This window comes from Macrotis lagotis, chromosome 6 (assembly GCF_037893015.1).
Source record: "Macrotis lagotis isolate mMagLag1 chromosome 6, bilby.v1.9.chrom.fasta, whole genome shotgun sequence".
Lineage (NCBI taxonomy): Eukaryota > Metazoa > Chordata > Mammalia > Peramelemorphia > Peramelidae > Macrotis > Macrotis lagotis.
The window spans coordinates 12,993,956-13,066,044 of NC_133663.1; the positions used below are offsets into that span (position 1 = coordinate 12,993,956).

Consider the following 72,089-nt stretch of genomic DNA (forward strand, 5'->3'; position numbering starts at 1 on the left):
TCTATGGTCATATAACCTAGAGGCAAATAGCTCTATAATGGCCCCAGGGATATCATAACACAGTTTAAAAATTGATGTAATTAATGATGATGCTGTACCATCAAGACAAATTTTAAATGTTTATGAAATATGGATTTATAAATTTGTTAATGGAACAATACATTTTATTTGTAAAATCTATGAGAAATAAGCTAAAATCATTGCTTTTATATAGTTTTTATTGTTTTTAATTTTTTCCAATTATATGTAAAGATAGTTTTCAGCATTCATTTTCTGTAAGATTTTGAATTCCACATTTTCTACTTCCTTCCCTCCCTCCTCTTCCTAGGACAGCAAGTAATCTGATGGGAATTATACATGTATAATCATGTTGAACATATTCATCTAACATTTCTTAAGTTGGATGGATGCCTCTATAATTAATGATAAAGGATAAAGACTGAAGTGGGGGCAGCTAGATGGGGTGCAGTGGATAGGATCTTTGGACTGAAGTCAGGAAGACTCATCTTCCTGGGTTCCATTCTGACCTCAGACACTTCCTTGTTGTTGGGCAAGTCACTTAATTCTGTTTTCCTCAATTTTCTCATTTATCAAATGAGCTAGAAAAGGAAATGGCAAACTACTCCATTATCTTATCAAGAAAATGCCAACTGGGGGCAGCTAGGTGGTACAGTGGATAGAGCACTGGTCCTGGAGTCAGCAGGACCTGAGTTCGAATCTGACCTCAGACACTTAATAATTGCCTGTGTGACCTTCAGCAAGTCACTTAACCCCATTGCCTTAAATTTTAAAAAAAGAAGAAGAAAATGCCCATTGGAATCACAAAAATTCGGGGGGAAATGACTGAAAAACAACTGAAAAGATTACAAACTGAAAAAAGACTGTATTCTATTTCCAATAGCGATCTACCATAAAGTATTTATTGAGCATTTCTATGCCATCAATAGAGGAGGCAGCATCATAGAGGAGGGGAGCCATGGCACTGACTTCAAGAACCCCAAAAGAGGCAACACACCCAGTAAGCAATGAGTGAATCAGTCATAGATTCTATCTAGGGCTTAAGACCTGTATTTCATTGTCTCAGTGAACTTCCTGATGAGGAAATAATTTCAACGAATGCAAATTTGTACCTTCTCTGCAAATTATATTCTATATGAATTACCCAGAGTACTAAGAGTACTAAGATACTTTCCCACAGTCACATAGCTACCGTGTGTCAGTTTGGGGATATAGAACAGATTTGTGGCCATACTGATATATCCATATATACATATCCATATCCCTTATATATGTTTATATATACAGATATGTGGGCACATTCATAGATAGGTATGTATAAAAGGTGTCTCAAAAGTCTTAGTGTAACTTTAAACTTTGATATAGATTAGGAAACAACATGATAAAAGTCTAGGTAACATTAGAGCTTTTAAAACTATTGGGTACCAATAAGAACAGTCTGACCAGGATAGAGAGATGTGCTGGGAAGCAATGGGAAAAAAATTCTGGACTGATATGATATGACTAGACCAAGAAAGGTGTTGAAAGCCAACCTTATGGGTTCAAGAAAGAATAAATGCAATTTTCTATGGTCATATAACCTAGAGGCAAATATCTCTATAATGGCCCCAGGGGTATCATAACACAGTTTAAGAATTGATGTAATTAATGATGATGCTGTACCATCAAGACAAATTTTAAATGACCAAATGGAGGTTGTGAGTAGAGAAAGAAGAGAAATATGAATTGTTTAAAGTGTATAAACCATAAGGTTTGACAATAGAATGTCTGTGAGGGTGAGTGAGTGAGACTATAAGGGAGGCTGGCAAAAAGGACTGGGTAACTGTTAGCTACAGTAAGAGGACAGTACTAAAGAGGGAATGATATGTAGAAAATGATATGTAGAAAAAATGTCAGGATAAATGCACTTTTCTAGCAAGGTTCAAGCTCTTGTCTTGACAATAGGGAGATATGGTACGTTGTAGAGTTAGGGAGTTACGTGATAAAAATGGGTTGTAGAATTATTAACTTGCTAATAGGATGTAGAATGGAAGGAGGAGAAATTGAAAGCCAGGAGACCAGTTTGAGGGCAATTCAGGCAAAATAAGGACTAGATGAAGTGGTTTCAGTGGGAATGGTGAGAAAGTGATGAATTTTTGAAACATTATAAAATAAAACACTGACTAAATCAAGTGGTTGGCTGGTTTTGAAGGTCTAATGAAGAATTATCCAAAGAAAGGTCAACTGTCAGGGAGGTTAGGTGGCGCAGTGGATAGAGCACCGGCCCTGGAGTCAGAAGTACCTGAGTTCAAATCCAGCCTCAGACACTTAATAATGACCTAGCTGTGTGGCCTTAGGCAAGCCACTTAACCCCATTTGCCTTGCAAAATCCTAAAAAAAAGTCAACTGTCTAGGCTTGGGGCACTGGACAAGAGCCCCACTGAAATAAATGAGGAAACTGGACAGCAAAACCCTTTGGGAAGGAAAATAGTGACTTCTTCCTTAGACTTGTTGATTTTCATGTCAAAACAAGCTTGAGATAGATTGAATATAATGATCTGTGTCAGAGTATAAATTGGCTTACTCTGTTAATAACTTAGAAATAACTTGTGGGACAACAGATGTGCAATCTGAAGATGGGAAATTCTAATCCTGTTTTTTTCTTCATGTGAGTCTGAGAAAGTAATGTTTCCCTAAGCCTCAGTTTCCTTATTGTAAAATGATGTGGTTGAACTAGAGCTAGCTTCCAATTCTAATACTCCGTGATTTAAAGTTTAAGAGGATGCCCATAATTTAGTTAGTGATTGGAGGTAGCTGGTCTGACATTTACTTGTTTAAAGAATATTACAAAGTGACCGAGGCAAAATTCATGAAATCCATAGTAACCGTGATAACTCTTTTCCCCTCATTTCTCTCTTTAAATGGTCCTGAACTAATTATCTTTCTTTTAATGGCCCTGAACTAATTTGATGACTGGCTAGATCACTGACCAATGTCTGGGTCTTTTGCCCTCGAATGAATGTTTTTTTTTTTTTTATTTTCTATACTTTGGTTATTTCTGCTCTAATTCCTATTCTCACAGTTTGCTCCTTCTCAGTTTCCCTGTTGATCTGCTCTGGAAGTATGCTTGGCCAGAAAATCTTGTCTGACCCTGTCACAACAGGGGTGTCTGCTTCCAGAAAGCTGTCCATGAGTTTTCTTGAAATATTCTTACAATTCACAGTGTCCTATAGTCTCCCTGAACCCATTTTCTGAAAGATAAAAAATAAAGGTCATCTTAACAAATATACCAAAGGGGTGCCAAAGATGCTTATGATTTCAAGGAAGACAAACAAAGCCTCTTATGACCATTTCATCTAACAATGTACTTTTTAAATATGCAAAAGTGATATGGGCATATTCATGTATGAAAGGTACAAGTAGAAATGTGTATTCTGCATCACTGCTACTCTTTGGGTCTTGTCTTTGTCAGGCTAAAGGAAATGAAACTTTACACACAATTGTTGCCAGGAAGTCTGTTCTACCCAGACATGGCCCAACCTCCAGATGGCCCGCAGATATTAGGGTCTATGTGATTTTACACTGAGGCAGCCAAAGGGAACTGGAGCCTCTTAAGAGAAACAATGGCCTTCACTAGGTAAGGCTAAATAGGCCCAAGAGGTTAGGAAATTTCCTTTAAAGTGAAGGGCTATACTCCTACAAATTTATTGTTACTTTTTTGGTCTCTATCTCCATATCCCCCATCTTTCTCCCAACCAAGGCAGACACTGGATCTAAACAGCTAGCATCAACTGAACACAAGCCTCTTTTATTCAAATATAATAAAGAACTACCTGGCAAATATAAATACACACATGCATAGAGATGCTTACGCATACATATGCATATACTCAAAAAAATCTGATTGGAGAGAATTTTACTGAGTCTCATTTATAATCACATCTGTATGTTTAGATTTTGGGCATATATCATTCAAATTGAATTTAAAAAATTATAATGACATAAAGCTATTTTCATTTGAGAACCCATCATTGGCTGTCTTTTTTCCTCTTAAAATAATATTTTGGGGGGTGGCTAGGTGGCACAATGGTCAGGAGGACCTGAGTTCAAATCCAACCTCAGACACTTAATAATTACCTAGCTGTGTCGACTTGGGCAAGCCACTTAACCCCATTTGCCTTGCAAAAAAAAAAATATTTTTGGTTCTCTTTAATAATAAAAATGAATAGTGAGTTGTCTGTTTGAATTAGTCCTAATGGTCCAAAGTGGTTATTTTTGTGCCTAGACACTTGACTATTTGCTGCCACCTAATTTAATGATTCCAAGGTCAAGAGTTGAGGTTGTGAAATACGGAGTATCTGGTTTCCTTTTTACAAACTTAATAATTTACCTTTTTTTCTGCTATCACCAATCTATGGTCACAAAGCCACCAGAAATAAAGAAATTGGTGGCTAATGACATGGAGTAGAGGAAGCCCTGGATATCACAAGTTTTTTTTTCCCATTCTTCCAATTCCTGAATGCTCATGGCGGGGGGGGGGGGGGGGGGGGGGGAAGGTTTCCCCAACTCTTCTTCTCCAATTCAGGTTATTTGACCCCTAGTTTTATTCCACAGGAGACTAAAACAACAGGTGGACCTCACCTGAACTTTCCACCATTCTCCAAAGCTTGTCAGAATGCTGTGAGAGCCTGGAGAAATGTAGTTTCTCAAAGAAAACTAGCCACTACATCTCATCTTTACTAGTTGTGGCTGCTTGAGTGATGACCATCCTCTTTCTCCAGTGGTAGAGGATTCATTTTGGGAGTGGACTGCTCTATAGGAAATATGCCTAAAAATAGTAAAATTCTTGGACTTTTGTCATCCTTTCCTACTGCCTACTCAAAGAGAGGCAGCATGGACAGTAGAATAATACATTAGAAAACCAACCCCATTGTCTTGGGATGAGGAGATCTATTCAAATCCTTGTTCAGACACTGACTGTGTAACCTTGAATAAGTCATTGAAACTCTGAATTTTCGTTTCCTCCTCTGTAAAGCAAAGATAATTATATTAGCTCTATCTATCTATCCCAACAGGGTGTGGGTCAATCAACTATTGGCCTACTAAAATAATTAATAATAATAATAATAATAATAATAATAATAAGGGCTGATACTGTGTGATCCCCATTAATTCACCAGTACGTCAGTCACCCTGCTATGCTGCAAGCAACATCACCCCTATTTTACAGATAAAAAACATGATGCATTAGGGACACCATCCTATATTTCAAAATATGCTTGAAATGTTTGGTAGAACTGAACCCTTTAAGATGAATGAGTGATGGAGACGTGATGGATTAATGATACAGAATGTGATATATTTTTGAAGTGGCCAATGGGGGAATTTGTTTTGCTTAACTCTGTATTTGTTACCAGGAATTTGGATTTTGTTTTGCTTTTTTGCTTTTACTTTTTTCAGGTGGAGAGAGAGAAATTTTTTTTTTGTAAATTGAAAAGGGATAATAATTTTTTAAAAATTTCTAATACTCTGCCAAATGGTGCTTCTCCCAGATGAAAGCTGACTGAGAATTGCAAAAAGGGCTTTAATTAATCATTAACACACAATGCACAAGAGTTCATCCTCCATTTAGGCATTTCAAAGTGGGTCAGTAGACCATCAACCCTAATTAAAACAAACTGGGCTGTGGCATTAGACTAGCAAATATTTCTAAGTTGTGGTTTCGAACCTCAGAGGAATAGGGAAAGAGAGTCAGACCTGAGCTGCAGGAAATTTCTGTTTGAATGAGATAAGAATAGTCTACTTCTAAAAAAAAGTTTCTCTTGGGGTCATCGGGCAAGAAAAGAGTCAAGAATGAACTTTTCTTCCTCCATTTGGAGCTAATGGAGAAAAACCTCAGAATTTTAACAATAAGTCAAATTAAAGGGAGAGGTAGTTGGAGCAGGAAAATTGAGGAAGGCAAGTGGAAAGCAAAGTTGTGACTTTTGAATGTAATTATACTATGGACTGGCAAGCCAAATGAGGAAGGTCCAAGATGCTTTTGGTCCTAGAAAGGATTCTTAGAAATTTTTTGGCCCAGTATTTAGTCAAATAGCAAACAATAACAAATGAAGACTCATGAGAAGTAAGAAATCTGGAAAGTGGCCTTATATTAGTTAAAACTTGCTTCACACCCTATTTCTCTTGGTGCTAATATGCATATAAAAGTAATTAGTTTCTATTCTATTCATATTCAAAGTTTCATATAAATTTCTAGTTCGCTTTGCACTTTTTAGATATAGATTTGAGTTTGAATATCTTTACATATGATATCTTAATTTGATTCACATATTGTTATCTTCATTTTTCAAATGAGGAAACTGAGGCTAGAAGAAATGCAGTGATTTGCTTGGGAGAGCTGCACAGCCGGTATGTGTAGGAGGCAGAATTTTAATTCAGATCTTCTTAGCTCTCAGTTCAAGAACAGAAGTTTTCTAATTCAATTCCCCCATTTTACAGAGACGCAGTAAGACTAGAGAGCCAGAACCTAGGTCTACTGACTCCAAAGTCAATGTTCTTTCTGTTGGACCTTACGCAGAATCTTATCCATGAATTTCTAGGACTTATGGAACAAACATGAATTATTATGCAAATTATAGCATATGGCCAAGAAAAAATAGAGAACCACTATGGGACATGCCTTTACCATCCAAGGCAAATTGAAACCTCAAAATTACCCTTTCGGTCTGCCATCTGCCCCCAAAGACCCACAAATACATCTTCATAAAACGGTCAAATTATCTCATTATTTATTGAATCCAAACTATATTCATTTTTTAGTTTAAAGGATAGATGGATGGTCTTAATAGTCAGGAAGACATGGCTACAAATGATGCTTTTGACACATATTATGTGCCAATGAACAAGGGACTTAATCCCCCCCCCAAACGATACCAACAAAAGCTTCTTTCCTCAGATTCCAAATTCCATCCTTTGCTTTCAACAGATGAAATCACTTCCTTCAAATAATGATATAATAATAGCCAACATTTATAGAGCAATTTGACATTAGCAAAGCACTGTATATATAGACATATATCTATCTATCTATCTATCTATCTATATATATATATATATATATATATATATACAAATTTCATTTGATCTTCACAACAATCCTGTAAGGTAGATGTTGCTATAACACTATTTATTCCCATTTTACAGATGAGAAACTGAAATTCAGAAAGATTAAGTGACTCATCCATGGTCACAAAGGGAATAAGTCTTTATATCAGGATTAGAACTAATTTCTTTTTAAAAAATCTCATTTCTTAATAGAAAGCAAGTCAACCAGTATTAGCATCTGTCCCCTTTTTGCTTCCTGATGGATATGTTCATATAGGTGTTTCACCACCGATTTCTCCCTAAGCCTCACACATACTTAAGTGGAAACTGATAAGAATTAGAATTCTCAGTTCCTAGGCACCTCATTGATTGTTGCATTGATATTATTCTAAATTATTTTAAGCAAAATGATCACTAGAAAGTAGGGTGCTATGTTTAGAGATGGAAGGCAGCTGAGAAGTCATCTAGTCCAACACACTTACTTTACAAATGAAGAAGTAACCCAGAGCCAATAAGTGGCATTTCTCAAGATATATAAAGATGGGTTTTATATTTAAACTTGGGTCCTCTGACCCCAAACACATCTCCAAACACAAACAATTAAATAAATATCAGTTCATGATCTGCTTACTACTTACTGTGAGTTATCTGGCCAAGCCACTGTTGTGTCCATTTTCTTATCTGAAAAATAACCGGGTTCGACATGATTACCTCTAAGGTTCCTTCTAGCTCTGATGTCTGACACTGATTTTTCAGGACAAGAGTGGAGAAAAGGGATGAGACATCAAGGTCAGGACCTCACTCACTGTAGGAGTACTGCTCTAGGAAGAAAAAGTCCACCACTCCAAGATCTTAATGTAAGAGCATGTCTTCTACCCTCACTCAGATGCTTCCAGTGACTTAAGAAGCCCCCACTGGTAGTGATTTTCTCCTCAGATTTACTTTCCAAGTTCATAGTATGTGGCTTCTATGTACAATTTCTTGCATGTCATTTCCCCAGTTAGAATGTGAGCTCCTAAAGGTGAAGGACACGTTTCTGCCTTTCTTTGGATCCTCACTACATTAGTGATGTCAAGCACTGAGTAAACAAATCAAATATGCTAAATCACTGACTCCATTTCTCTTCTGCCATATTACTAAAGATGAGTCTAGAGTTACCAGTCTGTGGTAACCAGATCTATAAGAGTACAATTCTTTCCTTTTTTAATTTACTATGAAAAGCAATTCTAATTATTTAAAAAAATTTAAATACAAAATGACAAAAGAAAAAGAAAAATATTGCCATGTACACAACAGTCCACAAATGATCTTACTTTCCTCTGGAAAACCTAGACCCTGCTCTCCTGCAAGTGCCCAGAGTTAGTGGGGCTCCCTGCCCCTTGCTTCTGGCCAGCACAGTTGAGCTTGACCTTGGCATCCCTTGGCAATGGAAGGTCCTTCAATCTCCTACTCAGCCCTCAACCCTCCCCTCCCCCTTCTCACACTGTCTGCAAAGTGAAGGTTTCTAAGGCTGCGGCTGCCTTTCAACTCAGCTACCCCCAGGGTTTGTTGTTTGTTGATTCTAAAAAGTAGGCTTGAGAGTGTTTGCACTTCGCTCAAGCTGAATCCATCCCTGGAGGTTGGATCCTTCCTGGGGTTTTCTCAAGATGTCTTAAGAGGATAACCATTCTACCCCTTGTTTATTTCTGCTTCTCAGATGTTCTGTCTTTTTTTTTGTGAAGGACATTTGGAGAACCACAAGTTTTTTGACCTATTCCTCCGTCTTCCCAGAATCCTCTCCAGGATACAGTTCTTTAAAAACGTGTTATATTTTTACAATAGTTTACTTCTCTCTTTTTAAAGTAAACCAACTCTTCTGATGCCTAAGACAAGGGAGAATACAATGAACATTAAGATATGCCAGTCAAATCAACAGTATTTATTAAACTCTTTATATGAACCAGACATTATGTTAAATTTTGGAAAAAAAACAAGAAAAAGCCAAAAAAACCTCTTTGCTCTTTTGTAAAAGGAATTTATTTTATCTTATTTTATTTGGTTTTTGCAAGGCAATGGGGTTAGGTGGCTTGCCCAAGGTCACCCAGCTAGGTAATTATTATTAAGTAGACACTTATTAAGTGTTAATTATTATTAAGTAGGCCACATTTGAACTTAGGTCCTCCTGAATCCAGGACTGCACCACCTAGCCACCCCAGCTTTGCTCTTAAGAAGCTTGGGGTCCCTTGTTTTGTTGATTTCTTCTGACTGATCAATCAACCAAATAAAAAGGATTTAATAAGTGCCTACTAGGTGTGTAAATCCTTGGATCAGAAAGACCATAAATTAAACAAAGGCTTGCTTGCAAGACGCTTACATTCTAATGAGAGAGTCCACAAGTAAAATAGTGAGAGAACATAGATATAGATATTGATATAGATATAGATGATACAGCTATAGAGATAGAGATAAATAGAGATAGATAGATCAGTTAAATACAAGGTCATTGGGCGGCTAGGTGGCGCAGTGGCTAAAGCACCGGCCCTGGAGTCAGGAGTACCTGGGTTCAAATCCAGCCTCAGACACTTAATAATGACCTAGCTGTGTGGCCTTGGGCAAGCCACTTAGCCCCATTGCCTTGCAAAAACTTTAAAAAAAAAAAAGAAACACAATGGACTTTTAGGGGTAGCTAGGTGGTGCAGCGGATAGAGCCCTGGCCCTGGAGCTAGGAGGACCTGAGTTCAAATCCAGTATCAGACACTTAATAATTACCAGCTGTGTGGCCTTGGGAAAGCCACTTAACCCCATTTGCCTTGCAAAAACCTAAAATAAAAATAAAATAAATACAAGGTCATTTGGAAATGGGTAACTAATAGTTCAGAGGATAAAAATATGATGGCCTTACAAATGCATATTGGCTGTCCAATAAAGAGCTCCCCTATGTTTTCTATCTCTAGTAACCTACCTTGAATACATTAAGAAAGCAACCTGGGGTGCAGCTAGGTGGCGCAGTGGATATAGCACCGGCCATGGAGTCAGGGGCACTTTCACCTGGGTTCAAATGTGACTCAGACACTTAATAATGACCTAGCTGTGTGGCCTTGGGCAAGCCACTTAACCCCAATGCCTTGCAAAAAAAACCCTAAAAAAATAAAAATATAATAAAATAATAAAATAAAAAGCAACCTGGAATAAAAGAAAGAACACATCATGAAGTCCCAGAAATCTCAGAGTAGAAGATTCTACTCTGCTCCTTAGCCTAATTATGTAACCCTAGACACCTAGTGAACCTCTGCTTTGACTTCATTTTTCTCCTATGTGAAATTAGGTAATTAGATCAGGGCATCTCTAAAGTCCCTTCAGCTTCAAATCAACTGAAGCTATTTTAAAAGCTTATTTTGTCTCTTTTCTCTGATTTCCCTCAATGTAATCATAGCTCCACCGCTGGATTACTTACACTTTGTATGGAGCAAAAGTAGAGATTGAACCTTGTCAATCATTAAGCAAGTCTTCATTTCTTCTTATATGCTGAGTTCTTTCCTGGAACCTGGAAAGTTACCATATGGCAATGAGCTAACAACATACAAGAGTCATTCAGGATGATCTAAATGGAAGGAGGCTAGGGTGGAGGTGGGAGGAGAGGCATGTTAATGCAGACGATCGACTCCATGCTCCATTCAGAGAAGCTAATTACCAGAGAGGTATGAATTTTTCCAGACTCAGCTACTTTGAAAGATAGTCTATTATAGTCACAGAAGGGAATACAATTTTGTAACTATGAGAATTCTTCAATGACTAAAACAAAAACTGACACCCCATTCCATCAATACTAATCTAATAAAACTTCCCATTAATTTGAATTTCAAGTTATTCAAACTTTCTAAACAAAATTATGTAGCTTTTATCAAATTACTTTAAACCATAAAATAAGATTGGCATTCCATTTATCCATAAATCCATGATAATAGAGGTCTTTTTTTCAAATACTCATGCCCCCCCCATACACCCCTCAAGCATTTCCTATAAGAGCCATTATATAATATTTTATTGTTGCAAAGTGCATTATGGGCATTATCTCATCTGCTTCTTAACAAAAATCTCCATGATGGTATGAGAACAAGTGTAATCCTGCTTTACCAATAATGTGCCTAAGGCTCTAAAAATTATATGATTTGCCTAAGATTCCTCAGGTAACTAGCAGATCCTGGGCTTGGGTCTTTTTGTTTGTTCTTTTAAGACAATGGGGTTAAGTGACTTGCCCAGGATCACACAACTGGGTAATTTGCAGGTGTCTGAGGCTGGATTTGAACTCAGGTCCTCCTGACTCCAAGGCTGGTGCTCTATCCATTATGCCACCTAGCTGCCCCTGGCCTGGGTCTTCTAATTCCAAGCTAACTTTCCTCTCTACCATGTGGCTTCTCATTGCAATAGAAATATTATCGGGGCGGCTAGGTGGCACAGTGGATAAAGCACCGACCCTGGACTCAGGAGTACCCGGGTTCAAATCCGGTCTCAGACACTTAATAATGACCTAGCTGTGTGGCCTTGGGCAAGCCACTTAACCCCATTTGCCTAGCAAAAACCTAAAAAAATAGAAATATTATCTTAGACCAACTACAGTAGTTCTTTTTTTTAAAGGAAAGATAAACTGGAATAGATAAAAAGATAAACTCCATTGACTAAAAAAAAATAATTTCAATTCATATCTTTCAAGAAAGACACAAAGCTCAATCTCACCACTTTTACGAACTTGGACATGCCTCTGCTGTTTGTTTTGTCATCTCTTAAAAAAATCCAAGATATTATCAGGGCTAGTGGAAAGCACTTTTGTATCTTCTGATGAGCATAGTACATTATCATACATTAAAACCCCTACAAAGTCTATTAAAATTTCAGTTAGCAAGCTGAATTCAATTCTTTCCTCCGAGTTGATTCTGCACCCATTTGGTGCTCGTAGGAATGAATTACAAGACGTTGCCTTCCTCTATAGCCTCCATTCAACATCTGCATTCTCTTCCTTACTCCTCTCTTTCTACTTAATGAATCCATTATGAAGCCTTTTGCAAAGATGATCAAAATTCTCATCTGTTTGCTCACTGTAAATCACAAAATTTGAGAATTGGGAGGGACCTCAGGAACCAACTAATCTAACCCGTCCCCCAAAGAGAGCAATCCCCACTTCATCATTCATACCAAACAAGTGGCCATGAGTCTCTGCTTGAAGACCTTCAAAGATCACTTATCTCCTAAGGCATCCCTTTCTTCTCTCGGAGAGTTCCAAGGATTCCTTAAATTAAGTCAAATTGGCCTCTTTGAAATTTTGCCTATTTTCCTGGTTTTCACCCCTGGAGACAAACAGAAAAAAGTCAAATTTATCCCTCTATGCATCCAGTCTGTCCAAAGCCTGAAGTGGGTCATCACATTATTCCCAACTCTTCTTTTTCTCTCTTCTTAAACATTCTCGGTTTCTTCAGCTGTTCCCTTTTGGTTACAGAATAGAAGCTGTTCACTTGCATGGTGGCTATTAGAGACGATCCCATATTTTTTTCCTGGCAATTTGAAAAGAAGCAATGTGGAATCACAGTGGATAGAAAGCCAGATTTGGGATCAAGTAGACATATTTTAAGACATTTCTTCCACATGAGCTGGAGGACCCTAAAGTAAGCATTTAATCGCCCTGAGTCTTTTGTTCCTTCTCCTCTAGAAGCTGGAATCGTTTTATTTTTTCTTTAACTGCTTACTAAATGAACATTTTAAATAGGTTTATACATTGGGAATGGGAATGAATGACAGACTATCTAACTTCTAATTTCTTCTCTTTTCAGATAAAGGAAATGGTAATGAGACCTGAAGAGAGGAGTGACCTATAATATAGAGAAGATGGTGTCTGAACAGCTTCCCAGGCCAGAAAACCTTGAAGGTATTTACAGTAAGTAAAATGTAGATAATTAGGTGTTAAGTGTAAAGATGTTTGCATACCCAATTCTCCATTTCTAAAGGGTTAATGAGTTACTTAACCGGTATCTCCCCTGTAGCTATGCATCCCCTTCTCTTTGCTCACCTAATTATCATCACAGGATAGATCCTCATGGACTCATCTGGATTATTGTAAAACACCCCTCTCATTAGTCTTCCTGCATCACCTTTTTCCCCCTCCAATCCAATCTCCATTTAAGTGTCCAAGTCATTTTCCTAAAATGCAATTCTGACCATTTGCCTCCCCTCCCATTTAAAAAAAACTCCTTTGGCTCTCTATTGCCTCTAGGATGAAATACAAAATTCTCTGTTTACCCATTGAATCCCTCCTAGACTAGTTCCTTCCTTTATTTTCCAGTTTTATATATTGCTCTCCTCACAATACAATCCAGGGACATTGATTCATTCACTGTTCCCCAGAGATTAGAAATTTCTCCCTCTTCATCTCTAATTTCTGGCTTCATTCAATTCTCAGCTTCCCTCTGAGATTACTGTCTAGACCTCCAATGAATATAGTCATTTGTATGTTGAATTCCCCATTAGCATGGGAGCTCCCTGACAGCAATGATAGATCTTCACCTTTCTTTGTATCTTCAGTCTTTCGCACAGTGCCTGTCCCATAATCAACATTTAATAAATGCTTGTCAGTTAGTTTCATGACGGATTGAATATAATAATGTTTGTCCTTCATTTTGAAGAAGACCACAACAAGCTCATAAATTAGATGTTTTGGGGGGAGGGGCCTGTGCCAAGCCACCAGTCTCACTTTCTCCTTTGGAATCATCTGGGTCCAGGGGCCAGATATGAATGAAGATAACTGGAGGTGGCCCTGGATGTGGGGTAACCAGGGTTGCGTTACTTGCCCAAAGTCGCCCAGCTAGTAAGTGTCAGACTCCGGATTCGAACAGAGCCAGAGCCAGAGCCAGAGAGAGAAAGGGACAGAGAGAGTCGCCCACAGAGAGAGCAAGTGCCCCAGTTGATTATTGAAGTAGAAGGGGAACTTGGCTGTTTTCTACTTGATAAAAGTTGACCATACTCTTTTTTTAGGTTTGTTTGGTTTTTTGCAAGGCAACGGGGTTCAGGGGCTCGCCCAAGGCCACGCAGCTAGGTCATTAGTAAGTGTCTGAGACCGGACTTGAACCCAGGTCCTCCTGACTCCAGGGCCGGTGCTTTATCCACTGCACCACCTAGCTGCCCGACCATACTCTTTAAATAGGGTTGGACAATTAGATGGTCAATCATTTCTAAGCAGTCCAGACCGGTTCGGAGGAGCTCCTTGCTTCTCTACCGTGGGGTCGCAGGGGAGAAGGGATCTTCACTGATCTTCCCTCGGCCACCATGGGCCGAGGCATCTAACTGTGGAGTTCCCAGCTCAGTGGAGAAATCCAATCCAACAGTTCAAGAAAGATGGAGGCAAAGCTTGGAAAGTTGAGACATACACTCTCTAGACAGACATAGAGAAAGAGAAGTAAGCTGCTTTTCTATCTTGAGGAATTGGTTGCCAATTACATTTCCAATTTCACGTCCTTAGGTCATCCATGTTCTTCCCCATTGGTACTTCTAGCTATAGGACAATAATCAAATCAACATTACCATCTGGAAAAATCTGCCACTTAATTGCTCCGGTTCCATTCATTATCTCTGTGACTTCCATGACCAAAATGTCTTTTGTCTTTCCATTCATGCATACATTGAACTTAAGTGAGTCAGAGCTGGGTGGAGTGATCCACCTCGCCAGTCCAGTGGTAAGACAGAGTCATGTCGACTAGTGATGGCTGGGGGTGTGGAGGATGACCCTGGTGTCTTTAGTATCTAACTAAGCTAAAGGCAGCCACAGCACCAGCTTCACCTCCCTTCATGACTGTTGGAACACATTGCCTTCATTCACCCTTTCCACCATCATTTCTCCATCCTGGCAATCACTACATAATATATGCTGCCTTCTTCAATAGAATGCAAGTTCCCTGAGGCAGGAGACTGTTTTGCTATTTCTATTTCTATCCTCAATATGGTACTTGACCCAAAGTATTTAATAACTACTTTGGGGGGGGGGGGGTAGCAAAGTAATGAGGTTAAGTGACTTTCCCAAGATCAGATAGCTAAGGATTGAGTCTGACACAGATCCGAATCCAGGTCCTTCTGACTCCAGAGCCAGTGCTCTAGCCACAAGCAGCACCTAACTGCCCTTAATAGATATATTTTTAATTCATTGATTCAATCATCCAAAACTAGTTAATTGTACCAGACTACTAGATACCTCAATCCCCAAACAGTCACAAGATTCACTATTACAATGCTCCGGGATGAGAAGGCGCAGAGTAAGAAATGAGATCTAGTTTCCAAGAAGATGAGCATTTTTACATGCCAACTGCTTAGTGAGCAAATGGGAACCATGTCCTAGCTCAGCCTTAGGTGCTGCAAAAAGAAAATAAGAAAAAAGATCCAACTACAGGTTTTCCTTCCACAAAAGTGTTGCTCCCAAACCAAAGAATGATGCGTGTATCATTTCAGTGAGAACCACACAAGATTAGGAGAAAGTTCCATGATATATTGATCTCCATATCATACAATTTCCTGTTTGGGGGTTTAGAAATCCTTTTGTATATGTTGGTGTCTGGATGATTCTCTGCACCTGTGATTTCTATAGTTCTGGAGTGGGAGTCATTTTAAACATTGAATGATCTTACCTGAATTAGTGAAGGAGTCCTGAGTCACAATCTCTGGTTCAACAAGCCAATAGGAAAGGAGGTGGGGGTGGGGGTGGGGGCTGGGGGAGTGATTCTCCCATGTTGCTGCTTTAGGGCATTATTAAGAGAATGAAGTTATTCTGTTGACATGTCACTTTTTCTCTTTTGGAAAGAACAAATTGCCCTGAGCCCTACTGATTTTCAAATTAATCTTGTCTAGATGCTAGAAGGTTCCAGTACAAGAGGCCCACTGACAGAAAATTGCCCAAATAACTACAGATCTTAGGAGTGCTAGAAAATGAAATTATTAAGAGAAAAATTGTACTTCCAAAGTAGTTGCAATGTGCAGAGGTTTCATTGAACTCTCACTAGGAACTATTCACCAACTTCATTTGGCCTCATGGTTCTTTCCATGATTTTGAACCATGCTTTCCTGAAGTAGGGAAAATCCTCCCATTAGCTGTCTGCAGGTGATTTTTCAATTATACATCCTATTTATTTAGCATTTCTTTAAAAATCACCTGCACCGTTATTAGTGGCTTAGACTGAAAAATCAAAACAGCATCCTCCTGGGGCGCAAGAAGCCGAGCGTGTTGCCACTTCTGTCCGCTGGGCTCCTTTGTCGGAAGGACGAGGTTATTAAATTCAAGCAACGCTTGTCTTTAGGTTTTCTTCCTAAAATAAGCTTCGCCTGGTTTTCAAGAACTTGATAGAGTTCTCCTGGTTTGGCCTGTCCCTTCTCATCTACCAGGTCCCACCCCTCCAGGCTTAGCTACCATTGGGTTTTTATATGTCTTCTAGACTACATTATCACTTTAGCTTCTATCTATCTGACAAGTGGGAGAATAAAAAAGGGGGAGAGAGAGAGAGACAGAGAGAGACAGAGAGAGAGAGAGACAGAGAAACAGAGAGACAGAGAGAAACAGAGACAGAGAAAAAGAGAGACAGAGAGACAGAGACAGAGACAGAGAAACAGAGAGAGATAGAGACAGAGAGAAAGAAACAGAGAAAGAGAGAGACAGAGAGACACAGAGAGAGACAGAGACAGAGAGACAGAGAAAGACTAAGATAGAGTAGGAGGGAGGATGGGGAGAGAGACAGAGAGAAAGAGAAAGAGATAGAGAGAGTCAGAGATACAGTAGGGGAGAGAGAGAGACAGAGAGAGAGAAAGACAGAGAGACAGAGAAAGACTAAGATAGAGTAGGAGGGAGGATGGGGAGAGAGACAGAGAAAGAGGAAGAGACAGAGAGAGTCAGAGATACAGTAGGGGGAGAGAGAGAGGCAGAGAGAGAGACAGAGACAAAGACAGAGACAGAGAGACAGAGAGGGACAGAGAGACAGAGAGAGACAGAGAGACAGAGAGACAGATGACAGAGAGAGACATTATGTCTCCTCCATTAAAAAGCAAACTGAGGAAGTCTGGTTTGTGCCTGGTGAAGAGAACTCAGTAAGTCCTAAGAAATGTTTATTGGCTTGTCAAGAATATATCCTCATATTTTCAATACTGTAATTAGATGTTGCTCTCATACATAACCTATTGGGGACGGGAAATAGAATATTGACCCTCCACATAATTTTATTTGGCTAAACAAACTAACAAACCAAAATACTGTGTTTCTGAAATTGTGTTTTGCTTAGTTCCCTAATGAGAACAGTCATTGGTCAGCCCCTGAATAGATTTTGCATGCCCTTTACCAAGAAAGTCATTCTTTGTAGCACAACTCATTTTCTTTCTGTGCATAATTCTTGTCTATATTTTGGTTATCTTTCAGATTTTTCTCCCAGTCTGTTCATGCACCCATGTCTTCTTGGAAATTTGACTTTTAAATCTAAATTGGAGATAAATGCCAAACAGGATTTCTGCCTGAGAAATATGGACTCAGCAGGCAGCATCTTAGCTCACCAGTTTTAGGCCTTTTCTCCAGGAGCAAAGGCCATTTAATTTTTCTCCAGTATTTGTATGACTGGGAACATGTGAACTGTACTATGTAAACAGCAGCAGAGGCCATACTAAGGGCCGCACCTGTGTGTTTAAAGGATAAGATAAAAAGATGTAGAAACCGCCCAAGCAATTCTGAAGAATCACACAGGAAGTCAGAACTCGAGGGAGTGGACAGAATCCCAGAGGTGAGATATCAGCATTCTTTAGCAAAAGTCTCTCTGCATCTCCCCCTGGCCTAGGGATCCCTACACTCCACCAGAGGCAGGAAGCAAAGTCCAAAGCCTTTCCCGGGTCGCTGGAACCATAAGTAGACACAGGTCAGAAGTCAAGTCAACTATCAAAGGCTCCTTGGGCTTTTTTCCCTTGTGCTGTTCTTTGTTTTCCAGACTTCATCCCCATCTTTCAATCTTGGGAGAAAACAGAAAAAGCCACAAAAGAAATAATAAATTCTAAATCAGTGTTGTGCTTTCCAGTTGAACTTGGGACTTCTTTTTTGGAAATGGGTTAGATATGATTTCATTTTTTTCTTTTAAAATTCTGTTCAAGAGAGACAGAGAGTCAGAGATAGAGAGGAGTTATGTCTCCTCCCTTAAAACGTAAGCTCCTTGAGGGTTCAATATAGACACTAATGAATAGCTTTCTATAAAACTTTCATGTTGGCAAAGTCTTTCACATGTATAATCTTATTTAAGTTTCATCACAATCCTGTGAAATTGTTTCTATTATTATCCCCACTTTATAAGTGAAGAAACTGAGGTGTAGGAAATATGTAAATTCCTACCTTCCTGATTCTAAGTCCAGGGCACTATCCATTAGGCTACCCGAAAGTCCTTCATATTTCAGTGTCCATGGCTTTGTGGTTTGAGTATGCCAGTGCCTATATAACTAGGCTGCATCTGGGTCTTATTTCCATAGTTCTTGAGTGGGCCCTTTTTCCTCAAGGTCATAAGTTTAAGGTAGAGGTAGGTAGTGGCTCGGTGTGTAGAGCCTTGGGGCTGGAGACAAGAAGACCTGAGTTCACTCACTAGCTGCAGAGCCCTGAATGCTTCAGTTTTCTCCTCTGGAGAATGAAATGGCAGACCATTTCATTATGTTTGCCAAGAAAACCCCAAATGGGATCACAAAGGGGGGGGGGGGGGTCAGAACTGAAACAACTGAATGAGAAGTTCATAGGGTCAGAACTTTACAGGTAGAAAGCATCTAAGCAGCATTATTTTTAAATTTTAGTTTACTTTAGCATTTTACTAAGGAAACTGAGGCCTATGTAGGTTAAGTGATTTATGGAAGTCCTACAATAAAGTGTGGATTATCAATCCACAAAGATTTATTAAGCAACAACTGTGTGCTAACTCTGGACTAAGCACTGGGATACCAAAAAGAAGCAAAAGCTGCCCTCCAGGAGCTTACAGTGTAATGGGGAAAACAGCATAAAAAAATAAATGTATTCAAAGCTCTCTCTAGGCAGGATAAATAGGAAATCATTAGCAGAGGGAAGGAACTGGAATTAAGAAAGACTGGGGAAATAAAAGATGGAATTTTAGATGAGACTTAAGGGAAGCCATCCTTCCGTCAATCAGAACAAATCCCTTCCCAACATTTGTGGACCCTTCTTTGAGTTAGAGAGAATCACCTCTTAATTGACAGCTAGTGATTAACCTTCTCTTGATGAGCCTCTTAGAACCTGGCTGAGCTGCTCATTTGGTCTATAGTCCTTATGATGATGAATAGAACAATAACTCATCGTGTAAATGTGCATATGCATATTTCTAGAGGACATTACCATAAATAGGCAGGTAGAGTTATGTCTCTTTCTGTGCATGTATGGATAAATGAATATTTATTTTTCTCTCTATCTGCTTCTATCTATCCATTGCTTTAAAGTTTGCAAAATGCTTTACATGCACTCATCTAGACTTGTTGGGACCTGCCAGAGTTTATTATACTCAGCTGGCAACGTTTTCAAGAATTCCAGGTTGCCTCCACGCTATAATAAGACAGTAAGGTAGGCCTTAGTCCATCCATCGATAAACATTTATTAATCATTGTGCTATGTGGCAGACACTTTGCTAGGGACAAAAGTACAAAGGATGAGAGAATCCCTGCTCCCCAGTATCTTACATGCTAATGGGTAAATCAGGAAGCCAAGAATGGCCTGGGTATAGTGATAGTCAAGCAGAGAATCAGCCTCATACAAAATAGGAACTTAATAAGTGTTTGTGGACTGATAGAACGATCAGCTAATGCAAGTGTTGGACCAGTTCTCCCTAAATCTGCCAGACATAGAACAAGATTGAAATTCTTGTTTTATTTGGATACAATTTCCCAAATGATGCCTGCAAAACCATTTCGCTTTGGAGCACCTTTCTGGGCTTCTGACATTTTGACTGGTGAGAACCCATTAGATTTAGCCAGCCCAGGGCCCCAGACCATGCTTCATCTGTCTATCTGCCTGCCACGAAGCCCTGAAATATGTTGTCTCTTAAGAACAGTGATTAACTCGATACCACCGTTGCTTTTGGAAAGAGCACACTGATGCACTCTCCTGGGGCTCCATCCACAAAATCTCCCAGATCAAAGCATTCATTCTTTCTTGGCAACTACTGCCCTGTAGATGGTCTTCACTTCTTTTAGAGTGGAGGCTTCTTTTTAAAAATATTTTATTTATTTATTTTTCCAACTACTGCAAGAGTAGTTTTCAATAATCATTTTTATAAGGTTTTAAGTTTTTACATCTTTCTCCCTCTCCCCTCCCCCTGACAGAAAGGGGGACTCTAATATAGACTCTACACAGATATTCTTGCTAAATATAGATCCTTATTAATCATGTTGTAAAAGAAAAATCAAATCCAAGTCAGAGAAAAAATGTTAGAAAAAATGACATAATACTTATGACAACCTATTAAAAATTGAAGCTAGTAAGCTTAGGTCTGCATTCAGACACCACAGTTCCTTGACTGGATATGGATGGTGTTTTCCATCACAAGTCTTTTAAAATTGTCTTTGATTATTGTATTGCTGAAATGACCAGGCCCATTATGGTTGATCATCTCTCAGTGCTGCTGTTGGTGTGTTCAATGTTGTCAAGATCTGCTCATTTCAGAGTGGAAGTTTCTTGAGGGAAAGGCTTGGTCTCTTTTGTATTTGCATCTCTAAGGCTTCACCTAGTTCCTGTAGCATGATGCATTTATTCATTCATTCCTTCAGTTGGGAATACCTAATTGAATTCTGCATCTAGAAGACAAGAGTTTAAATGGTAAATATGTGAATAAGAACTTTAAAAATGTGTTTGGAAAGGCAAACTTTGTAAAAGTACGACACTCATAGGATATTGTTTTTCTCTAGGTCATTTTATTTTATGATGTAGACCATACCTGTGCCAACAATGTTTATCTGGATCAGAAGTTGACCCTCTTAAAAATGTTGTGTAAAGCATAGAAAGACAAGAAACAAAAATCTCTTCTATAGAATGAGGTTATTCTTCTTTGAGAAGACTTGGTAACTATAGTAATCTAGTGTTTGATAAACTTAAAGACTCCAGCTTCTGGGATAAGAATTCACTATTTGACAAACACTGCTGAGAAAATTAGAAAATAATTTGGCAGAAACTAAGCCTAGACCAACGCCTCACACCCTATAGCAATAGAAGGTTAAAATGGGTGCAATATTTAGACATAAAGGGTGAGACCATAAGTCAATTTGGAGAAAAAGGAATAGTTTATCTGTCAGTTATATGGAAAGAAAAATTTCTATGATGAAACAGGAGATAAAAAACATTATGAAATACAGAATGGGTAATTCTGATTACATTAAAAAGGGTTTGCATAAATAAAATCAATGCAACCAAGATTAGCAGGAAAGGAGAGAGTTAGGAAACAATTATTATAGCTAGTTTCTCTTATAAAAATTTAATTTCCAAAAATCTAAAAAATGAAAAAATATTCAAATTTATAATAATACTCCCCAATTGATAAATTGTCAAAGCATATGAACAGGAAGTTTTCAGTTGAAGAAATTAAAGCTCTCTACAGTCAAATAAAAGAATACTCTAAATTACTATTGGTAAGAAAAATTAAAATGAAAACACTCTGAAGTATCACCTCACATCTATCAGATTGACTAATATGACAGAAAAGGGAAACGATAAATGTGAGAAGGAATGTGGGAAAAGTGGGATACTCACATACTGTTGCTGGAGTTGTGAACTGATCCAATCATTCTGGAGAGTAGTTTGAAATTATGTCCAAAGGGCTATGAAACTGCATATCCTTTGATCCAGGAATACCACCATCGGGTCTGTATCCAGAAGACATCATAAAAAATAGAAATGAACTTACAGGTACAAAAATATTTATGTCAACTTTTTGTGGTGGCAAAGAATTGTAATTTGGGAGGTGCCCATCAATTTGGGAATAGCTGAACAAGTTGTGGTATGATAAATATAATGGAATTCTCTTGCTCCTTAAGAAAAGATGGGCAGGCAGGCAGCTTTCCAAAACAAATCTAGGAAAATTTGCATGAACTGATGCTGAGTGAAGTGTGAAAATTGTACACAGTAATGCAACACTGTGTGATGATGAGCAATACAGTGATCAAAGACAACTCTAAAGACTTGTGTTAGAACATACTGTCCACATCCAGAGAAAGAACTATGATGTCTGAATGAAGACCAAAGCCTGCTATTTTCACTTTTTTGTTTGTTTTTTCCCTTTCTCATGGGTTTTCCCCTTTTGTTCTCATTCTCTTTTTTACAATATGACAAATAGGAAGACATGCTTAACATGATTGTAATGCATAAGTTAAAAAATAGAGAGAGAATTTAAGGTGTTTTTTTCTTTTAACAATTTAATTGCATAGAATCTTGTAGAATAACTCAACAATTCATGACCCTTTTGCTTCCTTGCAGTATCCAACAGAGGAACAGTAAAAACAACAGAGGAACAGTAAAAAGCTAAAAGTCATAGAACTAGAGCTAATCATTCATTTGATGTCTGGTGTGGCTAAGATAATATCATTGGTTATTCCTTCCCATTAGAGTAGATAATATTTATTTCTATTTAAGTTTGGTCTTTTTTGAAGGAAATAAAAATATGTGTTCTAAAATAGCTGGGATGTGCCTCTTTTGTCTTCTTAGAATCACTTAAAACATCTCAGTAAGATTATTTTTTTTAAAAACTTCCATTATTCAAAGAAAAAATTTACAATTGAACTTTAGAGTTTTCCTTTTAGCAAAGGATGGTTACCAGATCATCAAAAACTACAAACACATGATTTTAGCCACAGTGCTATTTATTTACTCTAACAAAATAAAGTTTCCGTTCCTCATGACATCTTCCAAGGTAAGCAATTATGAATTCTTTCATTTGGGATTTATGTGTGTTGTTCTCCCATCTGTTATTTCTCAGATGAAAGCTTGTGTTATAAATGGGCCTTTCAGATGATTATAAATGGAGGGTCTCTAAATTCCTGAGGAAACATCATTCACAGGAGCACAACAAATTCACCAACTTGCAAAAATCTTTGGGATTAATCAAAAGCAAACAAACAAAAAACCGAGACACAATGACACAACATATAAAGGTGCAGTTTTCAAAGACCTCTTCCTTATGCCATTGACAATGAATTCCATAGCCTTGCAAGGTGTCACTACAGGAAAAAGTAGCTTTAGCTGTAATTCTTCAAGTGACTAGTGTAGCCTCAATTCATGGCTGCCTGACAAGAGTGACAATGATCTCTTCTGAACGTGGCAAAAAAATGCTCTATCAACAGATCTTCTCTTTCCAACCTTTCAAGCAAGACAGGTAAAGAACTGGAAAACAAGGAGGGTTTGCACAGTCCATAGTTGTTCATCACTTTTGGGGTTAGACTGGATCTGCTCCAGATGTTTTGCTGAAATATTTGATTGATGGAGAAGAAAAACTAACTTCTGGGTGATGGCAACAAAACTCTTAAGGGTGCTGAGATAGCAGCTTGGTTTATGAAAGGGAAGGTGAATTGTAGCTAGAGTCTATGATGAGAGAGATTCGAGGGTGATATGATTGTCTGGCAGCTGTGAGTCAATCTGAGTGGCTTGTAGGTGTGTCAGAGTGGTTCCCTGCCAGTTTGGAGATGAGCATTGGAATGGATCCCTGCAGGGCTCTATTTAAGGAGACCCTGGATTTCAGACTGTGGGAAGAGTGGGGATTAGGGCACATTCTCAGAGTCTGGAGCTGACTGCTAAGATTCAGCACTGTCTGCCCCAGTGCTCTTCCTAAGAAGTGATACCACTACTCTCCTATGATAGAGCTAATCTTTGGAATGGCCCTGAACTCAGACACTCACTAGCTGTGTGACCTTGGGCAAGTCACTTAACCCATGCATCCAAGGCTATCTCTAGCCACCTTAATTCATAACTTGCCACTGGACCCAAATGTTTCTGGAGGAGAAAGTTTGGCTGGTGACTTTGCACAGAATCCAATTCAAATCCATTTCAAGACTGATGTCATGAGTCTTCAAAAAATGAAGAATAAACATTATCAGAACAATCATTTCACTTTTCTGTGACTCAGTTTCCTTATCGCATAAAAAAGAATTTGAGCATTAGTGGATGATCTCTCTCTCTCTCTCTCTCTCTCTCTCTCTCTCTCTCTCTCTCTCTCCCCCTCCCTCCCTCCCTCCTTCCTTCTTTATGCATATATGTATGTATGTATGTGTCTCTGTCTCTTTGACTCTTTCTGTGTGTCTTTCTATCTGTGTCTGTGTCTGTCTTTGTCTCTCTCTCCCTTCCTCTTTATGTATGTATGTATATATGTATCTCTCTGACTCTTTCTGTGTGTCTCTCTATCTGTGTCTGTGTCTGTGTTTGTCTCTCTGTGTCTGTCTGTCTTCCCCCCCCCCACCTTCCTCTAACATTCTAGACATTTATGGTATTTAATACCTATAAGACTATTTAATCAAAGTTAAGCTTTGGAACGACCTGAATTTCTACAAGATCTTGAAGTATCAAAGAGAGAACAAAATTGCTGCATTACATCATCCTCTCTAAGGGAAGAGAGTTTACTAATAGCTTTTAGGGGGGAGAATCAGCAAAGGTTCAAATGAAAAGATCTTGAGACTTAATCCTCAATCATTAGACAGCTTGACTAGCACAGTTCCTTCCTTGTACATTGCAAGAAACAGAGATTTTGTCGTATTCTCTTCCCTATTATCCTCTCTTTTAGAAAATGAACTTCTTCCAGCAAAGTTTATTCTAAGACAATTACTGTTTACCTAGTGATGCCATTCTAAAATCTAAGCTACATTTTTATGCTTTAACATCTGTGATGAGTCAGATTCGACTTTGCAAAAGCTTTCGAAGTTCTCCAAATATTCCAATAGACCAAGGTGAAAATTCTTTATGGGAAGGTTGAGTTAATGATCAATGTCTTAACCAAGGCTGCAGAATTATGAAAGTCAAATGTCATTAAAGTCCTTTGAAAGTCATTGAGGGCATTGCAGAATTGTGTAGTATTCCAACAATTTTCCAATTCTATGATTTCTTCTTGACTCTTTTCTTTTTTTCCCCCTTTTTAAAAAAGGTTTTGCAAGGCAATGGGGTTAAGTGGCTTGCCCAAGGCCACACAGCCAGGTAAATATTAAGTGTCTGAGGCCGGATCTGAACTCACGTACTCCTGACTCCAGGGCCGGTGCTCTATCCACTGTGCCACCTAGCCTCCCCTTGACTCTTTTCTTGTACCAGATCATAGAAATGTCTCCTAATTGTTGGTCTCCCTTGACTACATGCAGTCATATGACTGCATACAATAAGCTTTAATAACTTTGGTCTTCCTTTCCTGCTTTGATCCAGGTATTTACAAAGAACAACGGGTTCCAATATTATAATCACCCATAGAGGGTGGTCTGCCTACCATCAAAATTCCTTAAGCTTGGGGCAGCTAGGTGGCGCAGTGGATAGAGCACCGGCCCTGGAGTCAGGAGTACGTGAGTTCAGATCCGGCCTCAGACACTTAATAATGACCTAGCTGTGTGGCCTTGGGCAAGCCACTTAACCCTGTTTGCCTTGCAAAAACCTAAAAATAAAATTCCTTAAGCTTAAGGCTTCAAATTCTTTAAGATAAGTCAGTTTAAGATAAAGTTTACATAGCAAGAGGAATATCTGGGTCATTGCATTGATTATTGCCAACCTAATTAGATGATGGGCAATCCTGAGGAGACAAACAAGATTCTAACTAGATAATGAAAATTAGAAAAAGGAGAGGCCAGTTTTGAAAGTTATTCCATTATAAAACTTTCTCATAAAAGCACACTATAGGTGAAAGTATGAAAAGGTGTGTTGAGGTATATTCCTATGTGATGAAAGTTTTTTTAATTAAAGAAATTGAGATTTTTATTTATTCTAAATTTTATTACACACCAATATGAAAAGTAAAATTGAGAGTAAAATAAGCAGAAATGAGAAGATCTTACATTTTGCCCACATATAAAGAAATCCAATTATCAAGGATCTCAGAACTCTGATCAGTTCAGTGACTTTCTGTGACTTCAGATGACTAATGATGAGGCATATCCCACACCTCTAAGCAAAAATGTGTTGGCCCACGGGTGCTAAATGAAGAATACATTTTCAAGTATGTGATCAGTTTATTATTAATTTTTGTTTTGGCTGATAGGGTCTTAGTATTTTTTATGAAATTCCTATTTGGGTTGAGGGGAATGATCATTAATGGAAATTGATAAAAAAAAAAGAAAAGAATATATAAATTTAAAAAACTTTTCTCAAGACTTGATATAAGAACTCTAGGTTTTCTAAAGACTTGAGTGATGAAATTGCACTCAGGGAGAGTTTCCTCACCTGTAAAATGGAAATAATAATGGCAGCTCCCTCACAGAGTTGTTGATTGTATCAAATATAATATTATATGCAAAGCCCTTGGCAAGCTACATAACATTAAATTCTAGGCTTAAAAATAGCTTTATTTCTTGAACTAATAATATTGCATACAATACAGTTTCACAGTAATGACCCTAAGGAATGTATAAGTAAAGAGGATTAAATTCTAGCCTTCCCACTCATCCTCACATTTAATTTTGAACTAAAATGCTACTCAATTGCATCTTTGCTATGAAAACATGAAGCTTTAGTCAGGGCTTATCTATCCAGGCAATACAGATATGTATCTGTCACTGATATACTGCCCAACTGGTAGATTTTCCCTCTTCATTTTCTATTCTTTCCCTCCTCTCTTCCCATAATGATTTAAAGAATTGTTTACAATCACACACCAGAGAAAGAGGTGAAGGAAGCTTGGAAGTGAAAGTCATTTCCATAGCTCTGGAACTCAGGAAAAAGTTTCCTGAGGGGGCATCACCATTCATTGATGGAGATGGAAGGATAAGAAAACAAAGTAAACTTTATGGCTAAAGCAAGAAACCATTCATTGATTCATTTTAAACTTTCACTGGGGACACTTTGAGGCCTAAGAAGTCAATGACTGGGAATAACAGGAGAAAAGTACAAGAAAAGAAAAAAAAAAAGAAATAAATGGTTTGACTCCAGTAATAATGGGCACTTGAAAGGAATGGTCCTTAGACCCCTGGAAGAGGAAGCAGTTCAATAGTAGTCCAGAGGCAATTCCCCCGCCCTTGAGAGCCATCAGTAATCAAACAACAAACGTTTATGAAGAACCACCCATTGTGCTAGGTGTTAGGTAAACAAACACAAAAGATACAACAATCTCTACTCTTAAAGGAACTTACTTTCTTAGAAGGAAACTGCAAGTACACATCTAAATGCAGAGAGATAATTGAAAAGAAATGGGAAGGTCATTCAGTTTTGTGGATTTTAACCTGGAAGGGTCATGAGAAGCTACTGCCTCTAACCCTCTCTCATTCTACAGTTAGTAAATCAAGGTCCAGAGAGATTTGAAATGATTTGGATAATGAAGTGGGATTGGAATCCAGATCTTCCTGAGCCCAGGTTAAGCAATCGATGGCACTTAGCAAGACCGGAATAAACTTCATGTAGCTGATTGTGATCGATTGGTATCTTAAAAGAAGAAATGAATTGAAGGAGACAGTGGTAAATTCCTGAGCTATGGTGCTTGATTATTCAATAAAATCAGAAAACTTTCTCTTTTTTTTTTTACTCCTCCTTAAAACCTTAGATAATGCAATGCTTAGAAAAATCGAAATAACAACCCAAAAAGCATAAATACATCATGTCCTTAGTGTCTATCAATATTACCAATATAGAAATTCTAAAGGAAGAAGGACATCACTAAAATGAAACAGATCTTAACTCTTATCTCAGGACCTCTAATGGACTCTTGGGTCTTCCCTTCCAACGTCTTTCTTTTTGTAAAAGTGTTTTCAAAGTCTTATGTCAGGACCATCATGCAAATTTTTACTTTTTCTCACCCAAATGATTCCATTTCCTCCCTCTAATATATTTCTTTGTTTGGTTTGAGAAAAGAAAAGGAAAATAACTGGAGACAAGTAGCTTAGGAAATTAAATCTCTCATATAAGAGTTATTGTTGAGATTCTATCTCTATTTTCTTTATTGTATAGGATGATATTAGTCATTTGCCTTATGGGAGATTTGCATGAATTCTTGAAAATTATTTCATTTTTGAGGACCTCAAAGACCACAGAATAACATCATTTTATCATAAATTACTTTTATTAGAATGCTTTTAAAATTGCCTAAAGGGGGCAGCTAGGTGGTGTAGTGGATAAAGCACCAGCCTTGGAGTCAGGAGGACCTGGGTTCATATCTGGTCTCAGACACTTAATAATGACCTAGCTGTGTGGCCTTGGGCAAGCCACTTAACCCCATTTGCCTTGCAAAAAAGCCACTCAGGATTTTGTTTGTAGAGGCAGCATTTCCTCCGGGAATGGAGGTGTTGGGTTAAATGACCTTTAATGTCACCTTCAATTCTAAATCTACAAGTCCATGCTTTTGCTGAATTACCCATTCTTGTTTTGGTTTTGGTTTTTCCACCATAATGGAAGACCATTAATGAAAGACCAAGTTTAGGGGCAGCTAGGTGGTGCAGTAGATCACCAGCCCTGGAGTCAAGAGTACCCTGAGTTCAAATTCGGTCTCAGACACTTAACAAGTGCCTATCTGTGTAACCTTGGACAAGTCACTTAACCCTATTGCCTTAAATTTAAATAAATAAATGAATGGATGGATGGCTAGATAGATAGATAGATAGATAGATCAAGTTTACACAATAAATGCCAAGGGTGGTGAACCTTTGTACACATGAGCAAATGTATGGAAATAACCTTCATCTACAAAGGGTCATATATGAAAACCTGAAAGACATTAGAGAGGCCACTGGTTCTCCTATTTCTCTCATCTTTTACAGTTAGGAAACTGGGGCCCAAGATGACCCAGGGATAATATTAGCACCAGGTACCTGACTCCAGACTCTATTTTCTTTCTATTGTACCAAGATGAGAAAGCCAGTTTTAGGAAAGAGATGGCACTCTAATCAAAGAAAAAATGGGGCTTCAATGTGAGTGTGTAACTCCTATTTCATCCACTGGTCCACAGAAGAGACTTTGACCTTGCATTATATAAATATATATATACACATACATACATACATATCTGTGGATACAGATATGTATGTATTATATAGGTATGTATGTATAAATTGTTTAGAGAACTGATCTGGTCTTTTTACATTCATGTTCACTTTGGAATCCAGAAGACTTAAGATTCCAAACCTATTTCAGATACTCAGTTGCTATGCCATCTTGAGTCACTCATCTAACCTCTCAAAGTCTGTTTTCTCATCTATGAGATGAATAAAATCCAATACACATCCTGCTTTGAGGATAAGGATGACCCCCAGTAAATAAACAATTTTATTTTCTGTTTCTAGTTCTAATTGTTTTCTGTTAGCCTTTTACCCAATGGATCTACCCACTTCCATTTCAAGGAAATTGTGTTGGTAGATTTTGTAGGACCTCAAAAATGTATAGGATTGGGCCAGCTAGGTGGATAGAGCACCGGCCCTAGAGTCAGTTCCTAACAAATTCTCATAAAATGGAATTGAATTCTCTTTTAAAATCACATCTGAGAGGCGGCTAGGTGGCGCAGTGGATAAAGCACCGGCCCTGGAGTCAGGAGCACCTGGGTTCAAATCCGTTCTCAGACACTTAATAATTACCCAGCTGTGTGGCCTTGGGCAAGCCACTTAACCCTACTTGCCTTGCAAAAAAAAAAAACCTAAAAAAAAATCACATCTGAGCCTCAGACACTTAATAATTCCCTAGCTTTGTGACCTTGGACAAATCATTTAACCCAATTGCCTTGAAGAAAATAAAAGCAAAAATGTATAGGACTGGTGAACTAGGGAGCCCTAATTCTAGAGGTTATTAAGTAGAATTACAGAGGAAAAAAATTGGAAAAAAGAGAGCAAACTATTTTTGATTGAATAGATTTGTATTTATCATCATCTCATACTTCAAATTCCCATCTCCTTTCTCCACATCTTTGCATTGACAATTCACTATGCATAGAATTTGGAATTCTTCTCTCCCTTCTCAACCGCCCCCTTCCCCCTTTTTGGATTCCAGTCTCTTTCTGGATTTATCCTTAAGCAAAAGGCCAAACCTTCCACAACTCTATTAAAGACTTTTCCAGTTTCTAGTGCTTTTCCCTCTAATGTACCCATGCATCTATCAGATATCTCCATATATCTGCAATTTCCCCTCTCCTCAATTAGGAAGCACTTTCCTTGAAAACTTTTTTTGGTTTTTTTCTTTGTTTAAACAGTCCTTAGCAAACTGCTGGTCACATGATAAGCTCTTAATAAATGCTCATTGATTGACTAATGGATTGAATCTTTTAATGTAATATTCAATGTTAGTAAGATTTACTTCACTCTTTTGCTATTCTTTGGATATGGCATCAATGCAGAGACTGTTTGCCAGTGTGGATTCATATTGTTCCATAAATCATCTGTAGAGAATTGAACCGATGCATTATAAATTGTCTTCTGGGAGAATTTCTAAAGATGACCATTTTTATCGTAAACATCAGCTTGTTAGATGCTATATAATATAAATAAATTAATGTATGCCTATTGAAGTTATCCTATGGCCTAAGACACCAAAATGTTTTAAAACGTTGTGTTCAGCAACAGAACCAGCAAAACAAATTTTGCATAGCTTGGTTTTTCCCAACATCAAGAGTGCTTATTCATCATCTCCTCTTGCATTATAGCTTCCTCAGAAGTAGGCAAAGACAGGAAAACATTTTATAGACAAAGTAAGGGTTAAGGCACTTGTATGTTTTTAGTCAACAGAAATCCTTCTCAAGGATTTCTTTTCAAGACTTACATTGTGTTTGGGATCTAAAATGGAATTCCAAAGCATATTAATTTTAAATTCATGTGATGGAATATAATTTCTATGGAAAATAGCACTCCTTGGTTTCAGATTGTAAAATTATTACACTGAAGTACATTAACAAGATAATGGAAAGCATTAAGGATTTGGGATGACTAAAGAAGGGAGAAAGGGTGAAATCTTAGGATCATGATTATTATCCTTTAGATGGAGAAAGGATGGATGTTGAGCTAGTCTTTCCTCGAAGGACAGAACAATGGTCAATGGACTGAAACCGTGACAAGTAATTTCAATTCAAGATAAGGACCTAAGAAATATCATTGAAATATCAATAAGTTAGTATAGAATCACAGGAATTTTTTTTGATAAAGTAGAATTGGTCCTATGGGAACCACAATGAATGTTATCATTGGATGGCATCTTGGTGTTAGATGAGAGCAAATGTCATTAGAATATGTAATATACTAAGAGAATACGTTAAATAGAAAGAGACATTAGCTCACTGACTGATCTAGAGGTCTCATCTACTAGTCTAAGGAAAATAATGATTTTTTGGTAGAGTTCTTTTTCTCTTACCTTTATTTTTCCTATTTATTACCTTGAACCAGCTGAGGAAAAACAAGTTCTGCGCCCAAATTTAGGAGGCCCTTTTTGAGATGGATACAGCCCTTATTTCGTAACTCTTGTATTTTGTGCCTCTCCTGAGGTGTTGGTTGGTTATTTAGCTCCATTGACCTCTATCATAATGCAGATCAAAGGGTGTTAGATGATAGCTTGCAGCTGTTGATTTATTTATTTATTGTGTGTGTTTGTGTGTGTTCACATGGATGTGAAAGACTGATTGGTTAGAAATTAAAAAAAAAAGCCAAAGCAAATGCTTCTGGCAACATGGCTGGCTTTCCTAACTCATTCCTCCCCCTCTAGGCAGAGGAAGAATTGATTTGGGGCACAATGGTCCTGTTTAAAGCATAATGTCCTGGACAACCCTGAGGCAAAGTGCAATTTAACCAATCATTTCCCAGTCTGCTTTCAACTCTCAACTTAACAAGAGACTTGGAGACACTCCTAAAACCTCCACTGGTCTCTGACATTATAGAATCAATGTTATTCGAGATGTTTCATAATGAATTACCAGAAGCAGATGGTTAGAAGCCCTAACCCTGGAATTAGGAGGATCTGAGTTCAAATTTGACCTCAGACCCTTGGCACTTGGGCAAATCACTTAACCCCAACTGCCTTGCCAAAAAAAAAAAACAAAAACGTATTTGCAGAAGTATCTCTATGGTGACTTCAACCTAAATTATCCTTATATATACTCTGCATTTGATGATCTATGTGCAAATTATTTTTATGCCCAACAGTGGAATGTAAGCTTCCTGACAGAGTCTAGTTCCTGTTTTGTCTTTATGTCCACATTGCTTTAACACCATATAATAGGTTCAAACAAGTACTCATAAAATGGAATTGAATTCTCTGGTCCTGGAGTCAGGAGGACCTGATCAAATCCAGTCGCATACATTTAATAATTGCCTAGCTGTGTGACCTTGGGCAAGTCACTTAACCCAATTTCCTTGCCAAAAAAAAAAGACATAAAATCACATCTCAGGGGATGGCTAGGTAGTGCAGTGGATAGAACAACGATCCTGGAGTCAGGAGTACCTGAGTCCAAATCCAGCCTCAGACACTTAATAATTGCCTAACTCTGTGACCTTGGCAAGCCACTTAACCCCATTGCTCTGCGAAGCCAAACCCCCCCCCCCCAATCACATTTCAGTTTTTAAACATTTTATTAATCACACTGATGGAAATCCAAAAGGGATAAAGAACATGGAAATACAAGAAATGGTGGATCCTTCAAGTCAGGGAGGCAAAGCCTTGGTTCAGATTCCATGAAGACTATGGAATGTGAGGAAGACAGGTGTTTGTCACTATCCCTATGAATCATGTGCAACGTCTGAGGCCAATTATTCTCAATCTAATTAAGGGTTAGCTGGACTATCAGTTGTCTGGAACTGAGATGAGAGTTTAAGAAAATCAAAGCTAATTCAGGGCTCCATGAGTGCTGAACTCTGTAATTGGAAGCATAAGCTCATATGAAGCAATTTCCCATCCCCTAGACTGCAGCCTTACATGTATAATAATATTTTTGACTTTTTTTTGAGACTCTCCTCAGTACCCATAGCGATTGCATATTTGAATTTTTACCTTCTCCTCTCTTCCTGGACAAGGGATGGATGGAATTATTCAGACTTGTAGCTGAGTTGGCTCATTGGGCATTCTTTTTGGCTTGCTTAGGATTTTTTTCTGAAAGGGCTGTCTGTGGTTTGGCATTGGGTAAGAAGAATGTTTGGGATAACAGAAAGTCACTCTCCATTTTCTATAGTGGATAAAAGGAACATTAGGTGTATTTAGAATAGCTTCCACAAAGCTTTCCTCTTAAGAGCAATCTTCTGATTCACAGTCTGGAAACTATGGGGGTGGGGCTGGGGGGATAGCTATGAACTCTTTCAAATTCCTGGCTTCCTATACTGAAGATATTAGTGATACCATTAGCTATTTCCTCTAATTAATAAGAAAAAAATAGGACACCAAAACCTTAAGGAAGTTCAGTTTTCCTGTGAACCATTATCTTTAGGAACAATTTTACAATAGTGACCTAGATAAAGATGAATTTAGTGTTGTGGCTTGGGAAAGAGGGCCCCTCCATATTGAAGACTTTGGATCTCTCTCCTTGCCAACTTCGAATTTCAGCAGCCTATTTAAAAGTAACTGACTTTAGCTGTGCTCCACAGCACTAACTCATGGTTGACAGTTTTGCACAACGGTAGCCAGTTGTTTAGAAGTGACAATATATTTTCAGCCTTTGCAATGCTGCAGAAATATCTCTGCCAGGATACAGAGAGCAGCTTTGATTTGAGTCACTGACCTTAAAGGAATTTCCCTGTGAGTTCCCATGCTTTTGTGAGAGTTTTTATTTAACAAACAGATTGGAGAGCCATTTAAGCAAAACATAAACATTCCATGTTGCTATCTCCAAATTTCCTGACATAAGTTTGTATAGCATATGACTTGGGACCTGAGGTCATGGATGAAAGGAGCAAGGGACTCTTCACCAGACTAGAAAGATCAGAGTAAGGCCAAAAGTTCAATACCAAGACTGAGTATCTTTAAAATTTGTGCAAAAATCTGGAAAAAGACACATTTATTATTGGGGAACTGAACAAACTGTTCTACATGGATGTCATGAAATATTATTGTGCTTTTAAAATGATGACTGTTAGGAATTCAGAGAAACATAGAAAGACTTGTATGAACTGATACAGAATAAAGTAAGCAGACACAACATATACAGTGAAAACAATAATGAAAACCAAAAGATACTAACAATTAACTTCTTTTTGAATAACCCTGATAGCCAATCTTGACCCCAGAGAATAGATCACAAAATACATTTCCTTTCTTCCCATGAAGTTATGAAATTTGAGGGCAAATGATCTTGAAGAAACATCTCTCTCCAGTGAAATGTGAGCTATTAAAGAGCAGAGATGGGTCTTTTTTTGTCTTTTTATCTCATGTGCCTAAGATATAACAAGCAACGAATAAATACCTGTTAATTGATTTTTTGATATATTTACAATACCTTGAATGTATCTTTGGTACTTCATGATTTTCAAGCTACTTCCATTTCCATTGTTTCATTTGAAAGTAGAAAAGAATGACAACAGTAAGATGACATAACAAAATTTGTGGGATGCAGCCAAAGTAGTATTTAAGGGGAAAATTTATATTTCTAAATGCAAGCATCAGTAAAAAGGAAAACAAGGTACAGATCACTGAAGTGGAGATGTGACCATAAAAACTAGAAAAAGAACACATCAAAAATCCCCAAGTAAACATAAAAATGGAAATTTGAAAAATCAATGGTGAGATCAATAAAAAAATTATGAAAAGAAAAAGCAAATTAATAAATAAAACTAGAGGCTGGTTTTATTTAAGAAACACAAAAGATAAACAATTGGTTGATTTGACTTTAAAAAAGAGAATCAGGACTCAGAATTTAAATCTGCCTCATAAAGTGGTTATATATCACACTGGATCAGTCCTTCAACTCTGTCTACCTTAGTTTCCTCAATTATAAAATGGAGATAATAACCAATATGGATTGTTGTAAGGGTAAAATGAGATAATATTGTGGTTGTATTTTGTAAACTGAATATGCTCTATAATTACTATTATTATTAAATATTAACTTGAGACTCTCGTATTAAGTCTATCCAATACTTAGATGATGCTCAGTAGACAATGAATGAATTACTGAAGGAGCACACTGATTTTTATTGGACACAGTTCTTGGATTTCCAAATGAAGTGTTCATTTAGAGTAAATACAATTCCAGTTTATTAAAACTCTGAATTCATGGGTAAATTTGGGCCATTTGGGGCCTCTAGCTGTCTTTGTAACATCAAGGTGTTTGTTACACTGCTGCACAGTTTCCAATTCAAACGACCAGAAGAGTGTCCTGAGTGTTCTTGACCTAACTTTAAAACAGTTTAAAAACTGGCAGAATGTGAGCAAGGATAAAGGTTCTAGAAAATGGCACTTCTGAGGGACGTGCCTCGCTTCCCATAACTGCCCCTAGTCCTGATGATCTGATGTGCTCATTTTCATCCAAGTGGGAAGCTCCAAGCTTGAAAATTTCATTCAACAATGCAGAGCAGAGACTCATTTATAAGTTTTTTTCAAGGTTTTGGGGGGCTTTTTTGCAAGGCAATGGGGTTAAGTGACTTGCTCAAGGCCACACAGCTAGGTCATTATTAAGTGTCTGAGGGCAGATTTGAACTCAGGTCCTCATGACTCCAGGGCCAATGCTCTATCCACTGCGCCACCTAGCCTCCCCGTCTATTATTTATTATATGTTTTAAAGAACTCATTAGATTTTCTGTCATTGATTGGAGTTTCGGAATCCTGAGGAGGAGCTTTTAGAATCAATCTCTATCCACTGCACCACCTAGCCACCCCACTCATTTATAACTTAATAGACTTCGAGAGTTGAGCAAACTCTCAGGGATTTCAATTCTTGCTGAACCTTCCAGCCTCGAGTCACAATAGGGCAAAATGGAAGCTACTAAGGTTTAGGAGATTCGCAGTAGAAGAGAGCTTAGAGATCATCTAGTCCAATGTCTTCCTTTTACAGAAGACACTGAGGACAATAGTTCTGGAATGTAGGTTCATGGCTCAAGAATTTCATCAAGAAGTGACTTGTTTCCTAACTCATTTTCTCCAGCTTCAGCTGAGTGCATATACGACCATATGCTTCTATCTTCCTTCCTATATGTGTCTCTCTAATATCATACTCTGTCCTGTGGGTTTTTCCCCTTCCTGTGTGGTTGCAGAGCTATGAGTCCCTTGTAGTACTTTTAAAAAGACTGGGTATCATTGAACATTTTATAACCACAAATAAACATTGATGACATGCATCTTACAAATGATTCTTTGGCTCTTTAAAATGAAAACATTCCTTATGTTCTGTAACTTTAAAAATGTTTCTTTAAGTATTTTAGATATTTCTAGAAAAATTTCCCAAGTCCTTGAGCTGTGTGTCCATTCTTAAACGGAAGGGGGGGGGGGACGGTGGACCTTGGAGTCAGGAAGACGAGTTCTCCCACAGAGACTCACCAAGATCAGGGAGATCCTCAATTTCCTCGGTGCCTTCAAACAATTCTGGAGGACCATTATTTATTATAAACCCATTTACATCTGGGGGAAATGAGACATTTCTGGGATAAAAGCATAGATCTGGCCCCAAAAGAGAATTGTGATCACTCCTACACTTCAGCATTGGATCAAGTCCTTCATTGAAACTTCCTCCACTAAATCAGGAGCTGTGAAATTGGGGAGGGAGGGGAGAGCTTGAAAACGATGGCAATAGCTCACTTTGATATGGGATTTCAAGGTCTAGGTCATATATCTCATCTGCTTTCATCCTCACAACAGCCCTGGGGAATCGGTGGTATTCTTAGGGTCATTTTACAGATAAGTAAACTGAGATCAAGAGGAACGGATCTGCCAGCATCACAGAGCTAGAAGTGTCTGATACAAGATTCGGTTTCAGGTTTCCTCTGGTTTCAGTTCCATTTCTAACCCGGATTCAGTCAAGGGCATCAAAGAGTTCTTAAAGTGATTCAGAAGGTATCAGATTGTTTCCATGAAATAATTATGGAATGCTTCCAATGTCAAGGCACATGGTGGGACCTGGAGCAAGATGGGTTTGGTTTTGCTTTTGTAAATCCCCTTTTTTGTTAAGATAACAATAAATGACATGCTCTGGAGCAAACATCTCTTCGTCACTCCATTCGCCTGGATTTTCTGGACACCAGGATTTCATCTAAGGCTGCTTGCACGCCAGCGGTTCCTTCGGGAGCTTTCACCTACGTTTTCTTGTCTTTGTGGGCACCTTGCGGCTCTGAAAGGCCTCCAGTTACTTAAACGGGGACTTCAACAGCAGGGCCATTAGCCTTCTTTCATAGAACACAGGGAGATTAAGGGGTTAACTCAGTCAAAGGGGCCATTTGTCTCCTGGCTAGTTAAGATCCGAATTGGGTCCTGGAAAAGGCCAGGACGCAGAGGGGTCCCAGGAGTCGCCTGAAGTCCCGTGGGCACCCCCGACTTGACGGAGAGCCTGGGGTGGGGGGAGCTCCGGGTGGGCAGGCTCCCGCACTTCTCGGGGCCAGGGCACTGGGCTGGGGGCGGTGCCCAGGGAGGTTGAGCCTCTCTAAGCCCCCAAGCCCTCTTGGCCGGGGCTGCCGGCAGGAGCATCACGGGCTGGGGATCGCGTGTCCCTCCCAGGGCTGAGCCGGGGGGGGGGGGGGCTGGGCTCGTGTCACAAAGGTTTTTCGGGTGTCAGCAGATTTCACTTTGCCCGGGGCTGCTCCCTCAGCCTTGTGCAATCAGGAGCCAGGATCTGCAAGAAGGCGCCGGAGCCTCCTCCTCCGCGCCCCCAGGCCCCCACCGCCTCTCCTGGAAGCGTCCTGTGAGGGCGCGGAGGCCCCCCCAATCTCTGTGGCCCTCCTCCTCCCGGCTCCCTTGCTGCTTGGGCGGCGGAAGGGAGGGAGGGAGAGCAGGGGGAGGGAAGGAGGCAGGGCCGGAGGCCGGGAGGCAGGGAGGCAGGGAGGCCCGCCCCCAGCCCCCCGAGGAGCGCCAGCCCGGGCTCGGGGGCGAACTCTGGCCCCGGGGCTCCTCCAGGCTCCGCCCCCAGCTCGGGCTCGCCTTCCCGGGCTGCGCGCCGGGCGCTCGGCAGCTGGCTGTCCGGCCCGGCCCCGCGAGGAGCCGCCCGCCGCCGCCGCGGGAAGGAGGACAGCCGGGGATGCGCGCAGGGGCCCCCGGGCCCCCCGCCGCCGCCCGCCGGGGGCCCAGCTAGGCGGCAGGGGCTCGCCCAGAGAGAGCGGAGGAGCGGAGCGGGGCGCCGGGCGGGGCGCAGCCGGGGACCCCGAGGAGGGCAGAGAGCCGGAGCGACCCCGGGGAGCCGGAGCCGGAGCGGACCCCGGGGAGCCGGAGCCGGAGCGGACCCCGGGGAGCCGGAGCCGGGGCCGGAGCGGGGCACGTCCAGCCGTGCGCAGCCGGGGACTCAGAGAGGGACTGAGAGCCGGGGGAGCCGGGGGGCCCCGAGGAGCCGGGGGCACCCCGAGGAGCCGGGGGGACCCCGAGGAGCCGGGACCGTGCGCAGCCGGGGACTCAGAGAGGGACTGAGAGCCGGGGGAGTCGGAGGGGACCCCGAGGAGCCGGGGCCGTGCGCAGCCGGGGACTCAGAGAGGGACTGAGAGCCGGGGGAGTCGGAGGGGACCCCGAGGAGCCGGGGCCGTGCGCAGCCGGGGACTCAGAGAGGGACTGAGAGCCGGGGGAGCCGGGGGCACCCCGAGGAGCCGGGGCCGTGCGCAGCCGGGGACTCAGAGAGGGACTGAGAGCCGGGGGAGTCGGAGGGGACCCCGAGGAGCCGGGGGCACCCCGAGGAGCCGGGGCCGTGCGCAGCCGGGGACTCAGAGAGGGACTGAGAGCCGGGGGAGCCGGAGGGGACCCCGAGGAGCGGGGCCGGCAGGGCACGTCCGGCCGTGCGCAGCCGGGGACCCCGAGAGGCACTGAGAGCCGGGGGAGCGGGGCCGCAGCGGGCCGGCGGGGCGCGCCCCCCGAGGCCCCGGGGAGCCCCCTCGGCGGGGCCCTGGGGGCGGCGGCGGGCGGCTGAGCCGGATGGGCAGGCGCGGCCGTGCGCCCGGAGAGCCCCGCGCGGCCCGGCGGCGCCGGCCGGCCCCCTGAGCCCCGCTGCGCGCCCCCCGCCCCGGCGGGGGCCCCGATGCGCCGGGCCGGCCATGAGCGAGGCGCTGTGGGCGCTGCTGCCCAACGGCACTGAGGCGCCCCCGGGCAACGGCACGGCGGGCGCCAGGTGCTCGCTGACCAAGACCGGCTTCCAGTTCGTCTACCTGCCGGCCGTGTACCTGGTGGTGTTCGTGGCGGGGCTGCTGGGCAACAGCGTGGCCATGTGGATGTTCGTGTTCCACATGAAGCCGTGGAGCGGCATCTCCGTGTACATGTTCAACCTGGCGCTGGCCGACTTCCTCTACGTGCTCACCCTGCCCGCGCTCATCTTCTACTACTTCAACAAGACGGACTGGGTGCTGGGCGACGGCATGTGCCGCCTGCAGCGCTTCATCTTCCACGTCAACCTCTACGGCAGCATCCTCTTCCTCACCTGCATCAGCGTGCACCGCTACAGCGGCGTGGTGCACCCGCTGCGCTCCCTGGGCAGGCTGAAGAAGAAGACGGCCGTGCAGGTCAGCGCGCTGGTCTGGGCCCTGGTGGTGGCCGCCATCGCCCCCATCCTCTTCTACTCGGGCACCGAGCTGCGCCGCAACGGCACCCTCACCTGCTACGACACCACGTCGGACGCCTACCTGCGCAGCTACTTCCTCTACAGCATGGGCACCACCGTGCTGATGTTCTGCGTGCCCTTCCTCGTCATCCTGGGCTGCTACGGCCTCATCGTGCGGGCGCTCATCTCCAACGACCTGGACGACTCGCCGCTGCGCAGGAAGTCCATCTCCCTGGTCATCATCGTGCTCGCCGTCTTCGCCGTGTCCTACCTCCCCTTCCACGTCATGAAGACCCTGAACCTCAGGGCGCGCCTGGACTTCCAGAGCCCCGGCATGTGCGCCTTCAACGACCGGGTCTATGCCACCTACCAGGTCACCCGGGGCCTGGCCAGCCTCAACAGCTGCGTCGACCCCATCCTCTACTTCCTGGCCGGGGACACGTTCCGGAGGAGACTCTCGAGGGCCACCCGCAAAGCTTCGAGGCGAAGCGAGGCCAACTTGCAGTCAAAGAGCGAAGACATGACCCTCAATATTTTATCAGAGTATAAGCAGAACGGAGATACAAGCCTATGAAGTGGAAAGCTTCCCCAACACCCCTTGCAAAAAAAAAAAAAAATCACAATTAAAAAAAAACTAATGATAAGTAGAGTCAGAAGAACCGGGAGGGAGGATCTGGCCTGGGGAAACTTGTCCCACTTAGCAGTCGGGGACTTTACAAAATTCCTTTGATGGGCACAAGCTGATGAATTGTACATCCTGGAAAGGTTCCCCAACACCCCCTTTAAAAAAACCCAATAACTATAAAAAAAAAAACCCTAATGATAAGTAGAGTCAGAAGCATTGGGAGGGAGGGAGTCTTGGCCGGGGGAAACTTGTCCCACTTAGCAGTCAAGGACTTAAACAAATCCCTTTGATGGGTCTGGAGAGAATAGAAGATACAAGCTTAGGAAATGTCTAACCTGAAAAGGTTCCCCAACACCTCTTTTAAAAAACCACTGATAAGTAGAGTCAGAAGGCCTGGGAGGGAGGGTCTGGCACCGGGAAACCTGTCCCACTTAGCAGTCAGGGAACTTTACAAAATTCCTTTGATGGGTCTGGAGAGAATAGAAGACACAAGCTTAGGAACTGCATAACCTGAAAAGTCTCCCCCAACACCCCCTTTAAAAAACCAGTAACTGTTTAAAAAAAACCCTAATGATAAGTAGAGTCAGAAGCATTGGGAGGGAGGGTCTGGCACGGGGAAACTCGTACCACTTAACAGTCAGGGACTTGACAAAATTCCTTTGGTGGGTTTGGGGAGAATAGAAGATACAAGCTCAGGAATTGTATAACCTGAAAAGGCTCCCCAGCACCTGGTTTAAAGAACCACTGATAAGTAGGACCAGAAGTATTGGAAGGGAAGGTCTGGCCTGGGGAAACTTGTACCACTTAGCTGTCAGACACTTTAAAAACAATCCTTTCATGGACTTAGAAAAAATATTAAAAAAAAATAGGGATCAGAGTATTCTGAAGCAAAAAAAAAAAGATTCTCTTCAAGCCTTATAAAATGTTTTGAATTGGATCACAGTCACTTTCTTTCAGGTTAAATATATATAAGCAGCATTGTCCATTACACACATTCAATTTATGCCATTTCAAAATTGCCCACTCTCAAAGCCACATATATACATACTCACTTTTATATTTGGGAAGTTTTGGCATTTATATGATTTTCTTTTAGGTTGCGCACCTGCAGTCATGATGATGATGATTATGTTATTTTGCAATCCACATCAGCATGCTAATGATTCTCTTCATCCCCCAAATATTTAGGATCAGATCAAATCAGAAAACAATTCTCCCAATTCTGGGGATCATAAACAAGCTCCTGGGCTATGAAAGAGTTCGACGTTTTTTGTGAGTTTCTCAGTACATGTTCCAGACTGTCTTCACTTGAACCATGATTGGTCGGGTGTCGTTGAGTTGAAAATCTTGAGAGGTGATGATTTTCAAATGCTAATTTGCAGAAAATGCTCTTTACATTTTGGGTGCTAAATGTTGTGGATGGCAATCTCTATTGATTGTTATGGATAGAGAACGAAATTTAAATAATGATGGCACAAAAGTTGTGTTTCCTAGGAAAGCTCAATTTCTGGGGATGTTTTAAATCTCCTTAAGCAAACATGCTATTTATTGGCAAGGTTACTGGTTAATGCTGCAGGGGGTTGTTTGCTTTCCTGGATGAATACTTATTCACATCTGCAAAAACATCAAAAAAAAAAGCAACTCTGAACCAGTGATTTTGTAGGGCAAACTGACTAAAGTTGAATGCACAAGTCAAGGCAAAGGACACCTGGGCATGGTTAGTGTTAGGGAGTGATTGGCAGCCTTCCCAAATCTGCAGGCTCCAGATCTTTAAAAAAAAAAAAGAAAAAGAAAAGAAAAGAAAAGAAATGAAGCTATTAAACTAAAACTGAATTAGTGTCATAAAGGGACTGTACAAAAGTGCTGGGGAAAGGAACCTTTTATATTCTCCTGAAGCAGGTCTGAAAGTATCAGAACAGTAGGTAAAGATGCAGAATCAAATAAGAGAATATCTTAAATGTCATAAATTGTCTCTAGAATGACAGGGCATGATCTGGACTCACTAGTCTTCATTTTTAAAAAGGGAGAAAATATAAGTATTGAACTACCTGAGGATATCCTTTGACAACATGGTAAAGCATGTTGTCTTTTTCACTTTTAAAAGATGGCTAATGGGAGGGTGCATTCAGATTATAGGTTTGCTCCTCTGGGCATTCCCCTGCCAAATGTTTCAGAATTCTCTAATAATGCTCATTCTGTGTTTCAGCCCATTTTTAATGATCACTCAGCCTCAGCCTTTTAATGTTGTTTTTTTTTAGTATAATCAAACCATAGCATAAAAACTTATTGAGGTGAAAATACTCTCTCTCCCCCAAGCAATCACAAACTCCCACTGTACTTAAAAGATCGGCATTAAAGATAGTTTAATAAATTTGATTTGCAAAATTAAAATAAACTGTTTTCTCTGATGCATAGGCTCTAAGTAGAGGGCTGACATGATCATCAATCATCACACTCTTTGAGGATAGTGTGGAATATGGGACTTGAACCTGTGGGACACAAAGCCATAAGTGAATCAATACTGTATTTGAACCTTTGAATAACTTTTCAGAATTCAGAGGAACCTTGTAAGTCAGCTAGTCCAAAGTCCTCACCTCACAACTGGGGAAAAATGGATATTCTTTTGGTTTGAAAATATATGAAACCCTTCCATGTGTCATGCCATCATCCATTTGGAGTTTTACAAAGGGGAAAACCAGGCACCAAAATACACATAGCAAATAGGAAGCTAGTGAAATGGTAATCAGTATAGTGATGTTTTCAAACCTTGCTAAACTATCTTACAGCAGCAAATTGAAGAATTATTCCTGAAATTCCTGGCAGGATAATAGAACATAAAATAAAGCTTTATTTATGTGAGTGATCAGGGAAGCATTGTATTATTTGTAGCAATATTAAATACCCCAGTGATCAAAAAATTAAAAAAAAAGGAAAGCCCTTGCCTAGCCCAATAAATGATGATTACCTAGCATCCCAATAATTCCATTTATCTTAGTGTCCTTCTTTTTTAGATCACAGGATCACCTGGCCTGTGCAGTGGGTTGCTTTTCATGCTAGCCTATTGAACATGTAAATTCTGCAGCATTTCAAGTCTTAGAGAACTTTTTTTTTTAGGAATCTATATGGAACCAGCAAAGGGAGTTGGAGAGTGAATAGAAGGGCCCTTTTACTATTTGAAATGTTTCTTTCAGTTTCCTCCTTTTTGCCTTTCAGAGAAGACCATAATGACATACAAAGAATCATGAACCATACCATATAGTCAGATGGCTACCTCCAAGTAGCCCCCATGGTCCAGTAAGAATCTCTGGCAGTTTTTTTCACTTAATCTGAACTAAATTGGGGATCAGGTTGAAGTGGTATCCTCCTTTGGCAGCAGCAAGACCAACCTCACAAAAATGGTAAAGACAATTCCTGGGATCTAATAAGGTAAATTCTTAAATCTTGAGCTTGGCAACAATTTTAAGCATGAGGACAAGTGAAATTGCTAATGTGCTATCATTTATCAGTTCACTGGAGTACTCAGAAGTGATGCAAAGTTCAGGACCCAGATGTCTCTTAGCACCTGAGTAGTCATTGTTGAAAGCCTGCCAAGTGTATTTGCTTTCTGACCTGAATGGGTAAGACATGGAGAAGACATTGGAGTGTGGGTGAGGATTTCTAAAGTCTAATCTTGCTTTATCAGTCAAGTAACCCCCTGGTGAGTTCCAATTCTGCAATCATCTTTCCCCCGTTGTTAAAAGGGGAATGGAATAATTCTTCTGTCACAAGGATATTTAAGAGTCTGAAAAATGCTAGAGACATAAAATGTTGTTTTTCAGAACTATTCAGTTCCAGACTTTGGCTTAGTATTCCTATGGGGATATCAACTGTGATATGGAACTCTACCCAGGAAATCTGTCGAAACTACTAACTTTTCTCCTGTAGGAAACTAAACCATTTCTGGACAGAAAGGATATCCGAATAATAGGCACTGGAACTGCACCAGCACCAAAAGCTGACAGTTTGGATACTAGTTGTCAAATCTGGCTCATCCATTATGTCATAAAGCTTGGGCTCTTTCTGGTCATCTTAAAGACAATTGCCGGATTATTTATTGATGAAGCAACTGAAATCCATTAATTGTACAGATGGGATCAAAAACTCCCTGGAAGAGCACTTTTTTTGATCCAGAACGCTATTGTAAATTCTATTTATTAAAATGTATATCCTCAGCATAACGGATCGCTGTATTTGGGATCCATAAAGTATGTGGCATGGTGAAACTTGCAATAGAGATTTCCTATATCTCTTTGCTTTTCAAATAGCAGTATCCTGAAATATTGGGTTCTCTTTCAATCATTCTTTTCGTGAAATTATAATTATCTCTCAAAGTCCACTTTGTGAAGCTCTGTGATAAAATTCCCCTGATGATGTATTTGCATGCTCACTCTTAAAAACTGGCTTTCTGATTTTATATATAAAGAGTCAACTTTAGGTCATATGAACTAGGATCAAAGAGGAAATAGAAAATATTTGAGTCTAACTGGGCCTGTGGGGTGTCTACGTTGTGAAGCTTTACAGTAAAATTGATACAGCCATTGTAAAAAAATGCATGAAATCCATTGGTGACCACTATGTTAAAAGTGCAGGGCTGACCTATATTCATAGCTCCATCAAACCACTGGGTTTTACAGAATTGGTGGACGGGCATAATGCCTTAGAGTTTAAAGAGAGATTTGGGGGAAAAAATGGCAAAGGGTGGGGGGAGAGAATGGAGCTGCTTCAGTCCCCTGCTACTCCAATTAACTCTATTTACATTTTCCCTTAAATGGCTTCTACCCTGGATTTCTTTGTGGAGACAAATAGCATGCATTTGCTACTCATCTTGGACAAAGCGTTTCTCACAGCTTAAGTCTCATCACAGCAGATGCAATTGTGCTCTTCGTTTTACGTATCTCTATTCAATTGCTCTGCTTGAGCCTTCATTTTAGTTCCAGCACTTTCTAGATTGAAAATTGTATGACTCGGCTGCTGAGATCTGTTATGATTTTAAATGTTCGGTTATATACTTCGTATACATAGCATTGCCAGTGAACATGAAGGGAAAGTGTATGACTTACATGCTCAATGTTATATGCATTTAGGTCGGTGTATCGCAGTGCTCCTGTGAAAATGTTTATTTTTATATTATATGTGATGTAATGTTGTTGATTAAACTAGGTTTATTTGTGATGAAATGAGCCACTTGATTTTCCATTGGAACCAGTATGACTTGATATTTGAGGATGTTCTTAGGTTCATCTAAAAACCATTCAAGCTTCAAGAAAAAAAGACTCGTGATCATGCATGATTGTTATGAATTAAATGCTCTCTATTTCCTATGGAGTATCACATCATTCGAATGTCAGATATCTTGTGGCGGTTTTTTAAAATAATGTTCTATGGTCATTGTTTTTTTTTTTGGGGGGGTGATAGGTCTTTAATGATATTCCAGTGCAATCAGTGTAGTCATGAGTCATTAGGATCATGCCTACCATAAGCCTGAAAATAGCCCAATAAAATGATGAAACGTCATTTTGTGGCTCTTAAGAATTTTTTGGCTCTTAAAACTTTTGACACTCAGAGCTGGCCTAGGTGCTGATGAGCGCTGTTCGAAAGGCTAGCAGAGAAAGTGCAATTAATCAGTGGTAGACTTTGAGGTTGGAGGTTTTAGAGCCTTGAAGAGCCTGGAAGGAGATCTGATCCTCTTTGGAAAGGCAGAGAAATGAAGCATTTTCTACAGAAGTGTCAGTCTTTTGGAATCCAGAGCCTCAGATTCCAAAACTGAGCATTCAGTGTTTCCTGAAGCTTACCTCTTTAGCAGAGGAATTCTTTGTCTGTTTGTGTGTGTGTGTGTGTGTGTGTGTGTGTGTGTGTGTGTGTGTGTGTGGATAGAGAGAGAGAGAGAGAGAGAGAGAGAGAGAGAGAGAGAGAGAGAGAGACCCTTTGGTAGTAAGATGAAGCCAATGATCCCTTCTCAGAATCAGATGATTTAAAAAAAATCTATTTGAAGAAACTGCTCAATTTCATTTAGAGACTGGTTAAATAAGCATGTCTCCCCCTCCCCACCCTCAGACATTCAGGAATCTATACATAGGGACTATGTGCCCCACATTAAAAATCCTTACCTTAGAGAAGAGATTTTCCACACTGATAAAGCCTTAGGCATTGTCTAGTCCAATTCTTTTATTTTACGTATGAAGAAACTAAAACTAAGGGGTGGGGGGAGGAAGTGATCTGCTAAGGTCATACCAAGAGTATGTAACGCCGGCAGTATTTGAACACAGTTCCTTGACCTCTCATTTTATATCAAGTACAACACTGAAAGCTAGAAAAGCTAAGCTAGAGTAAAGAGGATGATTAAGACACATTCTAATCCATCAAAAGCGTCATTTCATTAAGAATCATTTCATTTTGCTAGGCATATCAGCATCCCTCTCTGTTTATGTTGCCAGGTTCATGAATAGCTCTGCCCCCAAAATAACACCAGCTGGTGACTAACCTGCTGATGAGCTCATTTGTGTCCAGGGCCTGGGCCTCCACAGACACCTGGCTCTTCCCTGAGACAATTAGACTTTCTTTTCCCCAATACAGAACAGTCAACAGAGGTCTGATTTAAGAGCTAAATACTGAATGCTGCCTTAATAGATACTTCTGTTCCTATACACCAATTTGAATGCAAAACTCTAGACTTTTCCTAACTACTTTTCTTTCACTAAAATTACTATGATGTTAATTCTTTGTTTCTTTGTTGCTTGACAATTAGACTAAAACTCCATCTTGTCCTAGGACTAGGGAAAAAAATCAGTCCTTCTAAGGTAATGAAAATGTGTTCTCCTTTACATATTTTAGGCATGTCTAAACATTTTCTTCATGGCAATCATAGCGAATTATTATTATTATTATTATTATTATTATTAATGGTGGTGATAGTAGTAGCAACAGCAACAGCAGCAGTACTAGTAGTAGTAGTAGCAGCAGTAGTAGTAGAAGTGGTAGTAGTGGTGGTAGTGGTAGCAGCTGTGGTGGCAGTGGTAGTAGCAGTGGTGGTGGTGGTAGTAACACTATCATTTATGGATATTAGATGGCACAGTGGATAGAGAGTAGGGTAGAAAATCAAGGAGACCCACCTTACTGAGAACAAATCTAGCCTCAGACACTACTATTTGCAAGATCCTGAACAAGTCACTTAATCCTTATTTGCCTCAGTTTTCTCCTAAAATGATCTGGAGAAGGAAATGGCAGACTATTCCAGTCTGCCCATGAGGTCATGAAGAGTCAGATACAACCCAAACATTGAACAACAAAAAAAATTCCAGGAACTACTCTAAGTGCTTTCCAAACACAGTTCAGTTTGGTGACAATTCTGCAACTTCAAATCTTGGAGTATTGACAATTTAATACCCCTGCTTGGGGTACTGACAATTTAAGGAACTTTCCCAGGGTTACTCAACTGTATAATTCAGAAGCAGGATTTGAACTTCCTGACTCTCAGTCTGACTTTCTCTTCAAGCTGCCTCTCGTCTCATTGTTACTTGAGAATCTTTTGATGAGGAATAAGTGGAGGGAACATTCGTGAGGACAACCATACACATCAGGGCTTTTAAAAACACAAATGAGTCAGTATAACATTTTCTTGTTGCCACCTTATCTACCAATTTAAAATCCTTTATTCAACTCTCTGCTGCTTCTGGAATTATTTGTGCAGAGGAAATTAGACACGGAGATAGTTAATGCCTTATTTTTCTTGTTGTTTATTCATTCCAAGAAAGAGATGTCTACATGGATCTCTGGTACATCTCATTGCTCACCCCTATAAACAGGATACTTTATTTTTTAAGATCCATAATGTATTACCAATAAAGTGCAGGATGGCTTCAGTATATAAAAAAACCAGTTTGGATTCAGAGAAGTGGCTTCAAATTCTGCTTCTAAAATACACTGGGGGGCGGCTAGGTGGTGCAGTGGATAGAGCACTGGCCTTGGAGTCAGGAGTACCTGGGTTCAAATCTAACCTCAGACACTTAGTAATTACCTAGCTGTGTGGCCTTGGGCAAGCCACTTAACCCTATTGCCTTGAAAAATCTAAATAAATAAATAAATAAAATAAAATAAAATACACTGGAAGCATAATCATGGGTAAGTCACTTAATCTCTAATGACAACAATAGCACTCTAAGATCATGAATTACAGGTAAGTGGAAGAACTTTCCATACCAAAGAGTTATCTATCCAGATGGAATCATGGTTCTGGATCACCCTCCTTCATGCAAAAGAAAAATGATAAAGGACTAGTGGAATAGACAAGGTGCAAAAGCAGGAAATGCTTATAATAATCCGCTGTTTGATAAACCCAAAGAGCCCAGCTATTGGGATAAAACCTCTCTCTTCAGTAAAACTGCTGGGAAAATTGGAAGTTAGTATGGAAGAAACTTGGATTAGACCCACACCTCACACCCTTTACCAAGATAAGATCCAAATGGATATAGGATTTAGACATAAAAAAATAATATTATAAGCAAACTAGAAGATCAAGGACTAGTTTACCTGTCAGATCTATGGAAAGGTGGTGGCAGAGAATTGGAAATAAAGCAAATTTCCATCAATTGGGGAATGGCTGAATAAACTATGGTATCTGTATGTCATGGAACACTATTCTATTAGAAACCAGGAGGGATGGGAATTCAGGGAGGCCTGAAAGGATTTGCATGAACTGATGCTGAGTGAGATGAGCAGAACCAGAAGAACATTGTACACCCTAACAGCAACATGGGGATGGTGATCAACCTTAATGAACTTGTTCATTCCATCAGGGCAACAATCAGGGACAATTTTGGGCTGTCTGCAATGGAGAATCCCATCTGTATCCAGAGAAAGAACCGTGGAGTTTGAACAACGACCAAGGACTATTACCTCTAATTTAGGAAAAAAACCTGATATGTTATTGGCTGATCTTGCTATCTCTTATACTTTATGTTTCTTCCTTAAGGATATGATTTCTCTCTCATCACATTCAATGTATAGCATGGAAACAATGTCAAGACTGGCAAATCGCCTGTTGTGGTGGGTGGGGGTGGGGGAGGGAAGTAAGATTAGGGGAAAAATTGTAAAACTCAAAATATATAAAATCTTTAAAAGAAAAATGATATAGTTTTTATTTTCAGCCTAGTTACCCTTAAACTAAACATCTCATTTGGAATATTGTTTTAGAACTGAAATGATACCATAGAGATTGAGTCAATTGTTGATTTTGCAGATAAGGAAATTAAGGCACAGGGGGATAAAGAGACTTGATGATTGTCACATAATGAATAAGTGTCTGAGATGGGTTTGAGTCCAGATGTCCTTGGCACCAAGTTCCATAACCTCTACTATACCCTATTTCCTAGTGTGATTAAAGGCAGAATTATTCAGGCATCTGGTCTTGGCTGCCAAGACTACCTAGCAAATTCCTGAGGGCTTCGACAGTCTGGTCACTCCCTGGCTTTTGAGGTAACTGGTGCCAAATAGCACCCTGCAGCTTCTGGCGAAAACGAGTTTGCAACCCAGGAAGCTTTGGTGCTACTGGTAGCAGGACAGCGAGCCCAGGGAGGGTGCAGCAAAAGGAGGCATAAGGCAGGACTGGCAGGATGGGCAGAAGAAAATGCATTTATTTCCTCCAAATGGCAGGATGTGCAGATATTAATTATCTTAATAGTAATATCATATATATATAAATAAATACTATATTATATATGACTATAATATATACTTAATATAATTAAATCTCACTAATGCTCAAATAAGGTGCTAATAGAGAATTTAACTGAAAAACATAAAGTGTCCAAACCCTGTTAAAATATATTTTTATAGATCATCCCTACTACAGAACACTTACCCCACAAATGCACCCCTCCAAAGCAGAATCTCAATGAAAATCCCAGACTAAAGTAGGAGAAAATGAGAACGTCAAATCAAAATGAAGCCTTTCAGAGTCATGCTCATTTTTGGAAACAGTAAAAATATCAAAAGAACCAGGACTCAAAGACATTTTGTTTTCAAACCATTCAAAATACAACCAAAAAGACAAAGAATGCATAATTCGGGTGTTTGTCCAAATCTTTGTTTTTATCAGAAGATGCAATTCAGATATCCACAGGGAAATAAGAAAGGAATATTTTGAGAAGTGAGGACCCTAGAGCCAAGATCAAGCTTCCATATTCTTCCCATATCTTCATAAGTCACTAAGCATTTATTTTGGCGAATATTTATGCTCCAGAGTGGACAATGTGGTAGAATGTAGGAATTCTTGAATTTTTTCATGTCACCGTGCTTAGTAAGTTGGCGAAGCCTATGCACCCCTTCCCTGTATACAGAGGATTGCAAAGGCAAATGATCATATTGAAAAAAGTCAGCAAAATAGTTATAAAAAAAATCAAATCCATTAATCCCAGTTAAGAACCTTTCTTGAAAAGGATGGAAGCTTTCCTTGAAACGAAGAAGCTTGAGGTCTACCCTTGTTAATACAATAGCTGTGTGACCCCAGGCAAGACACTCCAGGTAACTTGTTAGCACTATAAGGTATAGAGAATGAACCAAGCTACAGAATTTCCTCACTTGGGACTTACCTAGATCAATGGAATCACATATGCAATCCCTCTCTGATCTAAGAATAAGGCACTTTCCTAGGTGCTAGGGATAAAAAAGATCAAAAAAAGAAAAATAGTCCTTGTCCTTAGGAAGCTGTTTTTAGGCTGGGAGATACAAAATATAAATTTCATGAGGAATAGAGAATTAACACAGTGAAATCAGGACAGACTTTCTGTAGATGTTACAAGAACTCAGGATTGGAAGAGGCACAGGGGAGGATGGAATGCCTACCAACCTGGGTGTATGTTGAGGGGATGTGAAGCAGGGCAGCTTCTTTCCAAACCAAAGGAAAAAAGAAATGGAATGTCAAATTTAGGAACTGGCTTATAGGTTAATTTATAGAGTGTTTGAAGAAGACTAAAATTAAGCTGGAAAGATAGCTTGTGTGGAGATTTAATAGGGAGCCACTGAAGATGCTTGAGCAGGAAAGTAAATTGGTAAAATAATTGTTTTAGTGAGATCATTTTAGCAGCTGTGAATTAGACGAGCTGAGGAAAGAAGAGAGTGGAAATTGGGAGACCAATGAAGAGACTATTTCAATAATCAGGTCAAGGGATGATGTGAGCCTCAATTAAGGTGGTGGCCATGTAAATGGAGAGATGAAGTTGGGTAGAGAGGGTAAAGAGATGTCAGAAGATAATGTTGGGCATTAGAAGGGGTGAGTAGTAAAGAATTATTGAGGTTAGGAGTCTGAGGGATGACGGTGCCAACAACAGAAACAGGGAATGCTCTTCTCAATGTAATTTAATATTGATTTTCATTTTAGCAGCTCATTTCTCTTAAGCTCACTTGATGTACTAGCAAGTCTCAGCATCCATTTTCTTCTATCGGTGATGATCCTTTCTCTACATTTACAGCATGCACTTAAAATCAGGAGACCTAAGTTAGACTGCAGTCTCTCACTTTCCAGCTAAGAGACAATGGGAAAATCATATAACTTCTCTGTTTTTGTTTCCTTTTCTAGAAATGGAAAAATACCACTTCTGCAATCTACCTCTTGAGATTATTGTGAGGAAACAACATGATCAACATTGAAATACTAGATAACAGCTTAAAAATAAAGTTTGCAAAGAATTTCACAAATATCTCATTTTGTATTCCCAGCAACTGGAATGCATATGCTATTATTATCCCCATTTTACAGATGAGGGAAGTGAGACACAAAATAATTTATGTTCTGCCCAGGACCAATGACTAGTAAGAGCTTGAGTCTGGATTTGGACTTTTCTTCCTGATTCCTGGGTCATTACTCTTTTTACATATTACCTGGCTGTCTTTATATATTTTTAAAAATTATTATGCATATAATCACTTGCCTCACATTTCTAGAATCATGCCTTTTCCTTTTCCTTGGTCATGGAGCTTTTTCAGGTTCTACAGAGATTCTCTTGGATGAGGAAGCATCCACATTTTGCTTCTTTCTTTTGAAACTGCTTTTCTAAATACATGATTTTCAGGTGGAAAAAAAATCACATTTTGAAATAAATCACAGTTTCCATGGCTATAAATTCAACTATCTCTCCAGTCATTCAGTTAGTCAGATTGTTTTTAATTTTGTAGCTGTTATTTCCTTGGTATTTTCACAGATTCTGCAGGGGGTAGAAAGGAGAATAACAGGAGTAAATCTTGGTTCTGCCTTTAAGAACAGTTCCAATCTTCTCTTGGGATAAAGCCATGAGCTTTAGTCTAAGCTCCATTTCTACCATGCTATTGTCCAGTTTTCCCAACAGTTCAGGTCAAATCTGTGAGTTCTGGACTCATCAAACTCTGACCACTTTATTTGTTTCCTTCTGTATATTGTGTGTTCATTCTTTTCTCTCCATCCATTGCCTCATTTTTAAATTGGAACAAGGGATTTTGAGAATTACTGTTTTGTAATATAGAATGAGATCTGTTAATGCAAGGCTCCCTTCCTTCCCCCTTTCCCCCCATTATTTCCCTTAAGATTCTTGATCCTTTGTATCTCCAGATGATTTTTTAAAAATCTTTTTTCTAGGCCTATAAAATAATCCTCTGGCATTTTGATTGACATGGCACTGAATAAGCAAATTAATTCAGGTAATACTATCATTTCTATTATATTTCTGCTTGTCTGTTCATGAGAAATTAATTCACCTCTGATCATTTAGGTCTACCTTTATTTCCATGAGCAATGCTTTGTAGTTTGATCTTTTGTGTATAATTTGAACATCTTGGGGTGGAGAGACACAGCTAATTGATAGAGGGCAGTACTGAGCCTGAAGTCAGGAAGGCTCAGCTTCCTGAGTTCAAATCTGTCCTTGGATACTTATGGCTCTGGGCAAGTCACTTAACCCTGTTAGCTTTAATTACTTATCTGTAAAGTAGAGGAGCAAATGACAAACCACTCCAGTATCTCTACTAAGAAAACTCCAATCAGAGTTATGGAGAGTCAGATATAAATGAAAACACTGAGCAACAACTTTTTTTTCATTTTACAGTTATTTTAAAGGGAATTTCTTCTTTTATTTTTTCATGTTGAGTTTATTAGCATGATACAGAAATGGGGATGATTTGTATGGAATCATTTTCCATTCCCCCAATTTTTCTCTATGTATTGTTTTAGTTATTTTAGTAGACTCTCTAGGGTTTTCTAAGAGCAGTGATTTTGTTCTTTTTCCTCTGTGCTTATTGCCTCAATGACATTTTTCTATAGTTAGCATGTCTAGCATCATATGAAATAGAAGTGGTTGCCATGGATATCCTTGCCTGATCCCAATTTGTTGAAGAGAACTTTTGTTGATCCTATTATACATATTAATGTCATTATTACTGTGAATTTAAATCTGTACTACTTATATTAATAAGAAGTCCATTTATTCTTATTTTCTAATATTTTTAAAAACATTATTAGGGATTTATTTTGTCAAAAACTTAATTTTTACAGCTTCTAATGTGATCATATGTTTTTGATCTCATTATAATATGATCAACCTAATGTTAAGTAACTACTGGTATAAATCCTACCTGATCATGATTATTAGAGCTATTAGTTTATAGTTTTCTTTCTCTGTATTAACTCTCTTTGGTTGAAGTACCAAGAACAAACTTGTATTATAAAAGAAATTCAGTAAGTTCCATTCTCTGGCCATTTTTATAAACAATTTGTATAATACTGAAAATGATTTTTCTTAGAATGTTCAGCAAAATTCATTTGTGGATTCATCTGGTCCTGGGTTATTTACCTTTGTCAATCATTTATGAATTGTTTGATTTCTTTTCTGAGACTGGGATGTTTAAATTATGGATTTTGTTTTATTCTGCTAACCTGGGTATCTCATATTTTTATATTCCCCTGGATGTAAAAGGTTACATTATAAACAAATTTGGAGAAAAAGAAGAAATTGTCCACCAGACTTATGGAAGGATAAAGAGATCATAACCAAACAAGGAATATAAAATGAACAATTTGATAATATAAAATTTTAAAGGTTGTGCACAAACAATTCCAAATAAAATTGAGAAAAGAAAGAATTAATTGGGGAGGGGATCTTGTGACAAGTCACTCTGTTAAAACTCTCATTTCCAAGATATATAAGGAAATGATTCAAATTTGTATAAATAAGAATGATTTCTCAATTGACATTGTCAAAAGGCATTAACAAGCTGTTCTTAAGGGGAGAAACTTAAGCTCTCTGTAGGGATATGAAAAATATTCCAAATCACTATTAATTAGAATAATAAAATTAAAACTTTTAGGTCTCATATCAAAGAAATATTAGCAAAGCTGACAGAAAAAGAAAATGCTAAAAATCAGAAGAGCCATGTGGGAAAATTGACAGGCACATTGATGCACAGTTGGTGAAGATGTGAATTGATCCAGACAATCTGGAAAGCAATTTGGAATTATATCTCCAAAGTTACTAAATTGTGCATCCCTTTTGACACAGTGATGCCACTACTATGTCTAAGATTAGAGAAGAAAAGGTCCCATTTGTACATAAATATTTATATCAACTCTTTTTATGATGTCAAAGAACTGAAAACTAAAAATTGTTCATCAATTGGGGAGTGGTTGAACAAATGCTATTTGCATGTAATGGAATACTGTTGTCTTCTAAGAAAAGACAGAACAGACAATTTCCTAGAGATATGGGAAGACTTAAATGAGCTGAAGTGAAATGTAACAAACAGAATAAAGAAGTCAGTTTATATACTAATATCAGTATAAGAAAGATCAATAATTCTGAATGATTTGAGTTCTCATTAACAACAATCATCAGCCACGATTCCAGAGGGCTGGTGAGCAATAATGCTGCCTATCTTATGACAGAGAGATTATTGATTAATTTTTGAAAATGATCAATGTGAGCATTTGTTTTGCTTAACTGTATCATAGGATACAAGAGTTCGGTATTCATTTCTTTTTCATTATTCCTTCTCAGTCAGTAGACAGAGAGAGGTGAGAAAGGGACAAAATAAATACTTGACAATTAAAAAGATTTTAAATTAAAAAATAAAAACCAAAGTCCAGTTAAAATCCTTGATAGTAGTGAAAATATAACTTAATTCAAAGTCTTCAATCTATGGTCATTTAGATTTTTCTTGAACATTCCCAGGAACTGGAGATGAATTTCAGAAGGAAGACCTTATCATCTTTAGATTACTGTAACTTTTAGAATATTCTTCCTTGAACTGAAGCAATATTTTCCCCTCTGCCTTTCAGTAATTAGATCCTTCCTTGTGCTTTGGAAATGCTCTTAGTTCTATATGCAAAGGTTCATATTTTTAAGATGATTACCATATTTAGGATGTGGCAGGGGGAGGAAGAAGTAAAAAAAGGACACTTACATGATAGGTTTGTTGTATATGAGAGGGAATATCAAGTTGTACATGGAAGACTTGCAGTTTCATGCACAATTTTGATTTTTTATTTTACCCTTTTATGCAAATGACTGTTTTGGTCCATGAACAAATTCATAATATAAAAAAAGATTGTAGTACATAGAAGATGCATAAGAAATGTTTCCTTCTTTCCTCAGGTTCATTTTCAGACTAGTGAATATCTTTATCAAAGCCTCATCAAGGTGTGTGGGTGACCCTGGATAAGACTATGACAGTGGAGCTTAAGCTTCAACAAGTTTTGCCAAGATGGAAATCTTTGAGTAAGTTCCAAGGAATAGGGTGTTGTCTGAATTCCAGACTACCTAAGCTTACAAAGGCTTATTACCAGAAAGTTGTCATCACTAGTCAAGACATTTTCTACTAAGATTTGAAGAATTTACCACATAAATTGGTGGAGGAAATATCTCAACCCGTGAAATAAGGATATTTTTGAAGTTTTATTGGAGTATTCTTACCTTTTGTTGCCACATTCTAGTTTTGATTGCCATTCCAACAAAACTCCATGATACTTGTACCATATGAATCTTATGTGAAGAGCTGAGAGAGAGCTTAAAAATTTTCTTGCTCCAATCCTTCATGAAGGAAATTGATGTTCTGATGGGTGAAGGCATTTTATGTTGGAAAAAAATAAGAGGTAAGACTGAGAGCAAGATTAGGAGATGGTCCTGATGCTTTTATCATGTTTATTAGTTTCATTTAAAGAATATTTTTACCAGGTATGGTGGTACATTCCTGCAATCCTATCTATGAAAGAGTATAATGTTGTCAAATCTCTTGAATTCAGCAGATCTGAGCTTCAGTGGACCATGCTGATAAGATATCCACTGAATATGATGAACCTCTGAGAAGAAGAAGTCACCACAATGCTCAAGGGAGAATGAACCAACCTAGATAAGAAACAGTAGGTTAATGCTTTGATGCTAAATAGTGAAGGGAGTAGCTCCATGAGTAGCCCCTGCTCTTGCAGGTTGGGTAAGATGGGTAATTTTTTTTTTATTTTCCAACTTGCTTTATTTTTTATTTTATATTATTACAATAATATTGTTGTGAGAGTAAACATAACCCCCCCAAGAAGATGAGAAACCTCAAGAATGGTGAAAGACAAGAAAAAGTACTTCAGTCTGTGTTCAGATTCTAATGACTCTGGGGTGGGTTGTCTTCTTTATCATAAGCCCACCAGAGATGTTGCTTCAATATTTCTCCCACAGCTGCTAATACAAGCTGTATTTCCCTCCACTCTGTTCCTCATCACTCATTTATTCTATTCTCTCTCCTTTCATCCCATCCTTGTCCAAAAGTGTCTTGTATCTGAGTACCCTCTCCCACAATCTTCCCTTTCTTCTATTCACTATTCCCCCCTTCCCTCCCCCCATTCCCCCTTAATCCATCCATTTCCTCTCATTTTTCCTCTAGGGTAAGATAGATTTCTATACCCAATTAAGTGTGCATGTTATTTCCTCTCTCAGCCATTTCTAATGACAATGAAGGCTCACTCATTCCCCCTCACCTTCCCCTTTTCCACTCCATTGGAAAAGCTTTTTCTTGACTCTTATGTGAAATATCTTAGCTCCTTCTTCCTCTCCTTTTTCTTCCTCCCAGTGCTTCCCTTTATCACCCATTGACTCCATCTTTTTACTATATTATACCATTATATTCCGCTCCTTCCTGTGTCCTGTCTATATATGCTCCTTCTAACAGCTCTTATAAATGAGAAAGTTCATATGAGTTATCAATATCTTCTTCCCATGCAGGAATACAAACAGATCAACATCATTAAGGTCCTCATAGTTAGTCCTTCTCATCCACCCTCTCTATGGTTCACCACAATCCTGTATCTAAAGATCAAACTTTCTGTTTGGCTCTGGTTGTTTCAGTAGGAAAGTGTGTAAGTCCCCTGTTTCATTAAAGTCCATCTTTTCCCCTGAAAAAGGATGTTCAGTTTTGCAGGGTAGTTGATTCTCAGTTGTATACTGAGATCTTTTGCCTTCTGGAATACTATATTCCAATCCCTATGAACCCTTAATGTAGATGCTGCCAAATCCTGTGTAATCCTGACTATGGAGCCTTGGTAGTTGTGGTTGGGGTCTGTCCAAAGAAGGCAATGGTAAATTGTCCAGAGAAAGGAATAAGGTACAAACCAAGGTTTGGAGAGAATAAGAAGGTAAATTTAAGTGCTAACTAGTTTGACATCAATGATAGAGTCTTATTTTCTTCCAAAGACCTAGGCAGAATCCTGACTTCTGCTTATGTTTATAGCTTGATTTTCTTTTTTGAAGTCTGGAAGGCTAAAAGAACAGACTGCCTCTTGTTACAAAGTTCTCTGAGTTCCTTTGCTTCCCTATCCAGTCTTGGGCACACTGACATCATTCTCCATAGTATTCTCCCATTTCTTCATCCTCTTCTTCTACAGAGTCCCTTAGAACATGAAACCCTTTGTATCTCATCAAACACCATGATACTGGCATATCAAATTTTCCAGGGTACAGTGAGGCTCATTTTTCTCACTTGAATTCATTGTTATCAATTGCTACAGATACCATAATTCTTTTTATATTCTGTGCAGACATCTTTTCTTTCTAAAAAAGGTAATTATCACTTCTAGAAGAATCTTTTTTAAAAAATTAAAGTTCTAATTTTTACATTGTTCAACTAAATGAAAAAATGACTGTGGGTTGCCATTAATTTATCAACACATCAATTTGTAAAATGAAATTAGTTTTATACATATATATATATTCCCTTTTTCTTTCTGTCTTCAGTCAAAAAGTCAAGTAACTTAATAGATGTGTCAAAAGATTGAAGTGAATTGAGAAGAAATATTCTAAGTAGTTCATGTGACACATATTTGAAAGTTCTAAAACAATTTTACTTTTATATAAAAATGAGCAGATAAGTCAAAATTCAATATACAATTTAAAGAGCAACACAGAAAGGAAGAAGGGGACCACTAAATTAAAATATTGAAGCAATTCAATTGCCCTCCATTGATTCAAATCCACCTTGCTAACTATTGTATTGCTTAATATTGTTACCTTAAAATGTTCCTTTATCTTTAATTATGAAAGAAGCATCTCCCATTCATGGTTCAACTGTTCTTGAGCATCTTTGACAAAAGTTCTTAAAATACTGTATCAATGCCTATGCAGAAAGGATAGTATCAATTTATAATAGAAAAATATGTTATGAATATTGATAATAATAATAATAACTTAAAAGTGGAATAAAATCACCATCATGAAGACAGGAAACATCATAACGCCATCCAAGTCACACCCAAATAAGACCCTTATCAACCTGATAGCTCATCTCTGGGGTCTTGGGGCTGGTATAACTACCGCTGCAGGTTTGGGGACAAGATTAGGACTTGGTTTACAGAATGTTATTGTGATTTGAAACTTTGTTGCATTCAAAGTTGAAGTTCCATATGCAATTATTCATTTTTTTCAAAGATTTTATCTGTTTTACAATTTCTCCTCCCAATCTTGCCTCCCTCCCCCCCACCCTCCACAGAAGGCAATTTGCCAGGCTGTCCATTGTTTCCATGGCATACGTTGATCCAAATTGAATGTGATGAGAGAGAAATCATATCCTTAAGGAAGAAAAATAAAGTATAAGAGATAGCAAAATTACAGAATAAGATAATGGGTTTTTTTCCCTAAATTGAAGGTAATAGTCTTTTGGTCTAAACTCTACAGTTCTTTAACTGGATACAGATGTATTCTCCATTGCAGGCAGCCCAAAATGGTCCCTGGTTGTTGCACTGATGGAATGAGCAAGTCCATCAAGGTTGATCATCACCCCCATGTTGCTGTTGAGGTGGACAGTGTTTTTCTGGTTCTGCTCATCTCACTCAGCATTAATTCATGCAAATCCCTCCAGGCTTCCCTGAAATCCTGTCCCTCCTGGTTTCTAACAGAACAATAGTGTTCCATGACATACATATACCATAGTTTATTCAGCCATTCAGTTTCCAATTCTTTGCCAAACACAAACAGGTCTGCTCTGAATATTTTTGTGCAAGTGATGTTTTTACATTTTTTCATCATCTCTCCAAGATATAGGCCAGTAGTGGTATTGCTGGATCAAAGGGTATACACATTTTTGTTGCCCTTTGGGCATAATTCCAGATTGCTCTCCAGAGAGGTTGGATGAGTTCACAGCTCCACCAACAGTGTAATAGTGTCTCAGATTTCCCACAACCCTTCCAACATTGATCATTGTCCTTTCTGGTCATATTGGCTAGTCTGAGAGGTGGTACCTCAGAGATAATGCAATTATTACAATAACATATTTTAGATGTATTAGTTCTTAAACAAGCTTCTGTGGCTTGGAGTTGGAATCTTATCAGTATGTCTCTATCTATCTGTACATAGATGTCTCTCTCTGTCTCTGTTTCTGTCTCTGTTTCTCTCTCTCATTATCCCTCTCTCTGTTAGTCTATTTTTCTGTTAGTTTATTCATCTATCAATCATTCTATCATTTTTTATTAATCTATCTTGTCCTATTAGATTTTATCTATCTTAAATTTCTATTTATAGTTCCAGAATTTTAAACAGTCCAAAGCACAGAGTAAGTGCTTATTAAAGAATTTTTTCATCCATTTTTTTGGATTCATGTATTACACCATTTCTCTGGGAAAATGTGTTCTAAATTCTAAAGCATTGACATGGAAGCCAACTTTGGATACTTCCACAGGCTTTGATGAAATCAAGATGCAAAGTTTTAGAAGTGTGCTGTTTTCTATTCAGACACCAACATTCTTTTCATCTTGTTTCTAAACTCAGTTCTGATTATTAAGGACAACAAATTGTAGTTAGAACAAGAAAAGTAAGAGTATGGAATAATACTCCAAAATCCTCAGATCTTTGGTACTTTGCTCCACTAGCAACATTGATGTTTTTTTAATAGTATAAGCAAACTAGAAGATCAAGGAGTAGTTTACCTGTCAGATCTATGGAAAGGGAAACAGTTTATGACCAGGGAAGAGATGGAGAACATCACTAAAAGCAAACTAGATAATTTTGATTACATTAAATTAAAAAACTTTTGCACAGACAAAACCACTATAACCAAGATCAAAAGAAATGTAGTAAATTGGGAAATAATTTTTTCAACTAGTATTTCTGACAAAGGATTCATTTCTAAAATATACAGAGAAGTGAGTCAATTTTTTAAAAAACAAACCATTCCCCAATTGACAAATGGTCAAAGGATATGTAAAGGCAATTTACAGAGGAGGAAATCAAGGCAATCCATAGTCATATGAAAAATTGCTCTAAATCACTACTTATTAATTAATTAATGCAAATTAAAGCATCTCTGAGGCACTACCTCACACCTCTCAGACTGGCCAATATATTCAGAAAGGACAATGATCAATGCTGGAAGGGATATGGGGAATCTGGGACACTAATACATTGTTGTGAACTCATCCAACCTTTCTGGAGAACAATTTGAAATTATTCCCAAAGAGCAATAAAAATGTGCAAACCCTTTGATCCAGCAATACCACTATTGGGTCTATACCCTGAAGAGATCATGAAAAAGGGAAAAACATCACTTATACAAAAATATTCATAGCAGCCCTGTTTGTGGTGGCAAAGAATTGGAAATTGAGTGAATGTCCTTCAATTGGGGAATGGCTTAGCAAACTGTGGTGTGTGTATGTGATAGAACACTATTGTTCTATTAGAAACCAGAAGGGATGGGAATTCAGGGAAGCCTGGAAGGATTTGCATGAACTGATGCTGAGTGAGATGAGCAGAACCAGAAGAACACTGTACAGCCTAACAGCAGCATGGGTGTTTTGATCAACCTTGATGGACTTGCTCATTCCTTCAGTGCAGCAATCAGGGACAATATGGGGCTGTCTGCAATGGAGAATATCATCTGTATCCAGAGAAAGAATTGTGGAGTTGGAACAAAGACCAGACTTTAACTTAGGAAAAAATTGTTATCTTATTATGTAATTTTGCTATCTCTTATTCTTCATTTTTCTTCCTTAAGGATATGATTTTTCTCTCTCATCGCATTCAACTTAGATCAATGTATAGCATGGAAACATTGTCAAGACTAACAGACTACCTTCTGTGGGGGGTGGGGGAGGCAATCAAGATTAGGGGGAAAATTGCAAAACTCAAAATAAATAAATTTTAAAAATATTTATAATTTTTCTGACAATATGGATATATTTTCTGTGAGACTTGGTAAAAATAATAGATATTTCCAGATATTTCCTAAAGTTAAAATGCTGTCCTTGCAGAAGTGAAAGGTGATGGGTATGGAATATTATATAAATTGTTAAAAAACAATTCATATATTGATTATTTTTACTAAATGGTTTTCCATTTAGTTTCCCTCCCCCCCACCATGTCCCAGTTCTTCCTCTTTTATTTTGCTTTTTGCAATGCAATGGATTTAAGTGACTTGTTCAAGGTCACACATCTAATTAATTGTTAAGTTTCTGAGGTCAGATTTGAACTCGGGTCCTCCTCACTCCAGAGCTGGTGCTCTATCCCCTGCATCACCTAGTTGCCTGGTTCTACTTCTTTCAAAAATCTTGTTGCAAGGAAGCATTTCCTCAGGAGGGAGGAAAAGGATGGATCTGAAAATGATGATGATGTAAAAACAAGACTATATTAATAAGAATATGTTGGGGTTTTCTTAGAGCATGGTACTCAAAACCAATGAAAATCTCTTTCCTTCTGAATTTAAATTGTTGGGATGAAAGAAAAAACATATAATGGGAGATTCCTCTCTTCCCTGAAAAATCCAAATCCTTCAATCTTTTAGCATTTAAAAAAAACTAAGATATTAGGATTCATTATAGTTACTGTTTGTGTGGGCATATTTCATTCATTCACTAAATATTTATTTGCCTTTCAACATACTAGGGACTGTGTGAAATGCAGAATCCATTTGGTCAAGCAAGATACATACATATAAAGATTTAGGGGTGGTTATGTGGTTCAGTGTGTAGAGTACTGTCCCTGGAGTCAGAAAGACTTGAATGCAAATCTGACCTCAGATACTTAACACTTACTTAACTATGTGACCTTGGGCAAGTCATTTAACCCCATTCCTTGCAAAAATAAAAAAGTTAAAAGAGTTTTGATAATTTAATGACAGAGGTTATACCCTTCTATAAGCACAAAGGCTAATGACATAACCACAAACAAGAGAAGTCCCAGAATTCAGGAATTTCTGAGTTAAAGGTAACCATCTGGACCTATCCATGAGACTGCTATCTAATGGGATGTAAGTGGCTTTAACCCTACTTGGGAGAAAGACTCTAATAACTCTCAGGAATTTTGACTCTATTCAATAGAATATACTGAACTAGAAGGGACAGACACTCAGAATTTTCTATGACCTAGATAGAATGATCTAAAAAAATATACTACCTCCCTAAAAAGGGGGGACAGGAAAGAGACGGGAGGAGGGAGGGGATTGAATGAGACAAATCTCATTACACTAAGAGGTACAAAAATCCTATGGTAATAGAGGGGAAGAAGGGAGCAGAGGAGAAACACCTGAATCTTCTTCTCATCAGACTTCGCTAAAAGTCAACTTACACATACTCAGTTAACTTACAGAACATCTAACCTTTAAAGTATTAAAAGGGGGAAAAGGGGAGGGAGGATGGAGAAAGGGAAGGGGAGTGGGGGAAATAAGGGGAAATAACAAAAGTAAGCAAAGGGGAAAAGGGTAAGAAAGGGGAGGGTGTGATATAGGAGGGCAAACACACTGAAGGGGTGGTATTCAAAAACAAAATACTGGGGAATATGGATAAAAGGGGGGAAAGGGGGAAAAATACAAACAGAGGGAAGATAGCACAGAGGGTAATAAAGAATTAGTAATCATAACCTTGAACGTGAATGGGATGAACTCTCCCTTAAAACGTAAGCAAATAGCAGAGTGGATTAAAAACCAGAATCCTACAATATGCTGCTTACAAGAAACTCATTTGAAGCAGAGAGATACATATAGAGTAAAGGTAAAAGGTTGGAGCAAAATATATTTTGCATCAACTGAAGTAAAAAAAAGCAGGGGTAGCAATCCTTATCTCAGACAAAGCAGCAGCAAAAATAGATAACATTAAAAGAGATAAGGAAGGAAACTTTATCCTCCTAAAAGGTACCATAGACAATAAAGTCATTTCAATATTGAATATATATGCACCCAGTGGGACAGCACCCAAATTCTTAGAGGAGAAGCTGAAAGAATTACAGGAAGACATAGACAGGAAAACTCTACTAGTGGGAGACCTCAACCTCCCGCTATCAGATCTAGATAAATCAAATCATAAAACAAACAAGAAAGAAGTTAGGGAGGTAAATAGATTGTTAGAAAAATTAGATGTGGTAGACTTATGGAGGAAACTGAATGGGGATAGAAAGGAATATACCTTTTCCTCGGCAGTACATGGAACTTATACAAAAATTGACCATGTACTAGGACATAAAAACCTAATGATCAACTGCAGAAAGGCAGAAATAGTGAATACATCTTTCTGAGATCACAATGCAATAAAAGTCATATGCAATACTGGGCCAAGAAGATATAGACCCAGAACAAATTGGAAACTGAATAACCTCATTTTAAAAAATGAGTGGGCCAAAATACAAATTATAGAAAGAATTAACCATTTTATCCTAGATAATGATAATGATGAAACAACATACCAAAACCTATGGGATTGATTCAAAGCAACTCTCAGGGGATATATTATAGCTCTAAATGCTTATATGAATAAATTGGAGAGAGAGGAAATCAATGAACTAAACATGCAACTAAAAAAATTAGAGAAAGAACAAATCAAAAATCCCCAATCAAATACCAAATTAGAAATTCTGAAAATTAAAGGAGAAATTAATAAAATCGAAAGCAAAAAAACCTATTGAATTAATAAATAAAACCAAAAGTTGGTATTATGAAAAAACCAATAAAATTGATAAACCTCTGGTCAATTTGATTAAAAAAAAGAAAGAAGAAGACCAAATTGCTAGTATTATAAATGAAAAAGGTGAACTTACCACCAATGAGGAGGAAATTAAAATAATAATTTGAAATTATTTTGCCCAACTCTATGCCAATAAATTTGATAATCTAAGTGAAATGGATGAATATTTAAAAAATATAAGTTGCCCAGGTTAAATGAAGAAGAGATTAAATACCTAAACAACCCTATCTCAGAAAAAGAAATTCAACAAGCCATTATCGAACTCCCTAAAAAAAAAAAATCTCCAGGGCCAGATGGATTCACAAGTGAATTCTACCAAACATTTAAGGAACAATTGGTTCCAATCCTATATAAACTCTTTGGAAAAATAGGGAAAGATGGAACTCTGCCTAACTCTTTCTATGAGACCAACATGGTACTGTTATCTAAACCAGGAAGAATTAAAACAGAGAAAGAAAATTATAGACCTATTTCCCTGATGAATATAGATGCAAAAATCCTAAATAAAATCTTAGCAAAACAACTACAACAAGTCATCACAAGGATAGTCCATTATGATCAAGTAGGATTTATTCCAGGAATGCAGCGTTGGGTCAATATTAGGAAAAGTGTTAGTATACTCAATTATATCAACAGCAAACCTATCAGAAATCATATGATCATATCAATAGATGCTGAAAAGGCTTTTGACAAAATACAGCATCCATTCCTATTAAAAACACTAGAGAGTGTAGGAATAAATGGACTGTTCCTTAAAATAATTAGCAGTATCTATCTGAAACCATCAACAAGCATTATATTCAATGGGGAGAGGCTAGAGGCATTCCCAATAAGATCAGGGGTCAAACAAGGGTGCCCATGATCACCACTACTATTCAATATTGTATTAGAAATGTTAGCATCAGCAATTAGAGAAGAAAAAGAAATTGAAGGAATTAGAATTGGGAAGGAAGAGACAAAACTCTCACTCTTCACAGATGACATGATGGTCCACCTAGAGAATCCCAAGAAATCATCTAAAAAACTACTGGAAACAATTAACAATTTTAGCAAAGTTTCAGGTTATAAAATAAACCCCCATAAATCCTCAACTTTTCTATATATGTCTAACAAGAAACAGCAGGAAGAGCTAGAAAGAGAAACCCCATTCAAAGTAACCTCAGACAGTGTAAAATATTTGGGAGTCTATTTGCCAAGACAGACTCAGAATCTTTTTGAAAACAATTATAAAATGCTTCTCACACAAAAAAATAAAATAAATTAAATAAATTTAAATAACTGGGCAAATATCAGCTGCTCATGGATAGGGAGAGCTAATATAATAAAAATGACAATTCTACCAAAACTAAACTATCTGTTTAGTGCCCTACCAATCAAAATTCCAAAAAATTACTTTAATGAGTTAGAAAAAATTGTAAGTAAATTCATAGGGAGAAATAAAAAATCAAGAATTGCCAGGAGCTTAATGAAAAAAATGCAAATGAAGGTGGCTTAGCACTACCCGATCTAAAATTATATTATAAAGCATCAGTCATCAAAACTGTTTGGTATTGGCTAAGAAATAGAGTGGTGGACCAGTGGAATAAACTAGGTGTAAAAGCAGGAGAGAATTATAGTAATCTGCTGTTTGATAAACCCAAAGAGTCTGGCCATTGGGATAAAAACTCCCTCTTTGATAAAAACTGCTGGGATAATTGGAAGTTAGTGTGGAAGAAACTTAGATTAGACCAACACCTCACACCCTTTACCAAGATAAGATCCAAATGGTTACAGGACATAGACATAAAAAACAATACTATAAGCAAATTAGAAGATCAAGGACTAGTCTACCTGTCAGATCTATGGAAAGGGAAACAGTTTATGACTAGGGAAGAGTTGGAGAACATCACCAAAAACCAAATAGATGATTTTGATTACATTAAATTCAAAAGCTTTTGCACAGATAAAACCAATGTAATCAATATCAAAAGAAAAGTAGTAAATTGGGAAACAATCTTTACAACTAATGATTCTGACAAAGGACTCATTTCTAAAATATATAGAGAACTGAGTCATATTTTTAAAACAAAAAGCCATTCCCCAATTGACAAATGGTCAAAGGATATGCAAAGGCAATTTACAGATGAGGAGATCAAAGCAATTCATAGCCATATGAAAAAATGCTCTAAATCATTAATTATTAGAGAAATGCAAATTAAAGCTTCTCTGACTTATCACCTCACACCTCTCAGATTGGCCAGTATGACCAGGAAGGATAATGATCATTGTTGGGAGGGATGTGGGAAATCTGGGACACTGTTACACTATTGGTGGAGTTGTGAACTCATCCAACCCTTTTGGAGAGCTATTTGGAACTATGCCCAAAGGGCAACAAAATGTGCATACCCTTTGACCCAGCAATACCACTACTGGGTCTATACCCTGAAGAGATGAGGAAAAAAGGGTAAAAACATTACTTGTACAAAAATATTTATAGCAGCCCTGTTTGTAGTGGCAAAGAATTGGAAATCCAGTAAATGTCCTTCAATTGGGGAATGGCTTAGCAAACTGTGGTATATGTATGTCATGGAACACTACTGTTCTATTAGAAACCAGGAGGGACGGGATTTCAGGGAAACCTGGAGGGATTTGCATGAACTGATGCTGAGTGAGATGAGCAGAACCAGAATAACACTGTACACCCTAACAGCAACATGGGAGTGATGTTCAACCTTGAAGGACTTGCTCATCCCATCAGTGCAACAATTGGGAACAATTTTGGGCTGTCTGCAAAGGAAAGCACCATCTGTATCCAGATAAGGAGCTGTGGAGTTTGAACAAAGTACAAGGACTATTCCCTTTAATTTGGAAAAAAACAGATATCTTATTGTCTGATCTTGTTACCCCTGAGAATTCTATTCTCTTTAAGGATATGATTTCTCTCTCATGACACCCAATTTGGATCAAGGTACAACATGGAAACAAAGTAAAGACTGACGGAGTGCTATCTGTGGGGTGGGGGTGGGGAGGGAAGCAAGATTGGGGGGGAATTGTAAAACTCAAATAATATCTTTAATAAAAAAATAAAAAAAATAAAATAAAATAAAGGTAACCATCTGGTCCTCTTTAGCCATTTAAAAAGTATTCCTTTGGCAACATTCTTAACAGTTGGTCATCCATCTTTTATGTGAAGACTTCCATGTCTTCTCCCTTCTTATTCAGCCCAGTCCTATTTAGAAGGGTGTTGATAATTAGGACGTTTCCCCTTTACATTAACCCCCAAATCTATATCTTTGCAACAACCTCACATGATCCTCATTTCTACCTACTGGAACTATGCACAACAAGACTAAATGTCCATCCACAGGTCAATCTTTCAATTATTCAAAGAAGACCATGATACGTCCCCCCTTCAATCATCTTTCTCTAAACAGTCTGCTTCCTTCATCCAGTGCTCAAAGGAGGTGAACTTGAGGGATTTTTGTCAGTCTGGTTGCCATTTCCTCGAGGTTCTCCATCATAAAAGTTTTTCCTAAACTATGGCATCAAGTACAGAGCTGCCATAACACTTATATCTGGATGTGATTCTCCTTTGCTGCTAGATAGCTACAGTTCACTAGGTGCCCAATGAAATCAGCATAAAATAATACTTCAGGGGAGAGCCTAATCTTACAAAGGTGATGAGAAAGGTTTAATTACAGTCCAGTTACCCCCTTGAAGGCTAATGAAGGCAGAATGAGACTTTACCTATCAAGACCAGACCCTGGAGAGTCTTCAGTAAAGCAGAGGAGAAACTTCTAAGAGCTGATTACTTATTTTTCATAATAAAACAGAACTTTCATTTAGAATCTAAGTGGAGACAGCTTGAAGATCATTCTAATTGACAAAAGAGAAAGCCAAAGCTTAGAGGACAAACTACCTCCCATAGCTGATAATGACCAGATGGTGGGACTCTCAGGTCTCCACTGTTTCCACTCTGCCATATTTCCCTGTCTTTAGTGGATAGTTACTTTGAAAGCTTTAAGAACTCATGGACTTGAATGGAGACATTGCAATTTGTATTCTGGGAAACATTCAGATGGGAGGTGTTTAGAAATGCATGAGTAGTCTTACTTCCTGATGCTCTTTCATTTCTTTCTAGATCCATTATGGAGTCTTTATATATTCACTTTGATGTAGATTTATGGAGTGGTAATAGAGAACCATGAAGATTCAAATAAGAGAAATGCTGAAAATAATTTTGGACAGGTATACTCAATAGAGGCATAATGTCCTAAATATTTCCTTCCATAAGATGTGGGAAAGTGTGAGCAAAGTACTAGAAAATAAGATACTTTGAAAGACTTAGGATGTACTTGGAATTGAAAATTCAATTTTGATTTTTAAGTCAGACCTGTGATGGTGAGTTCCCCTAGAGCACTAGGAAGTTAAATGACTTTTCCAGGGTCGTACAGCCAATATTGGGGGGGGATGGTACTTAACCCCAGATCTGGCTAAGCCAAGGCTAACTCCCTATCCACTTTGCCAAGAGATAAAGATAGATAGAGACAGAAAGAGAAAAAGAGATATAGCTAGATAAATTGTTGTAAGTAGAGATTATATGTGTGTGCTTATATGTATACTTCCATATGTGCAAATGCATATATGCATATTTATAGAGAGAAATAATTTATATCTGATGATAATAGAATCTAGGTATCTTTGTTTATTCATATATGTGTGCAGGTGTGTATAGCCATTACCCACACACATATATCCATATCTATCTCTATCTCTATCTCTGTCTCTGTCTCTGTCTCTTTCTATCTCTCTCTATCTCTATCTCTGTCTCTATCTCTGTCTCTATCTCCATAAATCCACCTCCTACATATACCCAATGATGCCTCTATTCCATTATTCCTAGATACGGACTATTTGTATGATTTGAGGGGAAAGATCACTTCACTGAACTATCAGAAGAACTCAATTTGAATCCCAATGTATCCTAATTTTGTGGCCATAGGCAAGTCCCTTTAACTCTCTCAGCCTAAACTGTCCCATCAATAAAGTTGTTGAGGAGGGAAAAGAATCCAAACATTTCTGTTATCAAAATGTTGTTGTGAGGAAAGCGCTGTATAAGCTTTCACCTATTAGAGGAATGGATGCTCTTATACACAAATTACAGGATGTGTCCGTGGCAGGTTATGAGTTCAGTTCTTCCAGTCTTCTTGATCAGATTTTGATCCATTGAGTCATTGGGCCATGGTGCAAGAAATTAATAACTAGCAGACCCTTTGCAGGTACCATCGCTCCTGTTTCTTCTTCATTTATAAAATAGAAACTTCATATCAATGAATATCAAATGAATCTCTATTTTTAATGAAAAGCTTTGAAGTCAAATATAAATTACTGTATTAAATAGAAATATAGATATTGTCTTGAGTGTTAACCCTTTATTTTTGTATTAAAATTTGAAGGACTTATGTTTATTTTTGGTTGTATAAGAGTCCAGAGGTGCATAATAGATTGGAGATCTACCTAGTATTCAAGAGTTGGGGTATTCAGTGAGGACAAGCTTCTCTGGTATGAGGTGACCTAGCCCTTTGCAGGGCTGCTCATCCATCTCTGGTGTTCACATTCACCCATCTGTCATCTTCCTCTAAGCAGCTATAGCAGGTACAATGGCCACATCCTGATAAAAGAGCCTTTAAAGACAGGCTAAATCAGGTTGAAGGTAACTGAGGGATCTCAAACCTATGGGTGAATTGGGAGATATCATTAATGTGGCCGAAGTGGATGGTGTGAAGTGCTTAGAACTTGGGTCAGGCATCAAGGTTATCTACTACATCCCAGGCCATTGCCAGTTATCCTGACTATGGCCTTCCTCCTGGACTTGGATGACTCTGAAAGCCAAAGTGAAGCTGAAGACTTTGTGCAACTCTGTCTTACTTAAATATGATTCAAATACAAGTGGAGACATCACCCCATGATGTCATTGGTCCTCTTTGAAGACAAAGGAGGAACAACAGTAGTCAAGAGGATCTAATTTTAAGTCTTTCCTGTGAGTCACACTAGCTTGAGACTATAGACAAGTTGCTTAATCTCTAAGGATCCCCCCGCTGGCATCTGTAAGATCTAAATGACAGAACAGTTGATAATCTACATTAGTGAATGAAGCATCTACACAATAGTTTCCCTCAATTGCTTGTCATTCCTTTCACATCCAAAAAAATTTTCTAGATTCTTTGGCTTTTGAAAAAAAATTATAGAGTATTAAGTCCAAACCCCTTATTTTACAAATGAGGAAGCTGAGGCCCTAGCAGGTTAAGTGACTTGCCCAGGTTAGTTAATAGGAGACACCCTGAAATGAAATCCCAGTTTTTTTTCCCTCCAAAGACAATGTCCTTTCCATTGTACATTAAGGGGCAAGGAGAAGAAGTTCAAGCTGTCCATGGCATATGAAGGATCCTTAGATATCCCCAACATTTTAAATGCCTTAAAGAATAAAGTCTGCAGCCAATGCAGTGTGTGTGTGCAGGAGACAAATGATCGGAAAAGGAAAAATACAGGGGTCAATTTTCTTTCAACACATTCTTTCCTTTTCTATACTTTTAAATACTTTCCTCCTTGTTCTCAGCAAGTAAAAATTGCCAAAGTTGAATTAAAATAGAAAACAGAAAGAGTGATAATGATCAATATTAAAATAAAGGTTCAAAATTTAGCTATTGCAGAGGCAAAAGATCCTGAATATAAGCAGAAGCCCTAACAAAAATGGTATTTTATTTCCCCTCTATCCCCTGCCTCCATCCAAGATAAAAGGTTTTCAGAGATGAAATCTGGTTAAAATGAAGAAAAAAGCAGCTCTGATGGAGACATGAACCTCTGTGGACCAGGGTGGAGGAGAGACAAGAATTAGTCATCTCAAATTTAATAAATGCCTAGCTACTGTGCCAACAGCAGGTATTAGAAGAGTAGAAAATGGCAGCTCATATGCTTCAGGAACTCATAATTGAATAGAGGGAGAGGGGGAAACATGCAAATAGCTCTTTGTGAAGTCTTCATTTAGAAGTACAGGATAAATTGAAGGCCTTCTCAGAGGGAAGGGAGGCTGGAAAAGGTTTCTTGAAGATGGTGGGACTGTACCAGGGAT

The 72,089-nt window shown here is 38.8% G+C and overlaps 1 protein-coding gene across 1 annotated transcript; it reads left to right on the plus strand.

Annotated features, from left to right (window-relative positions):
- The first annotated feature begins 39,354 nt into the window (after positions 1-39,354).
- P2RY1 (purinergic receptor P2Y1) lies at positions 39,355-46,175 on the plus strand. The gene has a single exon (XM_074190780.1). The coding sequence runs from the start codon at positions 39,385-39,387 to the stop codon at positions 40,456-40,458; it is 1,074 nt and encodes a 357-aa protein (XP_074046881.1). The 5' UTR covers positions 39,355-39,384; the 3' UTR covers positions 40,459-46,175.
- The last annotated feature ends 25,914 nt before the right edge of the window (positions 46,176-72,089 follow it).

Bases quoted from the DNA above. Each gene is read 5' to 3' on its own strand.
- P2RY1 (XM_074190780.1), top strand. From the start codon at position 39,385: ATGAGCGAGGCGCTGTGGGCGCTGCTGCCCAACGGCACTGAGGCGCCC.